Consider the following 72,089-nt stretch of genomic DNA (forward strand, 5'->3'; position numbering starts at 1 on the left):
TACACGTCTCAGTGTCTTTCTTAACTGCCCAATCTTTGCAAATAATCCTTTCACTAAACTTGCCTCAGTTTCCCCCATCTGAGTGTGCTAGTTCCTTGTGTAGACTCTGATTTTCCAGCTAAAGTTAACATAAGCTAGATAACAGAAATTAGTCACTCACTTTCCATCCTGTGTGGAAGATGAGGGATGAAGGAATAGATATTTATCTTTTGCATAATACTGTAAGCTCTGGAAGGGCAGGGACCATATCTAATTCCTGCTTTATAATTCTTTACGACACCTGCAAAGGGTTTAGTCCACAGTGCATGCTCAGTATTCATGGGGAGTCTTACTGAGTTCCTCTGAAATCCTCAAATTTGTTATAGGCTTAAATGGAATGTAAGTCCTTGGCTTAGGACATAGACTTCAAGAAGTCAAGAACCACACTATTTTTTTAAACACCACTTAAATATAATCTCCCATGATACAAATTACCAAACCCACTCTGGAAATTCTAATTCCATAAAAGTAGAATATTTACATCATGGGTTATATTGGTTTGTGTTTAGTAGATGAGAAATGATTCTAATTAAAATGTTTAGATCTAATTTTCCTTTTACATTACCAACTTGCCCTTTACTATTTGGTAGTTTTCCTATTTGTGCTATTTTTTAACATATTTATTTATATGGCTTTCACCATGTAAATGGTGTCAATACTGAAGAGTAACATTAACAATATTCTGTACATAATCGGTGGAGGGAACATTTGGATGTGTCTGAAATAGGATTTAAGAACTGCAGGGCGGGGCGGCTGGGTGGCTCAGTCGGTTAAGCGTCTGACTTCAGCTCAGGTCATGATCTCATGGTTCATGGGTTCAAGCTCCTCATTGGGCTCTGTGCTGACTGCTAGCTTAGAGCCTGGAACCTGCTTCAGCTTCTGTATCTCTCTCTGTCTCTCTCTGACCCTCCCCTGCTCATAATTGGTCAATCTCTGTCTCTCAAAAATAAATTTTAAATTTTTTATTTAAAAAAGTTTTTTTTTTAAGAACTGCAGGGCAAAGGGAATAGTTAACAGGAGAGGTATTCTCACTATTTCTTTGGGGTTCATTTTACCAATTTGCTCTTTATTTTCCTTTACTTTTTTTTAAGTCTTTATTTTTGAGAGAGAGACAGTGTGTGAGCAAGGGAGGAGCAGAGAGAGAGGGAGACACAGAATCTGAAACAGGCTCCAGGCTCTGAGCTGTCAGGACAGAGCCCGATATGGGACTTGAACTCACAAACCATGACCTGACCTGATCATGACCTGAGCCAAAGTCGGATGCTTAACCCACTGAGCCACTCAGGCATCCCCTGATTTGCTCTTTGACTTTTACCATAATTCCAAACCTCTCCATACTTTGAATTTCAAAATTACTCCCAGTTGCATGTAACGTAGCAACTAGGAATGGAAAACACTTTGATCTATAATGTAGTAAGTTGTTACCGTATCATAGTCTATTGTATGTATTTCCTACTTTGAGCAAATTCATGTTTTGATATCTACTTGCTCTGAAACTTGCAAAAATAGATTAGGAAAAAGTTAAGAAGAACTTGCCTTTGGACTCTCTTTACTGAAAGGAAACTGCCCGGCTAGTTCAAAGAGCAGACCCCTTACTGTTCATATTTTGCAAATAAGATCATTTCTCCAACAAATGGAGGCCTTTGGAATATTATCAACTCAGATAAGTTAAGCTTTGTGTCTCCCTAGTAAGTGAAACTGTTTAATGATAATTTTACTAGTCCACTTGGGAAGTGACCAAAGCACTATTAGATAAGTTAAAATTTTTAAAAAGCATGGAAAATACTTTTGCCAACTGTTTCTTCTTGGCCTCTTGGCAAAGATCAACAGTTACATTCCCTATCTAGGGACTATCTCTTGTGGGCCAGACCGGATGATCTAATAGGTCTTTATAATCTCCAAATACTGTGACTTTTATCCCCAAGTGAACTACATAGTTTATTTACATAGAAACACATTCACAGGCTCAAGGAAATGCAGTATGACTAATGCTAAGGAAAGTGAGCCAGAATGACACAAGTGGCTTTTTTTTTTTAATAGGAGAAGTAAATTAAAATCATAGACATTCTCTCTAGTTCCCTTCCAGCATCTCAATATGTAGATTTTAGATGTCAGAGTTCCCCAGTAGTGAATTATTTTTCTGCCACCAGCAAATTATAAACATGTTGTCCTGTTAAATCAGTAAACCTTTGCCGTACTTCTCAAGAAAGCTCTTCAATGGAGATTTGGTTTAATTGTTGTTTTAATTTTACATTCTATCCCAGGCACATGGGAAATTAAAAGTGTTAGGGATGATAGAAAAATAAAAATTGCTAGAAAAATACAAACGTGATAGATAAAGCATAATCACTGTGCATTTCAACTTTATTAAGAATGTGTTTTTGTGCCTTGGGCTACATTTATCAAGACAAATGAAGCATTGGGAGGAATCTCCATTTTTTAACAAAAAAGTTGTTTCCTCAGGATTGTGTTGGCAAAGACAATGATTTTAAGGAGCCTCCCCACGCCCCGACCCCACCCCCGGGATGTACAAATATTTTATGCTTTCTCCATCAGGTGATACTTTAAATTGTCTATTTGGGATTAACAATCAAATGGTTTTATTGTTGTTGTTGATTTTTTTAATCAAATCTCCATACATGACACTGGACATCCTTGAAAAATAAATATAGGGAGTGTCAAGAGATCTTACTTCCAGAGAAAGTAAGTTTCTCACTAGTCACTTCCCCAATGTACTTGGGCATACACAGGTGAAAAGAATGTGGTTAATCTGCCAAATAAGAAGGCAGATGACCAGACCCTAGAATTACCCAGGAATTGTGTTCCTAAGCCAACTGGATAAGCTTCAGGCCGTTCTTTATTTTTAGGGGAAGTGCTGGATGATGATCGTTTCTGATAAAAATGGGTAGTAGTGGGGAATTCTGTCTGGGGGCTCGATGACCCGTCCCTTCTAGTGTGCTTTCTGCTTCCCCAGTCCTGATTTATCATTTGGAAGTCCATTCTAGTTTGGCACTGAGGAGAAAGGCCATATAAATACAATACATTACTTTCTGACATCCTGTAACTTACTACACAGTTGATTATGTTGCTTATCCTTAAACGAAAGCATTTCTTAAGAGATGATAATGTTTCCACGGGCTCTCTTATATAGTATGTGCCAAAAGTTCCAGTAAGTCATCCCAATCCCCACAGTGTCAAGTGAACACGTCTCTCCGGTCCCTTCCCACAATAAAGTCAACATGAAATGTAGCGTGTATTCCTCATCCCGCAGTCTTACTGTTTAAAGGAGAGTATCGCTCTCCGGAACATAGCTCATTTTACTAACTTATCTCTGTTTGGTGTCTCATCACATTCTACAATGATTTAGCTTTCATCTCTATCACTTTCATAGCACATGCTTTGAAATTACCCTAAAACTTAGATTCCTGCTGAGGGCCATGTTCATGGTTGAGGATACATTTGTTTGGACTGTTTGTGTCCTCCTAAGTCTAGCTCAAAGGTCATCTCCTCTCTCTCTGTTTGCCTCTCACCTCCCTCAGGCAGCTCTTCCTCTTGTGCTCACATAACGCTTTGTTCAAATAGCTAGCATACTATTACATGAGTGCTACACACATCTGTTTTACTGAGAGCTTTAGTGAATTCTTCGATGGGACAGACACCATTTCAATCACTCTTTTATTCCCAAGCAGACACATAATAAGTGTTGACTCACTTGAGCCAGATTTCCTTCCAGTAAACAATTTGATAGGCCCGTGATCTAGGGAGTGGTACCTACCATTTGCACCCCACGTTTCCATTCTGTGTTGCATTCTGCAGCATCTGTGGATTGTTTTTCTTTCATTCTGCTATTGTTTCAGTGCACCAGATTGATGCTGAAATGTTTAATAGTAGGAGGCAGTTGAGGGTTGGCTTTTGAAAAGTTTTCTTAGAATATTGGGAGTTCTCAGAAATGGGATTTCAGTAAACTATAGATACATAGAGTAAGGCCCAATGAGAAACATTAATGCTTATCGGAACACAATTGACCACATTTTAGTTCTTAATTTTTATTTCTGAGGAATCACATGTGAATTCCCTGCCATGGGATGAACTTAAAGGGGAGGATGTGATGAAATCTACCCTTTTCTGCATTGTTCATTGAGTGTAAATAAAACCATCATGGTCATGAAGATGATGAATGGTTTTGCTTTGATGTTACTAACTTTGCACAGTTGTTGCCGCTTCCTACTGAGCCACGTTTCTACAATAGTTTTTGAAGTTTTTTTAAACTGAGGAATATATTTTATGATGGCGGAGGTAGTAATAGTGATGATGGTCATTTGTTTCATTAGCATTCATTGTGCCAATGGAATAGACAGTAAGGACTGAGTTACCTTTTTCACTTACCATAATTAAAAAGTTTTTCCAATTAAGTGACATACTATCACCATACCAACTGCATCTAGCAGTGTCAGTTCAGCTTAGCAATTCAGTCACTACATTTTATTAGTATGTATCGTTTATTTTTGAATCCCAGGAATGAAAAAAGTACATCTCTCTGCCTGAAGGGATTTCAGTACAGCCCTGCCCAGAGAGTTGTTAAGATAGTTAACTACTCATTGGCTTCCCAATCAATATCATTTTGCTTTATAAAATAATCGTTAATTTGTCTCTCTTCTGTTCTCTTTTCTTTTATGTCTGTTTCAAGTTTTAATTTATCAATAGTTAATCAATAATGAACACTAACAATATGGGCCATTCACAATATGATGTATGTGCTCAATCTTCTGTTATACATAAATTATTTATATATGTATATATTCAGGTATTAAATAGTGCTTTACTGAGCATTTATGTTAGGTGCTGTGGTAAATCTAAGATACATATGATATTTCCTGCCCTCAAAGATTTATAAATGTAGTTGGGGGGCGCCTGGATGGCCCAGTTGGTTAAGTGTCTGACTTCAGCTCAGGTCATGTTCTCACGGTTCATGGGTTTGAGCCCCGCATTGGGCTCTGTGCTGACAGCTAGATTCTGTGTCTCCCTCTCTCTCTGACCCTCCCCTGCTTGCTCACTGTTTCTCAAAAATAAATAAATAAATAAATAAATAAATAAACAAACAAATAAATAAATAAATGTAGTGAAGGGAATAAAATAATTAAATGTAGTGAAGGGAATAAAATAATTACTTCACAAACATAAATGCATTAAAAAGAATTCCAAAATGCTGCAGTGAGTCAGAGAAAGAGGATATTTCCAATCATAAATTCAGAGAAGGCTTCATGGAAGATATGTATTTTGTTGTGGGGCTTGAAGAATGGGTCTGATTTTGAGGAACAGAGATTAGGGACAAAATATTCCTGCTGGAAAAATGTGAAGGAGGGGTTTAATTGGCAAGAAATGGGACCTGTTTAGGAACGGAAATAGTCCCTTTGGGCTTAGACATAGTAGAAAGAAGAAAAGTCTTTACAAGCAGTCGGAAATCAGTTCAGAGAAGTTGAATGCCTTGTAAGGTGTTTGGAATTTTGCCAGGTAGCTATGGGGAGCAGGTAGGTTGATTAGCTGCCCACTTTAAGATGATTAATTAGCATATAAAGTGGACAGGACAGGATGTGGGGAGACTAGTTAAGAACGTATTACCACAGACTCAGGTGATCCCTGTATCCATCTAAACTAGAGTGTTGGCAAGGTGTGTAGAGAGGAGGGAATATTCGATATATCCTGTCCGTACAGTTGGGATCTAGTAGTAGATGAATAAGAATAAGGATGACAAATACTTGCCAAAGGTTGATTAAATTAATTTACTTCGGATTTAAACAATATGGTCTTGTGCATTTTTACAGCAGTATTTGGCAGGGATAGAAACAGAGGAAACACATGGCGATATTGAAGATCAGAGTTTGGAAAGTAAAAAAATATAAAGGATCAGAAGATAGAGATCCTGGGGTTTAGTGAAAGCATCATTGAAATGTCTTCACAAATGTTATTGACTAAATGGAAGTTGAAGTACAGCTAGAAGAGAGTGATTAACTGAGGAGATCTGAAGGGATTTGGGGGTTTCTTATATCACAAATAGAAATTGAATACATCCAATACAAGTGAGGAGTGGATATGCAATAAGTAAGAGATTTCCAGAGGGTAGAGCCATTCCAAATGATGATGACGTTCAGGTTATGGCCATGTGTACATGGCTACAGTCATGGAAGTGGAAGGAGATAAATATCATTAGACTTGATGAGGTCAAGGTACCAGAAAGGCCCTCAGACAGCATGGAGGAAAAGATGGTAAGCTGAGATAGAATTAAGTTATAGAATTAAAACACCCCCAAACAGAATGAGAGTTCAGAGAGAAATTTTCATGAACTGTCTCCATCTCTAAGAAAATCATGTTGCTAAAACTGGGCAAGCCTTAGTGGAGAAACCCCATTCTTTCTGCTGGGCTCTGATAATTGAAGAATCTTTAGTTATCTTCTAATTTTTCAAGAATTCAATTTGTCATTTCAAATGCAACGATTATACTTATTCTCTTATTCATTTAAAGCAAAAGTATGTAAGTTCATAGTCACTAGATATGTTTAAGGGTACAGTTGATGCTCATTTATTAATTCCATATTTTCAAGTTTGCCAACTCACTACAATGTATTTATTTGTAAACCCGAATTAATACTAGCAATGCCTTTTGCCTTTTTGTGGTCATTTTCAGACATGGATAGAGCATCGAAAATTTATGTTGCCCCATTCACACACTCCAAGCTGAGGTCAAGCAAGGTGACATTCTGCCTCCTTGTTTCAGCTCTCAGATGGTGTCCTTTCTGAGATCTATGTAGCACCACATTTTTCCCATTTTTGCACTTTTGTTGATGATTTCACCGTTTAAAACGGCCCCCAAGTGTAATGCCATAGTGCTGTCTAGTTTCTAAGCACAAAAAGCTGTCACGTGCCCTTTGGAGAAAATACACGTGTTAGATAAGCGTCATTCAGGCATGAGTTATAGCTGTTGGCTGGGAGTTCAATGTTAATGAATCAACAATATATATTAAATAAGGTGTCTTTAAACAGAAACGCACATAAATCAGGGTTATGTATTGATCGGTTGATGAAAACATGACGAGAATCTTGCAGGAAACACTCCTTGTATTTCCCCTGGGAGCAATTCTTCAGCATTCACTAATTCAATGTTTGTGGCAACTCTATAGACAGAACTACTGCAAATAACGAGAATCAACTGTACCTTGTTTGGGTGAAAGGTAGCTATTTTAGATGTTTGGATCCCCACTCAAATTCTTTATCACTAATGACCATTTCCTCGTCACAGTGTGCAAGCTTTTCATAGATGCTATTCTCTTGTTAATTGTTTGATGAAAACCAAAATATTACTTAAAAGTTTTGTTTCAAAGGAATTTTAGACTTAACAGACACCTTACAAAATAGTACAGCATTTCATCTAGATTTCCTAATGTTAACATTGTTTATAACTATAATATAATTATCAAAACTGGAAAATCGACATTGTTATAATACTACTAACTAATACGTAGACTTTACTAGAATTTCTCAGCTTTTATCTTTTCCTGTGTCAGGAAAAGTGCATTTAGTGTCATGTTTCCTCAGTCTCTTTCCTATTGTGAGAGTTGTCCAGTCTTTCTTTGTCTTCTGTGGTTCAGATATTTTTGTGTTTTTAATTTTTAACATTTATTTATCTTTGAGACACAGAGAGACAGAGCGTGCGTGGGGGAGGGGCAGAGACAGAGGGAGACACAGAATCTGAAGCAGACTCTAGGCTCTGAGCTGTCAGCACAGAGTCCGAAGCAGGACTCGAACTCACAAACTGCCAGATCATGACCTGAGCTGAAGTCAGCTGCTTAACCGACTGAGCTACCCAGGCGCCCACAGACACTTTTAATGATTACTACTGGTCAGGTATTTTGTAGACCGTCCTCAGTTTGGACTTACGGGATGTTTTCTGATGATTAGATTGTGGTTACTTCTTTTTGGCAAGAAGTCCATGGAAGAGATGATGACATTAATATCAGAGCCAATGATGTTTTACTTGCCTTCCTAGTGATGTTAATTTTGCTCACCTGGGTGAGGTTGCGTCTGCCATATTTCTGCACTATAAAATTACTATTTTTCTCCTTGTTACTATATTTCTCTTTGCAATAAAACTTTTTTCTGTAATGATAAATTTTCTAAAGTACATTTCGTTCCACCAGCAATTATCAATATTCAGTTCAGTGCTGAGAACAGTGATAAGTATGTGGCTTGATTTTTAAATAGTATCCTTTTGTTCACTGGGGACAGACATCTAGTTGGGGAGATAGGTAGGGCACTCATTAGATAACACTGGACAAGGAAGGAAATGGAGAACTGCATTGTGACAAAGAGCATGGCACAGAATAGAAAGCTAGAGGAGTAGGGGAGGCATCTTGTAGAAAGTGGCAACTCATGCCGGCCTTTGAAGGGCAGGAGGACTTTAGGTAAAAATTTATAATTCAGTAAAATTGGTGACATATATCGCATACCTTAGTTTCCTGGAAACTGTCTTAGAACCCGGAACTATATCGATAAAAACACAATTCCTACCTTGAAGGAGTTCCCAGTCTAGTGGGAAGGACAAGAGAGATATCTGAGTAGAAAGCATAAATGATTGGTGTCATAGAGAGGTGGGTAAGCAGCCTGTTACGGGTGTGGGGGGAGCAATACTGTGCCTTAGAGGTTAAAATTGACAAACTTTGGGGCACCTGCGTGGCTCCGTCAGTTAAGGGTCTGGCTTTGGCCCAGGTCACGATCTCGCGGTTTGTGAGTTTGAGTCCGGCATCGCTGACAGCTCGGTGCCTTGAGCCTGCTTCAGATTCTGTGTCTCCCTCTCCGTCTGACTCTCCCCCATTCATGCTCTGTCTCTCTCTACCTCTCAAACATAAATGAATGTAAAAAACATCCTTAAAAAATCAACAAACTTCAGGTTGTCTAGATTCTCCACACATTAAGAATGCAAAAAACAAAAACAAAAACTCCTGTCTTGCTGTCACTCAGTCTATACTTGAACAGAACACTTTTAGTCACCGAAGTTAACTTCTCAATACATCTTCTTCCACCAGTGCATCTAGTTCTTCCCTGTGTCATTTCAGGGAATAATCTAATCCCTTTTGTTAATGTTTATTCCTTTTCCTTTTTGAGAGAGAGAGAGAGAGACAGAGCACGCCAGCAGACGGGGTGGGGGAGAGAGAGAGGGAGACAAAGAATCCGAAGCAGGCTCCAGGGTCTGAGCTGTCAGCACAGAGCCCAGTAAGGGCTCGAACCCAGGATCCACAGGGTCATGACCTGAGCCAAAGTCAAGACACTTAACCAACAGAGCCACCCAGGCACCCCTCCCTGATTTTTAAAAATGGTCCTAAAAGAAATCACATTACATCCTTTCTTAATGTCCTCTTTTCAAGAGAAACATGAATAAATCTACATACTATATGCGATTCCTAGATCCTTCAGAACTCAGTGTGTTGGCTAGGTTTGTACTTCCCTTAAAAATAAGCCATTTCATGGGGCGCCTAGGTGGCTCAGTTGGTTGAGCATCCAACTTTGGCTCAGGTCATGATCTCAGGGATTCATGGGGTCAAGCCATGTGTCAGGGTCTGCGCCGACAGCTCAGAGCCTGGAGCCTGCTTCCGATTCTGTGTATCCCTCTCTCTCTCTGCCCCTCCTCTGCTCATGATCTGTCTCTGTCTCTCAAAAAGAAATAAATGTTAAAAAAAAATCCATCCCCCTGTATCCTATTCCTCAGATTCTCACACTTAGGCTGATCTCCTTCCATGGGAATATTTTAAAAGAATTGTTATGTGAGGTCTCCCCCACCCCATCAGTTGGAGTTTTGAACCTAGCATTCAAAACTTATTTATTTCTGTCATATTTGGTGCTCTTCATTTGACCTCTTGTCAGAGTTCTCTTTGAACTTTGATCTTGTTGGCTGGCATAGCTTTTATTTCCCCTCACTTTTAATATCTGAAGATTTGATAAGAATATAATCTTTTTTCATCCAAGGATTTAATAAAATAAACAAGACAGGGTCAAGAACAGAGCTCCTGGGCAGACCACGTATGTCTGGTCATTTCACCATATAAAAACCTATACTATCAGGCAGCCTCCATGTCTCCCTCTGCAGGGAACGCATGGTAAAGGTCATGCTCATTGACAGCCTTGAGCCTGACCCAACCAGAGCCCAAGGTGGCATGTTGGCCAGCAGTTTCAAATCAGGTTACACTTTAAGGAAAATGGGTTCTATTACATCACGTCCTAAAAGCCAGCAAGAGTCATTCTTATTAAGGGCAGTAATTCGCTAGTATTAGGCTGCTTGTGGGATTTTCTTACATACATGGTCGTATAGATATGAGATGGCATAAGTTGTCAGTGAAGACTGTGGGTTAGGGAATGACAAAATAAAAGCAGAATTTAAAGTGGAGTGTGTATATATATATATAGTCTGTTAATGGAGCTCCAGATGGACTGGAGGGAGAAGAAACTGGAGAGAGGGAGGCCAGTAGAGAAACCACTGGAGTAGTCCCTGAGGTGAGGGGGCCAAGAACTTCATCAAAGACAGTAGTGAAAAGTGAAGAGGAAGGAACAGATCAAAAGGTACCTGGTCACAATACCTTTGTAACTTTTGTAAAAATGGATTTGGGGAGGGAGGGTAGGGGCAAATCGAAGATGACGTTCACATTTTCAATCTGGAAAAATGATGGCTGGAAAAAAAAGAGGAACCCATAAGGAGAATCCTGTATAGGGGTAGGTTGGTTTTCCTGTTTTTGTGTGACTCAGTGGTGATGAGAGACCAGAGTATCTCGGACGGGAGACTGAGATTATAGAGTCATCATCCACTAGGATAGAGAGAAGGGTTTCTGTGGAATGCTTCCTTTGAGGTGTGGCAGAATCATAGGACCACAGTAGGTGCCAACTCCCCTTGGTTTTCCGGCTCATAGGTGGGTGGTTGCAAAGTAACAAATATCATTTCTGATTAAATCAAGGATCCCTGAATTTTGCAGACCCTCTTCATATGTTGCAGATGGTAAATGTGGTTATGAAAATATTGGAAATGGAAGTATGCTAAGATAGATGATGTCCGCATCATAGAATGAGCCCTAGGAATAAAATCCTGGAGATCCTGTTCTTTAACCATCAACAGATATTCTAACAAAGCTATCTACCTTCTTCCAAATAGAACATTCTACTTTTTCTTTCAATGAACGTTCAATTTGTCATCTCTCTACAGCCACTAAAATAAAAGAATGAAATCTTTTAAGAGAGAATGAAATCATATTAACTTGAAGCCCTCATTAATCAGCCCTTAGAGAAGACCCCGTTATTAAGCTCTTGCTCATTCACTAAGTACCTGACTGTGCTTATGCCTGGGGCCAAGGTCACATAGGCTTGCCCTCTCTGGAGACCCTACAGGCAAGAGCAAGAGAGAAAAAAATGTATGATGGCCACCTAAAAGGGCTAAATGAGCCTCTCTTCAATTATATCAGCAATTCCTCAGCTATTCTATTTTATCAAGGAACAATCTCTTCCACATAAGTACATCTTTATAAGAATAAAAGCTTACCGGGGCACCTGGGTGGCTCAGTCGGTTAAGTGTCCGGCTTCGGCTCAGGTCATGATCTCATGGTTCGTGGGTTCAAGCCCGCATCAGGCTCTGTGCTGACAGCTAGCTCAGAGCCTGGAGCCTGCTTCAGATTCTGTGTCTCCCTCTCTCTGACCCTCCCCTGCTCTCACTGTCTCTGTCTCTCAAAAACAAATAAAAAGACATTTAAAAAATTAAAAAAAAAAAGAATAAAAGCTTACCTATCTGAGCATTCCAACACTCCTTAGTCTTTTAAAGCAGTTTCCTGCCCTGAACCCACATGGTGGCTAAGGGTCATCTCTTAGTAGAATGGGCCGTTGTTGAATTCCACACTCTCATAAAGTCTTTCTTGGCTTTTTGCTTCAAAGTCATCTTAGTATTGATGGTTGGCAGTTGCCCCTCCTGATCTTTTGTGCTTGCCCTTCAACTGCTCCCCCGGGTTCACCTGCAGCTCATTTCTCTGAAACATAGGCCTGGGGAAACAGCTAACCAAAATGACGGCACACTAGAAGAGAAATGAGTCACTACACGGTTCCGAGGGGGCCTCTCAAATCAAGGCATAGTGTATCGTGGAGACATTCAGCTTGCTACACAGAGTGTCCAGAAGGGTGTGGTTGGCTCACTGCCGTCTGGATGCCAGGAGGTTGAGGTTGATGAAATACCGACCTCAGAACTAGGGGGCAGGGTATGTTGCTCTCTGTACAGTATAGATTACTAGGTCACAAGTTAATAGGTGTTTTAGGGATGGAAAGCAAAGTGTCATGTCTGGAAAGTGGAGAAAGGGTAGACTTTTCTGTAACTGAGCAGATGCAAGCAAAATTTAGCTCACCATGGAATTATAAAAATAACGATAAATATTACACTCCCATATTGGGTGTCTTCTTCCAAATATACGCATATACATATACCATTTTGTCAGTTTCACTGGTGGCCATTTTATTAAGCCAGAGGAAAGTAGTGTTCAGTCACCAGTGGGAATGCCATTGTTTTCACTGCTTCTGAAAAGTATTGTCCTCAATAACCATGGAACTCTTGGCTAACCAAGAGCCAAGCACTGAAGAGTACGCTAGACACACAACCCTAGGGTAGACACAGGAAAGGGAAACAGTCACTTGGGGGATCACAGCTATATTTTATTATTGAAAGATTAAGAAGTACCATGATTAGCTCAGAGCTTCAGATTTTGTGTTAAGTGTTTGAGAGTTATTTGTGAGTCATCGTAAGTACCTAGTTGGGGGGCACCTGGGTGGCTCAATTGGTTAAACATCTGACTTCGGCTCAGGTCATGATCTGACAGTCTGTGAGTTCCAGCCCTGTAACAGGCTTCATCAGACTGCTCAGAGCCTTGAGGCTGCTTTGGATCCTGTCTTCGTAGCTCTCTGCCCCTCCCCAACTTGTATTCTCTCTCTCTCAAAAATAAATAAACAGTAAAAAAAATTTAAGTACCTAGGTGGGCTCCGCATATGTTAGGTGATATGTAGCATTCTTTCTTTACTAGTTTTAGGTTTTTCTAAGAAGGAACATGTGACCATACTCTTCCTTCTCATACTATTTTAGATGAAAAGTATTTTAAGTTTAAAATTATGATAATTTCTAGATTGGCTATTTTTTAAGTTTATTTATCTATTCTTGAGAGAGAGAGAGAGAGACAGAACACACAAGGTGGGGAGGGGCAAAGAGAGGGGGAGAGAGAGAATCTCAAGCAGGCTCTGCACCATCAGCATGGAGCCTGAGGTGGGGCTTGAACCCACGAACTCTGAGATCATGACATGAGCTGAAACCAAGAGTCAGAACGCTTAACTGACCCCTAGATTGGCTATTTTAAACTGATACAGAAATAATTTGATTACAACTATCATTTAGTCATATCAATATTAAGATAATCTGGGGGCACCTGGGTGGCTCAGTCGGTTAAGCATCCAACTCTTGATTTTGGCTCAGGTCATGCGTGATATGACAGTGCGTGAGCTCAAGCCCTCAGTGGGCTCTGTGCTAACAGTACAAGCCTGCTTGGAATTTCCTCTCTCTCTCTCTCTCTGCCCATCCCCTGCTTGCCATTCTCTCTCTCTCTCTCTCAATAGATAAACTTTTGTTAAAAAGATATCTTAAAAAAGATAGAATCTATTATGCTTGAAACTTAGAATAGTGTTTGTATCTCCTTTAGTGGTCTTTTTTCTTGTCTTTAGTACATCTGGACAAAGAGCTGAAGACACAGCATTCGTATTTTATATATGGTTGAACTGGAACCCAGGGAGGACTAAAGACCCAGAGTCACACCAGGATATGGATAGCATGAGGCCAGTGCTATCTGGAAGGAAGAGGACCAGAAGTTCAAATAAGCAGGAAGGGTTTGCTGACAGCAGGCTAAGGTTCAAGTACAGAGGAGTAATTTACAAAAGAGGAACAAGTAGAAGCAAACGGAGTCTCAGATTCTAAATGTCAGGTGATAAACGGGGAGGTGTTAACAGGCAAAACTGAACATCAGTCTTAGGAATGGAAGGTGTCCTCTCTGTTCTGTTTTATGTTGTTTGCTGGCATAGAAGGTTCTAGGGCCTCAGAATTTAGTCATGGCCAGATAGAAGTCCAAATATAAATCCTGCCCCTCAATGAGACAACAGAGAAACATAGATTGCCTCATAGTTGGTTCTATTTAAGTGGCACCCTGAAACTGAACTTCTCTGAGTCCATTGCACAATTTTGTTCATAAACTTATGAAATGGGCTGCAGTATTTGAAGAGCCTTCCTCTCATCTAGCAAAATGGTTTCCGAGAAGAGGGGGGAATTCAGGTTTAAATTGGATCCCACTAATGCAGGAAGAAGAAACAACTTCCTAGAGATCTTTTTTAGAACAGCTCCTCTATTCTTGATATAACATCAATGCAGATAGTCCAGGATCTGGATCGAACTTTGCACTATCCGGAACAGAAGGCCATCAAACTTTATCGAGAAAGGGCCAGAGAGTAAATGTTTTAGGCTTTGTTGGCCACAGGGTCTGTGTTGCAACTACTCAATTCCGCCATTGTGGAATTCCGCCATTTTTTACTATAGTGAGAAAAAGCAGCCATACAAGAGTAACAAAGTGGAGCAGGCAGATTCCAGTACAACAGGAAGCAGGATGGACTTGGCTCAGAGCCTGTAGCTTGCTCGCTCCTAAACTAAAAGAATGAAATTTGTGGGGTGTGTGGATGGCTCAGTCAGTTTAGCATCCAACTTTGGCTCAGGTCATGATATTGAGGTTTGAGCCCAGTGAGTTCCAACACCATGTGGGGGGCTCTGTGCTGACAGCTCTGGAGCCTGGAGCCTGCTTCACATTCTGTGTCTCCCCATCTCTCTGCCTCCCACCCTTTGCACCCTCTCCTCTCTTGCTTGCTCTCAAAAATAAACAAACATTAAAGAAATTTTTCTTAAAGAATGAAATTTGTCTACCAACAAAAATGTATTAAAAAGCAACCCTCCTGTCCCTGTATGTCATGAAGAGTGTACAACAGAACATGGAGAAATAAGGCTCATCTGAAGTCTTCAATCCCAGAATTTCTTAATGAGTATAACCTTCTCCTCTATCATTTGCCATTTCGATCAAACTGTCCTATGAATCAATCAGCCTTTGAAAGAGTGATTATATTATCCATTTTATTTTGGGAAAAGGGATGCCTGTATTCCCCTTACTAAAAGAGGCTGGTTGCTTCTTAAAGACAATCTCCTAGCAATTTTCCTCTTCTAAGCAACTGGGTTAAAGAGCCTCCTTCTGCCTTGATTTTCTTTAATCACATGCCCTCACTGTATCTATTATTCTCATTTCTCCTTGAAACCTTCACACTGGGACCACATTTACCCATGACTTGTTTATCTTTTGTGTGTTTGGTTTTTGTTTAGACAATAGTTTGCTCTCCATTGACTGCAGTACTCGAAAGCAGTGGCATAGAATATCTAGAAACAATGCATCATCCCCAAGTCACTTCTATTGTAGAATGCTTTATGTGATTTTTTTTTCTTGAGGAACTCGTTTACTTTGGTAATTGTATTCTGCCCAACCTAATATTAAAATAAACTCTAGGGGTTCCTGGGTGGCTCAGTTGTTTAAGCATCCAACTTAAGCTCAGGTCATGACCTCATGGTTCATGAATTCAAGCCCTACATGGGGTGAGCTTGAACCTGCTCCAGGTGAGCCCAGCTTCTCTCTCCCTCTCTCTTTCTCCCTTTCTCTGTGCCCCACATGGGATTCTCTCTCTTCCCCTCTCTCTGCCCCTCACTCACTTGCACCCTCTCTTTACCATAAACACATAAGGGTGTCTAGGTGGCTCAGTCCTTTAAGCATCTGACTTCAGCTCAGGTCATGATCTCATGGTTCATGGGTTTGAGCCCTATGTTGGGCTTTGTGCTGACAGCTCAGAGCCTGGAGCCTGCTTCAGATTCTGAGTCTCCCTCTCTCCGCCCCTCCCCCACTCATGCTCTGTCTCTCTCTGTTTCTCAAAAGTGAATAAATGTTTAAAAATTTTTAAATAGGTAGATAGATGATAGATAGATAGATAGATAGATAGATAGATAGATAGATAGATAGATAAAATCAACTCTTAATTTCTGGAGTACTTCACTGACCAAAGTGACATAAAAGTATGTCTCTGATTAGGAAAATCATTTGACATGGAAAACACGTGTACAGATAAGACATTTGAGTGTCTGAACAACCATATGACAGCTGGGATGTCAATCAGCACATATGTTTGGAAACCCCACTGTCGGTCATGGGTATGTAGCAGGTACCCCAATATTATTAGGGACTCACATCCACAACACAGCCATGACAATCAAAGTACAGAACATCTTCATCACTTCCAAAAGTTTCCATGTGTCCCTTTGTGGTCTGCCTTACTCTCACTCTGGCCCTAGGCACACTCTGATCTGCTCTTTGTCTCTACAGATTAGTTGGCAATTTCTACAGTTTTATAGAAATGGAATCAATATAGTATATACTCTTTTGTGTCTGGTGTCTTTCATTCAGTATAAAGATTTTGAGACTCACCCCTGTGTAAGTAGTTTGTTCCTTCTTATCAGTGAGTTAATTAGTTTCAGCACAGAGCCTGATGCAAGACTCAAACTCATGAACCGCGAAAGCATGACCTGAGCCGAAGTCAGACATTTAACCAACTGACCCTCCCAGGTGCCCCCTGCTCCCCACTTCTGGACTCCTGAGGGAGAATCTCTCCTATACCTAGCTTCTGGAATCTCCTAGGCATTCCTCAGCTAACCTCTCTGCCTATGTCTTCACATGGTCTCCTTCTTGGTCTCAGTATTGTCTCCTTTTCTGTCTCTTATAAGGACTCTGTCATTGGACTTAGGGATCAGCCCACAAAAGGATGACTTCATCTCAAAATCTTTACCTTAATTATGTCTCTAAAGGCCCTTTTTCGGGGTGCCTGGATGGCTCAGTCAGTTAAGCCTCCGACTTCAGCTCAGGTCAGATCTCACGTTCGTGGTTTCGAGCCCTGCATTGGGCTCTGTGCTGACAGCGAACCCTGGAGCCTTCTTCCGATTCTGTGCCTCCTTCTCTCTCTATGCCCCTCTCTGCTCATGCTCTGAATCTCTCTGTCTCAAAAATAAATAAAACATTAAAAATAAAATAAAATAAAATAAAGGTCCTTTTTCCAAAAAAGTTCACATTCTGAGGTTCCCGGTAGACATATTTTTGGGGAGTCACAATTGCACTCAACTCTATGAGTATTTTAGAAAATTCCCTCCTAAATATTGTGTGTTTCATGATGCTAATATAAATGGTTTAAATTCTTCATTTCCAATGATTTGCTGCTAGTATCTAAAAATACAATTGACTTGGATGTATTGATCTTATATTTGCTAGATAATACTTTGCTAAATGCAATTATTAGTTCTGGCTATTGTTATATAGATTATTTTAGGATTTTCACATAAACAAGCACACCAGTTACAAATAGTTACACCAGTTACCAAATAAGGCAATTTTACTTTTTCTACTTAGGCCTTTTCTTTTTCTTGCTTTATTACAATGACTAAGATGTCCAATGAAATGGTGACTAGAAGTAGTAAGAGCAGGCCTTTTCCCCAATAGTATGGGGAATTAATTTTATAATTAAGCATTTAGGATTTTGTTTACAATAAGTTTTTATAGAATGCATGTTATCAGATTGAAAAAATTCCTTTTTTATTCCTAATATGAGAGGGGTTTTGTAATAAAAAAGAATGTGAATTTTATCAAATGATTTCTCTGCATCTATTGAAATAATGATATGCTTTTTCCCATATAGCCTACTAATATGATGAATTACCTTGATTATTAGATACACATCAATCTTATGTTTCTGGAATAAATTCTAACGGGATACAATATTCTTTTATATGTTGCAAGATTGGATTTATTAAAATTTTGTTAAGGATTTTTACATTTTTGTTTATGAAGAATATTGGTCTATGATTGCCTTATACTTTATTTTTCCAATTTCGATTTTAAAAAAATGAATGAGGGGAGTGTTCCCTGTTCTTCTATTTCCTGGAAAAGTTTTGTAAGGTTACCATTATTTCTTAACTTGGGTATTTGATAGGAATCACCAGTCATACCATTTGGACCTGGAATTTTCTCTGTGGGAAATTTTGATAATGAATTTAATTGCTCTGAGTGATACAAGGCCATTTAGCTTTTCTGTTTCATCTGTGTCAGTTTTAGTAAGTTGTATTTTTAAAGGAATTTGTCCATTTTATCGAAGTTCTGAGCTCATTATTTTTATATGTCTACCCTAGATATCTTCTCCTCTTGAAACTTTCCCTGGCCCTTCCAACGGGAGCAATTGCACATTCTTCATGCCATTTCTTTATCTGGTTGCATTTGTACCTTCCACTGTCCTATGAGGTTGTTTGCCCATATATCTCTTCTTATGCTGAGTGATGGGTCTTAAAGTTTAATGGCTGCATCCTATTTATCTCTGAGTCTCTGCCACCTTACATGGTGCTTGGCACACACTAGATACCGATCTGTCATCAGCCTGTTCCGCTTATTGGTGTCTAATTTATAGTTATACATGCATGTTTCTGACTTCCTCTGACTACCTTTTTACTTATGATTTGAGCATCTTTTGCAAAAATGGCATGTATTATTCAATGTTCATATTCCTTCTGTGTCTTATATTTAGAATAATTTAACCTCTAAAATAACACTAAACTTACAAAACCCTTACAGAAAATAGAAGAACATGGAACACTCACTGCCTCACTCATTTTTAAAAAATTTTTTCTTTATGGTTATTTTTGAAGGAGAGAGAGAGAGAACACGAGCAGGGGAGGTACAGAGAGAAAGAGGGACACACAGAATCCAAAGCACACTCCAGGCTCTGAGCTGTCAGCACGGAGCCTGACGCAAGGCTCAAACCCACGAGCCATGAGATCATGACCTCAGCCGAAGTCAGAAATATAACTGACTGAGTGACCCAGGCGCCCCTTCTTTCACTCATTTTTAATCAAAATTGGACTATTAAATCAAATAGGCAAGCTTTGTTGAGTGCCTACTATAAGCCAGGCATTGTGATAAACAATTTATATTCCTTATCTCATTTAACCTTGAAATAAATAGGCATAGAAAATATTATTATCCCCAATCTTGCAAGTCAGGAATCTGAAGTTCCAGAAAGTTAAGTACTTTGCCCAAGTCCACAGAGTTATTGAGTGGCTATTAAGTTATTAAGCTATTAATTGGACTTGAGCTTCAGATCCAAGCCTCAATGATTCCATTATTTATCTTATTCATTTCAATTTTACTTTTGCCCATTTGATTTTCTATAAGGCCCTTGATGGATTCTTCCCAGGTTATTGTTAAATTTTGCCAGAGTAGAATATTCTGTGCCCCCCACCCTCCAATTGAGTATTGGAATCACTGTAAGTTTAGAAAAATGCCCAAGCATTCCCTGAGTAATGATTCTGCGTAGAGTGTGCAATATACCGATGTTGCGAAGTAGATGCCCAACGGGCTTCTCTCAAAGTGTGCTGCATAACTCCTCATTGTCTCCCCACCACTCATCCCCCTTTGTCTACAGGCCTGCCATTATTTTAATGGAAGCAGATGCTCCCACTCTGAATGTGGCTTACTGAGGGCATCATTGGTTCCTGAGTTCCTAACCCAGATGTCTTAAGGGCAAACCGGCAGCCAGGCCATGATAACCCAAGCAATGCCCATGGCTTGTTGGGAAAGGAGAGTATACTTCCTTATAGAAGATCTTACCTTTGTGTGTGTTCCATATTGGTTCTGTTTAGGAAGGCCTATGGGCCAGTTTGTACAAGGCAGATTCTTTCTCTGAAGAAGAAACACCAGATCCAATCACATAGTCTCTCTGCTACTGCTAAGATCCTTCTACCTTAAGTCTCTTCTCTCTCAACAAAATAGTACTCTACAAATCACCTAACCAGGGTTCACATGATAATCAGGCTTTTTTCCAACTGGAAATAATGACTAGTGCACCATTTTCCCAATACATTTCAGCCAAAGAACTAGGAAGGGGAGGCAAGTTTTTCAATGATTCCAGCCTATCAGTTGACACAAGATGTTTCTGAGGTCTTCCCAATGTTGAAAACAACAACGACAGTTATGGCACTTGTTTATTTATTTGTGTGCAATACCATGGTCAGGAACTTGCTATTTCACGAGGGAAATTATTTGCAATACATCATTGAGGAGATGACTTAATTCACACTGATCATTCCCTGTAGTCTGGCATGAGGTGGTCGGTACTTTCATGCATTATAAGCACCAGACAAGGGAGCTGAATAAATGTTCTCTCTCTTGAAATTCTAGTCTCAGTTGGAATGACTCCCCAAGGCATCACAGCTCTAGGTGCTTGGTGACTAGAAATGAAGCAAGAACTCCCAGGTGTGTTCACATTTGGGGGGGGAAAAGCTTAAAAAAGTATCCCTGCCTTTTAGATGTCAGAGATTAACACGAGGAGGTTTCTTGCTTTCAGGTAGAAGATACAGCTTCTTTGCAGTCTGAGCATCCAACTTGTTGAGAGAAGGACTTTGTCGAGACTTACCGTTAATTAGTAATGTTTATTGACACAAACCTAGATCAAGTGATATTCTATGTGGAGGCAGGTTAGAGGTTGGAATGAATACATGAACCCTTAGAAGCTACTTTTGGCTGAGGATTTTTGAGTTGCCACTTGAAATCAAGGGAAGTACCAAGGATAGTGGGAGTTGAGGAGAAAAGAAGGGCAGGATATAATCTCTTTTTATTCCCCCACTTAACCCTGTGCATAGGTAGAGCCCAGTCTATATGAGCTGTCCTATAAAAACTTGCTGAATGAATGAATGAGTGAACAAATGAATGAATGTTTGATTCTGAATCTCTTATACCATTGTTTCAAATGATGGTGGACGTGTTGTGTTCCATCTGAGTGTTACAGGAAGCTAGGAGACACCTCCCTATTGGATCTTGCACACTGGGAGAGTACTTTGTACTGTCTGGATAGGACAAGCTTCTGGTCATTGTTCCATTTATCCAGAGGCAGAAGGGACCCTCTTGCCTACAACAGAGTTGCCAATTTCAACAAAGAGCCCACATTGCCTAAGGATACAGTGTTTCATCTTAAAAGGTACAGTCTTGGATCCTCCACCACAGGGAGGATTTCTTGGAAATGGACTCCAGAGACTTTCCTACTTAACCAGGATGCAAATTGCATTGCTACCTAATTCCCCTTCTGAGGCCCTATGAAAGGACTAAGTTGGAACAGAGACAGAAGATATTAGGACAGATTTTCCCCCCATTCTTCCTGCTCTCCTACACAGAAATGAACTTGATTTCAACAAGATGACCCAATTCTTTGCATGCTTTCCTACCCACTTTTACCCATAACGCTTTGAAATCACTGTCTGATTCACATTGTGCAGAGACACAAAATGAAAAAGAAAAGATAAACTTTTGCAGTAAAAAGTAAAATGGCATTTAATTAAAACTAAGTTTCCAAGTTAATGGGGGGGGGAATGGTATTTTGTTCAAAACAAAACAAAACAAAACAATAACTCTGTGATTAAACCTCAGCACAGCATAGCACATCACTACCCTTTTGTGGCTTTTGCGTGCCTTTTATCTGTGCACTGGAGGCAGATACTTCTCGTGTTGTTAACAATTGCTCTACTAAATTGTACCCAACAGTGTGCATCACTGTAACCTTGTTTACTCGCAAACCTTTCATTTCCTTCCTGTACTTTCCTTAAGCTTGTTTCTGAGGGGTGATGCATTCACATGCGCTTTCAATTTTAAATAACACAGTCCATTCATTTGACAAGGAGGCATCTTTATTTGCTTAACGTGGGGGAAGAATCAGATTGAGATTGTGTTGTAAATAAATCCCATCGGCTTCCTTCCCTTTGCAGGGAAAGCTGGGGGGTGATAGAAAAGAGAACCTGAAGAAATTGAAATTCCATTAGGCTTTTATGAACTCAAGCCTTAGAATAAGTAGAGCTAAATCTGTGGAATTGGGGGTGGGGGAGATATGACGAACATGCAAATGGTGTTTTGTTAGAGCTTTTACTTTAGAGCACTCCAGTGTCTCCCTTCTCTTCCTTCCACTAGCCTGACCCCACCCCAGCTCCACAGTCAGAATCAAGGGCATGGGGCACTTCCGGAGCCAGAAGGAGAACAAGAGTGAGGCTCTAGGTGAATCTTTCCCGGTCATCATGAGAGGCACAAGCAGAAAGCCTGCCTTTTTCGATCTTTCTAAAGCTGCCATCCAAGAAACACCTAAAGCATTTTCTGCACATAAAATACTTAATCCTAAACAAAATTTTTTGAATTAAATAAAATACTTAATCTTGTTGGGAATCTTTTGAGGTAGGAAAATCTGATGCAAAAGAAACGTTCCCTCAATTCCTATGCGCTGGGTAGGCTCCTGGAAACACTGGAGGGATTGTTCGCCAGAAAGTCTTGGCAGTTTTCAAAGATGGCTGGCCAAGTCATGAGAGAACGAGAAGTGGGTTATGTAGTACTGAGTCCAGCATTGTGTGCAAAACCCAGGTTTCAATGTAAAGAAATCTGTGGCACGAAAACCTTGGAGCGCATATCATCCTCCCTTGTCTTTACAAGCACCCCGTTCTTGAAACAAAAACCTTTTTAGAAGATTAGAAAGAATAGAAGAGAGTCAGTGTGGTCCTAAAGGAAGCACATCTCTTTGTTTTAATTTTCTTTTTCTTTTGCTTTTACGTTTAAGAGTTAAGACAACATTTCAGCAGAGAAATGTGGAGAAGGGTAAAGGGAAATCAATAAAGTTATTCTGTGACTTTTCCCAGGAGGGAGCTGTGTTAATCGAGAATGGCCTGCTTGGCTATATATCAAGTCCGAGGAGAGAGCAGGAGTTGATTTTGAAACAGATTTTCCTAGCTATATATACACACACACACAAATATATATACATAGATTACATATATACATGTAATCATGTATATACATATGTACATACACTGTTATAAACATTCTAACATATATGAACAATGTATGTTATACACTCACATTTAAAAAGCACATAAAAATACTTGCTTTAGATAATTAGTCATATTGGACAAAAATTCCTCTAACAGTAGTTTCTGTATGTTGATCTAGGATCATTTTATACTTTATGACTTTCTCTAGTAAGTTCTTTGAGTCCCAAAGAAGGAACTTGACATACAAAAGCTTAAGTTGGCATATGGAAGGGATGGAAAACGGATTTCCTGACCCAAGGCCAGCAGAAGTGTCTTTGACCATGGAGAAGCTTCTAAAGAAGCTCTCTGGGTTATGCATGTGGTCACTTTCTCTAGCGGTCAGTGCTATGGCAGGTGTGATCTCAGCAGCGCTTTTGAAAGCCAAGTTGGCCAGGACACTACTCAGTTACCCTGGGTCACAGCACTACAATCTCATGGTCACCAGAAGCAGTGGTCAGTTCTTTCTGAACAGAATTGAGCAACATAATTAAGAGGGAGGCAGGATACCTGAGTGTCAGGCCTGACTTCATCTTCACGATGTGATCTTGTGTGAATTACCTCTCCTTTCTGGATGTCAGTTTCCCTTTGTATGAAATGGGATGGATAATTCTTACATCTTCCGGAAAACTTCCTTATTGCCCAAAAATCTTGTCAAAACTTCTTTGATCCATTCAATGCTCATGAGATTTTGGAAACCATTAAACAGGGATCTCCTTTATATAATCTGCTATGATTAATTCCACCACTCTGAGACTCTTCATGTATTTCTTCTTTTATTTTGGATGTTAAGATTCTATATTGTTTTTAACATCCGCTAAGATGCTCTATTTGTCTTCAAAAGCCAAATTCCATCTGTATCATAACTGTTAAGAAAATACTTTTGTAACAAAATGGAATCTAGACAGAGAGAGGGACTTTGCAGTTCTAGAATTTTCCTGGAGGGGATTTAAAAGTTTATCTAGTCTCATCCTCTCTTTTATAGTCGAGGAGATGGTTAATGATCTGAGAGGAAAAATGTCTTGTCCAAGGTTGCTATGACAGAACTTTTTTTTACTTTTAAAAAATTAATTAATTAATTTTTAATTTACATCCAAGATAGTTAGCATATAGTGCAACAATGATTTCCAGAGTAGATTCCTTAATGCCCCCTACCCATTTAGCCAACCCCCCCCCACAAGCGCTCCAGCAACCCTCTGTTTGTTCTCTGTATTTAAGAGTCTCTTATGCTTTGTCCTCCTCCCTGTTTTTATATTATTTTTGCTTCTCTTCTCTATGTTCGTCTGTTTTGTATCTTAAATTCCTCATATGAGTGAAGCCATATAATATTTGTCTTTCTCTCAGTGACTAATTTTGCTTAGCATAATACCCTCAAGTTAAATTTCATTCTTTTTGATTGCTGAGTAGTACTCTATTACATTTATATATATATATACACCACATCTTCTTTATCCATTCATCCATCCTGTGACAGAATTAAGTGGAGAAACCATGTCTCTTTAACTTTCAGTTCTATATTTTTTCCATTGGATTATGTGTTTTGGGACCACTATAATTACAAACAGACTGGACCAAGATATGTCAACCTTTGTCTTTCCCCATGGCAATATTCTCTCTGTGCATAACCTGATTAACATGGCGTCAGCACCCTCATGGAGGATGGAATCATGGTTGCCAGAGCCTCTTCTTTGTCCCTTCCTATCCCATAAGACCCAATCTAGAGTCTGGATCTAATTGAATTCCTACTTTTCTGTTTATTTTGGACATGGTTGCATTTGCACTTTATCTTACAGCTCTTAAATTTTATCTTTAAGTTGACTTTGCACAGTTTTTATTTAACATTTACTGAGAGTTTACTGTGTGCCAGTCATGGGCAGTGGGCTGGCAGATGGATCTCACAGTCTTGTAATTACAATCACAGTGTAATATGTCCTACATAAGATATGCTTATACAAGTTATGCTGAGGGGTGGAGGCAGGCGATAAAGGAGAAACTGAGGTCATCCAAAGAAGTCCAAGAAGATGGTAGATCTGGTGATAATTGCCTTTACTCTCTCTTCTCCTTCCTTATCAGGGCCAAGAAGTTAATTTTATTTTAGACAAGAAGTTAATTTTCCAGAGCTACCTCTCCCTTGTTTTCAACAACAACAAAAAAAGTGGTATGTAGGATTTTTCCTTTACCTCCTGTCCACCCCTGTCTTAGATGTTCTCATCATTTCTCCATTAATTCTCTGAACAAAGCTGGTTTCCTGATACTTCAATCAATTACTCCTGTGCCACTGAAAGAAAGGCCTCTGGGCCCAGAAATATACACATATGTAGATTCCTTGGGGGAAGAAGATATTGTTCACCAGTCATTTCCTCTCCAACTTTAATTTTTGAAAATTTTCTTTACTTACTTTTTTTTAAAAAAGACATTGACAAGTTGACACCTACGTGTTTACTAGAAATACCCAAAGCTCTGTTAACAGAGCACCAACCAGATTTTTATGTTTGTTGTTTTATTTTCAAAGTTCTTCTCCTCCTTCCTTACCTTAGAGTTTCTCTCACTTTTCCATCAAATTTAAGACATGGATTTTGAGTAATTGAGCACATGGCAGGAGAGGAAAACCCTCAATTAAAGATTGCTTGCCTATGCGTAATCAGTTGATTGGTCTGTGTTACATAACACTATGACCCTAGATTATATTCAGTTCTCAGAAGAGTACAGACAGAACAATAATTTGTGAAGCACCTATCATGTGACAGGTACAGTGCCAACCATAGTAAAATCAAAGGCACATCTTCATGCAGGGAGTGTTAAGTATCATGCAGAGCTAAGAGACCCATGGCCCCATAAGTTGAACAATTTCCCAGAATTGGGGTAGGTCGTCAAAATATCACAGTGAACTTTTGAAGTTCACTTAACTTCCCTTCATTTTGAAGGCCAGGTTGGTCGCAATCTCCAGTTGGTTTACCCTGTCCCTGCCTGGATTGGAGAGTGTGCAGTCCAACATTCCTGAAGGGCAAAGCGTCAGACCCCAGAAGGCTAGCATGTCTCCCTCTTGACATTGGTCCCTGTGGTCTTCCTGTCATTGCTATTTGCAGCATGGAGAGACTCTCCGATGAGTTCCGAGTGCGCCGTGTTTAAAATCTCCGAGGTAGCATTTCCCCCTTTAGAATATTCCTCGCTTTCTCCCCAGAGTGCTTCCTACTCATCTATCTCCTTTTGACTCTTAGCAGGATTTCCGGTACTGCCGTGGCACCTCAGTCCACCAAATGTGTCTTCATGTTTCTCTGTTCTTTTAATTTTATTAGGTCTGCACACTCAGTGCTTTTGAAACTCATCTATTTCACAAATGTTCAAGTAAATGTAATCTTATCTTTTTGAAGCTCTTCCTTATGGTGCTGTCATTAGTAAATAATGGGGGAAAACCAGGAGGCACAGGGTATGATTGTTACTAAGGATATTTTGGATTCACACAAACTCACTCTGAATGAACTCTAGGCAGTTCATGCACATTAGCTCATTTTTCCTCACAACAGCTGGGCTGGGAGACCTAGATTCTATTCTTGGTGCTACAGCAACTTTCTTGGGAAAAGTATTTAGCCTTTACTTGCCTCAATTCCCAACTATGAAAAGGGAAGAATGATATTAGGATATTTGCTTCTCCCTGTCCTTATCCTAAACCTTTAGAACCTAAGTAGCCAAAAAAATTTTGTTTTTAATCTGAAGAGCCTAAGACGTCTAAAACAGAAGAAGGAGTATGTCTTGACTTTATTTCCATTGATGAAAAGGTGAAATACAGTCTTAGGAGTTTGACTGGAAACCTTGAAATCTGAATTGTAATCCAATTTCTGCTTCATGATGGGCCATTGCCTTGGATACCTCTTTCCATTATATTGGAAAGTATGCAAAGATCCGACAATAGTGAATTCTATAAAACGGGACTGATCTTTTAAGAAGCATTAATTTGATCAGCAAAGATGTCTCTAAGAACCATGGCATCAGTAAGACTGGATTTAAGATGAGGACACTCTTGGCTTCCAAAGCCTTCCCCTCCCCCAACCTCCCCTCCTCTGCCTCACAATTTCCTGGCTTTGTAGCTGTTTCAAAAACATAGACAAATCACTCCAGCCCAAGTCCCTGGCCTTTATCTTTGGTCTCCTATCATCTCTAGACTCTTGGCCTGGCAATCTCATCTTCAAAAGTTCCAGGGGCAGAAATATGCCTCTTTGCTTGCCAGCCTGAACCTAATGACTGAATGGCAGAGAACCTAGACCAAAATAGAACTTGGCTCTTAAATGATATGCATCAGCCAAGAATAATGCTTCTTTATAACGTCAGGCTCAGTTCTCTTAGTACACAGGTAATAAGGATCTCATCCTTTCGAAGGGCCTTGATTTTCTCTATTTTTCACTCTCAGTTTAGCCATTTCTTACATAGGAGTCGGGTCTTTCACTCACCTACGCCCAAAAGCCTTTCGAAATGTGCTACTTACAAATAGATAAAATCAGACCCCAAGGCAGTGGGCCATAGAGCACCTTTCTGAGGACTTTACAGGCAACATGGACCCATCAGATAAGCTACAGTCCTTGTATGGAGTTAATCTAGAAGCCAAGAAGAGTCCTCTGAAGCTCACCCAATGAGGCATAAGGAAGCAACAGAATTAGTTTCTATATTCATATCAAAAATATTATTAAATATATATGCTGAAGACTTCTCTCACCATTGATTTCCCCTAATATCCTAAAAGGCTAAGGAAAGTGAAAAAAAATTTTTTAACTAGGTAAAAATTCAAGTCTTTAGCCTGACATTACTTAGCCTGGCACTTGGAACTCTTACAGATTTGGGGTATAAAATCTTCCAGATGCCTCCTTTGGAGACCCCTGGAGCCACAACGGCTGGTACCAAACACTGCTTCCTACAGACTCGAAGTCTCCTTGCTTCAGGAAAATGATTTTGCTGATCCGTGCAGAAGGAAGCTTCCTCTCCCTCTCCTTCCTGGGAATGTCTTTTCGTCAATTAATGAGGGACTCTTGTTAAGGGAATTTAGATAGTTCCCATCTAAAGTACGTTTAGAGTTTAGAAGCTAGTGTAGGGGGACTGCAGGACACATCCAGCTGTCCCTTGAGAGTCACCACCAGCCACCAAGGATGCATCCTTAGGAACTTGAGTGGTGTCGGAACTGTGAATGGGCACCAATGCCCATCAAAGGACAGACCGAGCGCCATCAGGTTCTCCCTGCCCTTCCCTATTCAAGGACAGGAATTTCCCAAATGAAATCTAGGATAGACGTTAGCCCACCAAGGATATCACTTCTACACACTCCGGTATTCTTTCCTTAGGCAAATAAGGACTTGTGTGACCTTTTTTTCAGAATACATATTACGAAACTCTGGAGCCTTTTGGTCATATGGTCACGAACCATTTCTAGCTTCTCAACCTCTTTTTTTGAAATGAGGGCATCCGGGCTGGCTTGCTTATCTCAGATCTGGACTTAACCCACACACTTTAAAGTGCAAGAGATCTCCCTCCCTGCATGTAGCCCAGAATAGTCCTTCACAGCCACGTCATCCTGGACACTTTATCACTTGATATTACCTCCTAATCCACAGATCAGTGAGATTTCAGACAGAATCTGTCTGGCTCGCAAACAGACACAGCATGACTTCAGAACATTTAGAATGAATTAAGCAGACCAATTTGCTCTTTTTCAGAAACGCAAATAAAGGTGGCTATAAGTAGGACTTCAGCCAGAGTATGGTCTTAGAAAATAAGGCTGCAATTCACCCTTTATTAAATGCTACTTTTATGTGGCATTTTGCTAAGCATTCTTCCAAGGGTTATTTAGACACGAACTCTGATCACTCAGAAAGTTACAGTCAAAGCCGCATCAGCGTCAACATTTATTAAAAACTTCTGCTTTGGGGGCGCATGGCTGGCTCAGTCGGTGAGGCATCCGACATCAGCTCAGGTCACGATCTCACGGTTCAGTTTGCAGGTTCAGGCCCCATGTAGGGCTCTGTGCTGACCGCTCAGAGCCTAGAGCCTACTTTAGATTCTGGGTCTCCTTCCCTCTCTTCCCCTCCCCCATTCACACTCTGTCTCTCTCTGTCTCTCAAAAATAAATAAATGTTTTAAAAAAATAAAGCAACTTTTTCTATGTACCAGGTGCTGTGCTATATACAACACAAAGGCAATCATGTGAGAACTGTCTCTGCGTTTATCTTGGAATTTGGAGGTAGGGAGAGCATAGTCTATGCACAGTGCCATCAAGTACTGTGCTCTAGTTAAGGGACTTACACTGCCTGAGCACAGTGCCTGACATACAGTCAAGTACTCAATAAATACTTATTGGCTAAAATGAGCTAATGAAGAGAAAGAATAAATGTTAAAGTGGAGTGAGTATAGACTGCTATGGAAAACACATCAAAGGAGAAATGAGACTAGTTCGAGGGGATGAACTGGGGAAAGTGTCATTCACGCAGAGACAAGAGTCCACACAAAGATATAAAGGAAAGACCAGGCTTCTGGAGTTAGATCTGGTTCAAATCCCAGCACTACTCTCAGAGATGGGCAGTTCCAACTATTCCAGACCTTCTAAAATACCGATGATGCCTTTCAAAGACAAAATGAGTTATTATTTATCTGTAAGTGTCCCTCATATCGAAGAACTCAAGGGCAGCTGGTAGAGGAGTAAAAGAGAGCAGAACTGCAACGTTAAAGCAATAAATACCTAAATAGTAAAGTTAAGGGGTGCCTGGGTGGCTCAGTCGGTTAAACGTCCAACTTCCTCTCAGGACATGATCTCGTGGTTCATGGGTTCGAACCCCACATTCGACTCTGTGCTGACAGCTCAGAGCCTGGAGCCTGCTTCAGAATCTGTATCTCCCTCTCTCTAACCATCCCCTGCTCATGCTCTCTTTCTGTCTCTCTCAAAAAAAAAATAGTAAGGTTAAGAGCACAAATGCTTTAGATGGATGGCAAGAAAGAGCTCAATTTAAAGTCACGCTGGCAATAGGGAAAGGTGCTACCGAAGTTTTTAGCTTCTGAGCCCAGACAAGGGGAGGGGGAGGGTAGGTGTCTTATGGGATTTATCTTCCTCTTCCAATCAGTCCCCGCATTCACAGTATGGTAAATGCCCTTTTCCAATCATCAGATCATAAGATACTGTGACATATGGAGGCTCAAGACAGACCCTATATGTGTATATGTTTATATCCATGTACATAGAAATACACACATAAAAAGTCCTAGAAGTTCTTGCAATAAGTCACTTCTGTTGCTTTTATCCTAAATACCCACAAATATACCAGACCTCTTTCTTCTGTGCTTCCTTCCCCACATGTCCATCAGGCCCTTTCCCTGCATTCATATAGTTAGATTGGTACACACACACACACACACACACACACACACACACACACCTGTTCTCGACCAGCTTCAGCTTTTTTTAGGTGAGCTTTTGGGAAATGCCCTGATCTGAACTGGATTGTCAGATATGTTAATATGGGGGGGGTCAGGGGTGGAGGGAGGGGAAGATGCTAGCAATGGACTTTGGGTTTGGGTTTTTGGTCCCCAACAGGAGATACAACTATATTTTGATATGGCCGGGAAAAAAAGGCAAACAAGGGAGTGTGAGAGACCCAAGAAAGGGAACGGTGGGGGCCAAAAATGAAGGAGAGCGTTCTAGACTAGACTTAAAAATTGGGGGAGAGGCGAACTAGAGGTGTTTAGAATGACAATGGGGGAGGAAAGGCAGTTGGTTGGGCCTTTGAAAGGGTGCCAGGAGCCAAGAGCCAGGGGCAGTGGCGGAGGGGAAGGCCAGGTAGGACAATTAAAACTCTCCTTAGAGCACAGCTTGAAGCAGGGCTACAGAATTTGCTGCAGTGGGAGGTGGGGCCAGTCTGGCACAGTCTGTGGGTTTGAAAGGAGCTGGGCGGGTTGGAGAATGCCAGGCAGCCTTTGTAGTTTGAGCTCAGGGAGGGGGCGCCGAATCCTGGGCTTCAGGTCAGAAGCTTGGCTGGGGTGGCTTTTGGAGAAATTTTCCCTCTGCTCCCAAACTCTTAAAAATGCGCTCATCACACCACTGGCCTCCAATCACAGCATAAACACGTGTCCTGGAGGCGGTCCTCCAGCAGAGGTTCAGGCCCTGGTACCTGTTGGTTGACTGATGGGGTCCCTCTCCCTTCCTGTTCCCTAGATACCCTAAACGGGGCTGAATACGATTTCTACATGTATGAGTCTCTTCATCCTTCCCCAGTGCCTCCCATCTCCCAGACTCCTAGGGTTAATCCCAGGGACAACCTTGCTTTGAAAGGAAAAAATGTGGTGAGCCCTACTAGAAAATTTGGATCTCAGAGGCCTCTGTCTGTCCTGCTTCGGCCAGACCCCAGACAGCCGGTTCAAGGAGATGGACATTTACAGAGAAAGAAGCAGTAAGTTTATGTTTGTTGCTATTTGTTTTCAAGGCTTGGCCGCTCTCTCCAGCATTAAGGCCCCTGAAAGCATGAGGCTTTCTTCCCCCCCACCCCTTTCATTTCTTTTTCTTTTCTTCCTGTCTCAGCAGAAGTAAATAATGTCCCCCTTCCCATCTTGGGGGATGATTGAAAAAAGCAATCCAATTAGAAAGGGTTTCTCCATTGGCATTCCTATCTTGGGTTAAAAATATCCGAAGCTGATTTGTGCGTGCCTATTCTCAACACTGTAATATTTTAATATGTATCTGCGTTTGTTCAAGTAATTTGTACTGATTGTTCTTCTCCAGAATAAATACTATATATCTGGCTGATTGATTGTAATTAGGATGAATTTACCCCGGCACTTGCACGGATGTCTTCTTTGAGGATTTTTGCGCATATTTGCTGCTCATCAAAGGGAAGGATAGAAGGACTTTGGAGGGAGGGTGTGGTCGGGCTGATCCAGCTTCCTTCCAGGCCCATCCCTGACTTCTTCCCTCTGCTCCTCCCTCTCCCCACGCCTTACCCTGGCTCCTCGCATCCGTCTGAGCCAGCAACCATCAATGAGATGGCATTTACCTTTCTCTTCTATTACGGCCTGTGATAGACTCGGCTAGATGGGAGACCACGCCCTACAAACAAACTCATTACACTTGTTATCTGAGCATATTTTCCGAACTGAGACAGAGACCAGGCTATTGAATCTACTCCCTAAGCTTCTCTCATCCTGGGATTATTAGCAAGATAGTAATGACAATAATAATAATACGGTATTTAGAAACTCTCCAGCACAATTCATCTCTGAGAGCCTTACAGATGTTAACTAATTAATCTTCAGAACACTCCATATGAGAAAGGTAAATATTATTAACCATGATGGAATACACATCTGTATATGCTAAGGACAGCAAAACAGTTCACTTATTTATCATGGTTCACTTGATATAGTAACTGGTATTTTTAAAACACCCATCATAGATACAATAATTAGAGATGTGCTTTTGTTAACAAAACCACTACCCACTTCTAGCGTACCCTTGGGTACTAAATAATTACCCACTTTGTGTGGTTATCTAGCTCACTAATTACCCACAGAAATTGGGGTCAGGTGTTAACTGCTTGAAATAAGTATCCTCCAAAGACATCGCTGAGTTGTATAGAGAAAATGATGTGTTCGTAGCAAAACTTTCATAACTCATATATTTGTAGATCTTTTGTAAGCAGAGTGAGTACAGGCAGGGGCAGATTAGCCCAACGTGTGAAAAATTGTGCTGAACTGTGGGTGCAAATATAGAGAGGTTTAGGGGAGCCTCAGGAAATTTCATTCTCTGTTTACCTTTCCTGTCTGAAGATGAGTGAACTGACGTGATTCTCATAATCTGGCCTTCATATGCAAGCATACTAAGACAATTGATGCTTCTGGTTAGGAATGATTCATTTTGGCGTTACAGGGAGGGACCCAGTGAGTCAAAGATTTTTTTTTTGACAGCTCCACCCTTTATGATTATTCTAGCAAGTCTCTTTTTTTCTCATCAGTCTAGTGCAAACACACTATTAGCCAAATCTGAAAAAGATTCTAACCCAGTCACCAAGTCTGCCAACCATCTCTTTCTCCTTCCCAATAACGACAAAAAAAAAAAGTATTAAAGGGAATCCAACGCTATGATTGTAAGTCTGTCTTTTTTTTTTTTTTTTTACTCTATTTGTTTCCCCCTCCCCTCCTCTCCTCTTCTCTTCCTCCCTTCCCCTTCTCTCCTCTCTTCTCCTTTCCCTTCTTCCTCTCTCTGGGTCTCCTCATTTGTGCTTTTTCTTCCCCCCTTCCTTGGCATCCAGCTGCGTTTCTGCAGGTCTCACAGTGAGAGACAAAGCACAGTGTCTGAGTTGAGCACAAAGAAGCCACTTTTAAAAAATACCGACTTGGAGGAAACCTGTGTCCTCAGATATTTGCCTCCCTTCCTTGCTACTTACAGAGCCCAGCGTTATACTGAACATAGCACTGCCTGTTGTCTGCGTGATCCTAGCTGGGAAAATCGGGTGGAGGTGGCAATATACCCACCGTGTGTGTAGAGAGGTAGAGACCCTGATTTTCAGGAGCTACCTGCTTTCCAAGATTGCCGGGTAGCCAAGCTTTGAAAGAGCGTGCCAACAGAAATGATGGGAGCCGCTCCCCTACTCAGCTCAGGGTGTCTTTCATTTCTATCTTCTGCCACTTTTTTGTCATCTGAATTATTACTTATCATTACCATGGGGCTGTAGGCTGATCAGTGGAGTGTGCGTGTATCTGATGGACGTTGGAGGAGAAATACTTCGGAAAGAAGGAAAACGTCTGCAGTAGAAGTAAAGGGGTAGGATGAGCGACAGTGAGCGATGAGTCCATTTCAAAATCCAAGTGGTAAATTAGTACATATGGCAGAGATAGGCAAGGAGCAAAGCCTGCCTCTGAAAGGAAAGAGATTTTTTTTTAACATTGTAGTCATCTCCCGCCTGAATAGGGTGCGTGTTTTAAACAGAGATTTCAAATCACGGCTCTTGAATCCCTCTAAACACCGACTGCAAAGAAGTATTTGGGTGTTGTTGACTTTCTGTCTGTAAAGAAAACCCACCAAGATGCACAGAATGCACCACCTGCACACACACACACGCATAGGTGTTTTAAATGCCCGTGGGATGCGGAACAATTAGGCTGAGAACTGCACTGTGGTCTCCCCTTCTCCACTCCTTTCTCTCTCCCCCACCCCCTCTTTTACCCCTTTCTAGAAAACGTGATACCTGATCTCGGTGTCTAGCGGGCTGAGAATTTTCCTGTATTTGTATAATACAATGTCTGGCCTTCCCCCTGACCTGCTGATGTATTTTTGGTCTCATTAGTAGTCAGGGAGATGCCTTAGTGCATCCGGGGCTGCGAGTCAGGGATGAGACACTACAACGGAGAGAGTGAGCGAGCGCGAGAGGATATTAGAAGGGAAGCTTGTCTCCAAGATATGGAAGGAAGTGCGAAATGACAGGATCGCAAGCTTTGTATGGAGGAGCCTGGCAGGGCGGGGGAGCGGCGGGAGAGCCAAGTGGATTCTCAGAAAAGGAGGGAAGCCGTAGAAGAGCTAACGGTGATTAGAGGGGGGATATTGATTCCTTATTCTGCCAGAGATTTAAGCAGGCATGCGAGGAATCTGCACCATGGTTGGCAAAGGAGCCCCCCTGTAACCAGACACTGGGGCTTTCCAGGAGCCCAGGGAGAGAGCTGAGAAGAAAGGGGGCAGTGTGGTCTAGGAAAATTCAACTTGTCGCTGATTTGTGCCTGATGCTTGCTGTCCGTCAGCAGCCTCCCTTACAATCTTTTTTTCTCTCTCTCCCTTTTTTTCTTGCTTTCTCCTTCTTCACCGAAGCCTAGGGGAGCTAGCAAAGATTAAATGTGCTTTCTCAAAGGCGGCCACTTCATGCTGCTATGTCGAAAGGGCCATTATTATTATTATTTTTAATAGTAAAAGAAAAAGGGAGAGAGAGCTTGAGACAGAGAGGGAGAAGCAAGGTAGGTTGATGACGGACTGGCCTTTCTGAGAGGAAGAGGAAAGTGAGAGAGAAAGGAGAGACCCTGAGCTGAACGGAGCACTGTGCCTGAGAAGAACCTATGGAGGTGAGAAAAAAAAGTTGTCTTGGAGATGGGGGGTGGGGGGTGCTGAGTAGACCCTGTACAGAGGGGAAAGAGGCATCCTTTAGCTGTCTTGCTGGTACGATTCTATTTTGGAAGAAGGGGGGAGAGGAGGGAAGAGCCTGGAGATTTAACGGTTTCTAGTTGCATATGGAAACATATACCAAATATTTGGCATTTTTACGAAATGCCCAAGGCCCCTCCAGTGGCTTTCTTGGCGGGGATTGCTTTGTCATTTTCTTTGACTGGCAAGCCATCTACCTTGCTTAGGCTGGAATAAAAGAAGGAAAATAAGCAAGGAAAGAAAAGAAAGAGAGAAAGAAAGAGAAAGGGAGAAAGACAAGGAGGAAGAAAAATGTAAAAGAGTCATCTTCCCACCCACTTCCCCTCCCTTTCCTTTCGATTTTGGAGGCAGGCGGCACAGGAGTGCTGGCTTAGGGAAAACTCTGTTTCCAGGCAAACGGGGACAAGCGACTCTCTCTCAGGTACCGAAAGGGTAGTTTCTGCGAAAATGGAAGGAAATGTGCTTCTGATTCCTCTGAAATACTGGCAAGAGGCTCCAAAGGTTCAGCGGCGGCGGCGGCGGCGGCGGCGGGAGTGGGGTGCGGGAGACCCGATCTCCCCAGCCTGCACCCACCCCTTCCCCACCTCGCCTCCCCAATGACAGCCTGGTGCGAGCTCTGGGTGATTTGGCCTTGGCCTCCGCCCAGCAGCTGGTGCAGAGGCGGCCCCCGTTTGCAGAACCGGCGAAGCGCACGCTAAGGAAAGAAGGAAGAAACGTTTTTTTAAAGCAGCTCTGGGGAGGTTTCTCATTCTTTAAAAAAAAAAAAATTAAAAACATTTTTTTTCACTGAATATTTTCAAAATGTGATCAGTCCCAGTCCCTCCCTCCACTTCCACCAAATTGCCTTTTTCCCCCCTCCCTCGGCAAAGCGTGAGCTACAGAGTTACAGTCTCTAGATTTGGTGTATCGCTTCCTGCCCCCGCCTCCCTCCCCGCCCCGAGGTCGGTCCTCTGTTGAAACACCTCGCCCAGGCTAGCGCCCATTTCCCCCCTTGCTCAGAATGGTGTTACAGGAGGCTGCAGTCCTGCTCCACTTCCAATGGGTGAGTTTTAAACGCTATTCCTATTTATACTTCCACGGCCTCCAAGCCCCTGTTTCTTGGTCTTCTCCCTCTGCAAACCTGATTTTCTATGATTTTGCATGCGGCATGCTTGCCCAGGGGGAAAGAGATGCCTCCTGTTTTCTTTACAGTCATCTGTGCTAGTTGTGTGTTAAAGCTTTGAAAGGACATTCGATCCTTCTTTTGGACCTTGGTTTTAAAAACACGGGCATTTCTGGGTCCGTGCACATTCTTTACCTTTGGCGTAAGACTGTATTGCCCAAAGCCTCAAAGAGTTTTTTTCTCTGATATGCTCGCGATCGTATGTTCAGGTATGTATATGTGTCCACAGAGAGTGCGTATGTGCAGATGCATAGATCATACTTACACGGGATCTCGATTTTGTGACCGAAGGACGCTTCGAGAGCGAGGGGGGACCCTGCCACCTGTTTGTGGCCTTTTAGTCATGAACCTGGAACAGAATCCGCCTGTCGTTCTTGTTTTGCTTCACTTTGTCTCCAGAAAGAACAATTTCCTGCGCTCCTCTCAATCCCTGAGACCCTAACTTGTGATGTTTACCGTTTAAATCCACGGGTTAGGCTCTTGGGAGCTGCGAGTCGTGCCTGTACATCTTGGAAATTGGGTGGAACTTTTTTCTTTCAAGCAAAAACAAAAGAAAGTTTTGTCTGAAGGGATGGAGCGCAGCTCCGAGGTTTTCATTGTTAGATGGGGTCAGGTGAGCAGAAAGCAGAAGCTTCCAGATTTTTGTTAAAGGAGGGATCTGTTCTGTTGGGCTGCTATGCGTACGTATGTGTATTGCTGGTGGACGCATCTACCGCGGTCTTTCTTGAGAGCAACATGCAGTACTAGCCGAGCGTAACAAGCGTAACAAGAACGGCTCAGTACCTGGTGCTTGACCTCAGAACATACCAGCTGAAGTCCCAGCATGCCCTGTGCCTCCAACTTTGAAATTCAACAGTTAATCTTAAAATCATGTCCAATTAAAATGGCCATGTGGACGTGTTATTCGCTCAGTCCTCACACGTATGTATCATACATACGGCTAGACAGGGAACACACAGACACAGATGTGGGTGAACCAATAGTTTGGGCTAAAATATTAATAGGCTAAAAATTTGACTCTTGCTACTCTGTACTGAGGATGAAATTGATGGTGTTCGTGAAGATCACATTTGTGTTACTTTGCAAGATTTTAAAAATAAGAAGAAGGACAGAGCCTCCTTGCCTGGCGTCTGTTTTAAAATGTTATATGTCGTGAGTTTAAAAGTAATAGGGCTTGGAAATATATTTCCTGAATATATAAAAGCAAAGAAATAACAGCATGCACACATGTAGTTATTGTATCTTTTAGGAGTAATCAAAGGTTGGGAGACATTTATGAGGATTTAAATGCAGTCCAACAAAGTTACTTACAACACCAAACTGCACCTTTAAAAAATAATCTTCTCTTGAGGTCATTTGTTAGCATTCCCTCTGTAGTTTTCAGAAAATGTAACTTTCTGTGACAGAATCCTTTTAGTGATTTAGATCTATCTATAGTTGAAGAAGAGAAACAGTAACTTACCTTTCCTTTGTTGTGAAAAAGTCCAATAGACAATTGTATTTCAACAGTTTTAGTATTCTTGGGCCAACATTTGTCTTCTATTTTGGAAAACACCTAAATCAGCCCTGACTTCAAATGCTCTCTTCTTTTAAAGAGCCTGTATTGGCTATAACCTCATTTTATACGTGTAGTCGAAGGTTAAGGAAACTGTTCTTTTCCTGTGTGTGTGTGGGTACGTGTGTTTAGAGTGTTTCTTGCAATTTCAGTCATTGACTCCAAATCGGAGTCAAGAAACCATTTTGTATCAGAAAACTGAATCGAGAAAATGAAGCGTGCAACAATTGTACCACGTCTTTTGTTGCCACCCCTCCTTTAGTTGTGCTATTTAAATATTACTTTCCAGCCTTGGGTAGCCTGACTGGGCTTCAGAGAAAAGAGTTATTTGATTTTCAAGTCACCTTTCGGGTTCTGCACAATGGATTAATGGTTTTTCCCCATCTTAAGCTGGTGTATATGCATAGGTATTTGAAATTATGGAAAGGGATCTATTTAATTTACAGATCTCTATTACCACATGATGCATATCAGATATTTGCGAAACAGTGGTGCTAGTCAAAATCTATCTGCAGTTAATTCTATGAAGACGGACGCAGGGGCCAATAAAAACATGCTGGATAGCATTCTTCTGTGACTTTAAATGGGAACAGGATAGTAATTTAATACAAGTGATACAGTTTGTATTCCAGGGCTCTCTTTTGGTGGGGTTTTTTTTTTTTTACATGTTTTCAAGTGGATTGCTCATACCCTAAGGTTGCCATCACAACTGATCACACGGGCGTTTAGCAGTGCACAACGACACACAGGACTTTGAATTTCAGCAGGGGCCTGCTCGAGTGTAAGGCAGGTTTCTCAACACCCTTCTTCCTCACCGAGCCCATCAGCGAAGTTCAGTGAAATGAATAACATAATTGGTGGTTGGTTCAATCACTACCAGTCTAGACTAGCCCAGACGCATCAATTAGAGAGAGCTGTCTTTTAAAGGGGGAGTGCAACCGAAACAAGCAGGGCATTATTGATACTGATCTTTAAAAGTGCAAATCCAGCTTGGCAGATAAAAAAAAAATAAGGCGGGGAATTGCGGGGAGGGGGGGGCGCGGGGGGTTTGCGTTGCGGGAAGAAAAGAAAAAGATGTGAAGTGGAGCTTTCGGACACAGAAGGACAGGAAGCTTGAGAGAAAAGGAGCGGATAATGAGTAAAATGCTATGCAACACCTCGTTGGAACACACAGTTACAATTCAGTTCACAGGGCACACTGGTTCACCATATTTTTAACTAGATTCTCCCCCCTCCTTTTTTTTATTCCTTTTTTTTCTTGCCTCTTTTCCAAACAAGTGCCAGCTCAACACCAAGGCAGTTGGAAATTTAACAGCTTTAGGAAGCTCTACTGAGAAAAAAGCCAAGTAATACGAACCAGCCAAAACTCCTTTTGCAACGTTTTCTCCCAAAAAGAAAAACACACAAGACGTTTATTTTTGAGTCTCTAATTCTACCTTTAAAAAAAAACCAACTGTACTAACGAACAGGACTCATTTTAAATCCCGCACCTGGGAACTAATTTTATGGGCAAGACACCTTTAGGTAAACAGCTCATAGTTTGCTGTTGAATACAGTAAAATGATGAAGAATGTAACAAAGGGCTTTGGTAATTTGGTGGGGGGGGAGTTGATGGATAAATACCAGATGATTTAGAAAGCGTTAGGAACACATCAAGCCCCAGGGAAAGAAAATGTTTGATTGGTATTAATTAAAACACTGCTAATATATTCTAATAAAATCAAATTTAACATTCTAAACTAATCCGCTTGGTATGTCAAAGGAAAAGAAAAGTATTATCTTATTCGCATCTCTGCCATCCAAATGCATTTGCTCGTTCAGCAGAATTAATTTTTATCACCAGCCTGTTTAATCTCCTCACAGATTTAGTCAAACTTATTCTTTCAAACTCAAAGGGATCAGGAGAGGGAATCCATGGAAGGCATTGGGAAGACTAGCGACTGTATTTAGTATACTGGCTTTATATTTTACCGCGTGTCCTTTGCTCCTCATTCCCAGTCCTGGGGTGTGAAGGAACCCTCGGTACTGCAGGGTAGGGGGTGATGGATGTTTAATTTTCCTCCCTTTCTCTTCTACCTACTGAATTATTTCAGTGGCCAGATTATTTGAATGGCATTTATTTACACGACTGGTGTTGCTCCGTTGATTAATATCTCATTTATTTCTAATTTATTTCTAAATTCGTGATTCGGGGAGGGGGAAAGGGGGAGGGGGAGAAAAGGCTCTTGCGGCCACACACCCATTGCCTCTTCTCAATTCTTTGCAAGGGTAGTCCTCCTAAGAGAAAGTAGGGAGGTGGATGTAAAATTCTAGTCACTAAGACCTGAGTTCTTTGTTTCCTTTTTAAGTCAGAATTTCTACAGCAAAATATATATTTTCTGAAACGGCGAGTTTTGTGCTCTTTATTGTTAAATTCTCACAATGGATAAAACTGTCCCCAAATGACATCATAGTCAAAATGTTTCTCCTCTTATTAGTCTCTCATGACAATGATATCATATGTAAATATGTGCCCAACACAAAAAAATGAATGGGCCATAAATATCGAGGGCCCCGTTTGCGTATTTCCAAAGTGGGGCATTTTGCCCACTTATCATGGGGATGGAAACTACCAGACTACAGCCCTGATGATACTGCCTTTTTTGCTCCATTGCCTTTTTCAGTTCCTCAACGTAAAAGAGCAATCGCAGTTCGGTTTCACATGTATTGTTCTATAATCCAGGCAATAAATGCTAATTAGTAATGCTCAAGGATCCGACCATTCAGAGTAATTATCATAATTTACTTCTTCCTTGTTAAAGACATTCCTTGCTGATTAAAAAAAAAAAATTAAATCGTTTTACCATTGCACTGCAGTGGAAATGCACTAGAGAGATGTCCAAGGTAGAGTAATGCCGTTCTGGCTGCATTTGAAGTCACGGACATGTGCCTCTTAGCTTATTCCAAATGGAATTGCAACTTAATTTCTAAAAAGAGATTCATGTAAATGCATAAAGTTTTGCATGTGCACCAGGAATGTATGATTTTATTTTACAAACCCCCAGGCTCCTCCTTCTCGGCTCACCCCCTTTCTAAAACCACTTACTGAGCAGAACAAAGGAGACTGCTAACCATAGAAGCATCATTAAGTGTGAACAACAGCAGCATGATAAAGTGTGTGATATGACAACATATTTCATTGCACAAAAGTGCAGATAATTAAATAATTCAATAGTAACCCTGACTAATTAGAAGAAAGATCTTTAAGGAGGAATCAAGAAAATGGATCCAATCAACTTGAATAATATGCTCCATTCTCCAAGATCACAAATATATATTTGGTTATTTGATGATTGATTGATTCATACAGAAAGATGAGGACAAAAGCCTGTTCCTCAAAATGGAGCTTTGATCTGCCCCCCACCCCTTTTTAGGACAAGTTAATCATATGTTCTAGAAGAGTGGAGTTTAATGTAGGTCCCTCTGTTTTCAATCAAAGGTAGAATCGCCATTCAGTTGCATAGTTCTCTTTTATCAGGTGTTCTAAAAAGTCGTCAGCCCCTTAGCTTTTTATATCATTGCGTCGGACTATACATGGAAAGCTTACCCCACATTTCCTAGTGAGGATTGTGTTTAAGTTTGTTTCTTCTTGCTCGAAGCAAATAGGATCCTGTGCACAGAAGGCAGAGGATAAAGAACCATGCTGAATATTATATTTGGTGGAGTCTCGCCCCTCCCTTGCTTAATCTATCAAGGTAATATTCCCAGTTTCATTGTTCATTGGTCCTTTCAGGGAGAGCCTCAGCTTTAACTTGAGGGTTGTAAGCACATTAGAGGAAAAATTCCCTCTGGATACTATGGAGAAGAGCCACCTGCAAGATGTTGATGCTGTTATTGAAATCTCAAGTGGAGTCAGCTTTCAAAAAATTAGATATTAGATACATCCGATATAATTTGTAATGTGTAATTATACTAATGTGCATATAGTTGTGTGTGGCTTTACATGTTGCCTTCTTGAGATACCTCCCCCCTTCCCCCCCCCCCCCCCCCGGGCATTTCTCATCATTTGAAATGGCTTCTGAGTAGAATGTTCTTAGATTCAGCTTTAAAAAAAATTCCTTGCTAATTGATAGAAGAGTAAAAGGGCTCCACAGGCCGTGTTCCCACACAAGAATGAATGACTGTGTGTGACCTTGATGTTGGAAGGTAATGGTCTCCAAGAGGTTTATCACTGTGGACATTGGGACTAGTTGTGAAATATTTGCTACTCTTCCCTGATTTACTCTTCATCCAGACTTGGGATAATTTGTGAAGTGAATGGAGAATATTAGAAGAGTACATCTTATTCGCAAGAAATCCATTTCCTTTACTGGGATGAGATAAAATGCCAGGGAAATGGCTTTAGGCAGAGATAATAATTTTTTATTGAATCCAAGTAACCAAAATCATGACGATAATAACTTCTTTTCCATTTTTCCTCCATTTTGCATGGCACATGATGAATAACTAAAACTCTGCCTTAGGTCATTTATGCACTAACATCGACTTCCTTTTTGATGTCTCGACATGGTGTTTCGTTGGACTGAAGACCCCCTCCCTACCGAGGAGCTGACCCCCGAAGATCTAGCTATTAAGGAAAAACCCAGGTAGTGCGACAGTGAGCTGATTGGTCAGCCTGGCACTTGGTACATGCTCTACACTCAGTAGGTGAAGATGCTCTTGATGCAAATTTGGGGAATCATTACCATCAGATCACAGAGGTACCCTGAGCAAGGCCATGCAAAGGTCCCAATTTATGCTTACATGTTTGGGAGACAAAAAGGATTCCAAGGGAGGTTCGTGTTAAGATGATACAAGATATCACTCATTCCAATTAAGTAGGCAAAGGCCCCCAAAGAAGGCTGATTTGTTAAACATTTGACTCATAATAGACCAGAATACGATGACTCATGTTTTTATACTATTTGTTCCGCAAAATTCATTTTAATAATGGGGCCCATATCCTAAAGGAGGTGTTTTGCACGGGCTGTATCTATGCAACACCATGCAATGCGTTGTTTTACTTTTCATTTGCTCACGTGTACAAGGACTTTCCATTATTGGCTACTCCCAAAAGTGTGCAAAGCCTCCTTCCTTACTCCAGTAGCATTTTAATGTATTCACAAATGAGTCTTACACACGTGTGCCTAGCAAACCCCCTTCCCAAACTATGTTCACAGAATATTGAGTTCTAAAACAGAGAACTCTGCAAGATACGTTTTTAATTACTCAGCTAGGATCAGTTGTTGCATGCTTGATCAGAATAGAAACACACCTGTTAACGATATGTCACTGAGGGTTGTATTTTAGGTTTTAGAGAAAAACTGATCATACCTGCTCTCTAGAGACCCATCTCCAGTGTATCCAAAGTGTTTAGGGCAGATATGTGGCAGTATATACCAGTGATATGTGGCGGTATATCTCTTGCTGTGCCTGTCTCATTATGTGGCTCCATTGTGCTGGCATAATGAAAAGGCTGACAATAAAGACTTTTGGTAAATTAAAATCCACCTGCAAAGTATATTTCATTCATAACAACTTTTGCAGAATGCGAGAAACATTAATACCACTCTTCCCAAATATCCTTATCTGCAAAATGAGTTGGTTGGATGAGTTGGTCTCTAAATGTTTTTACAGACTTAAGAATTTTTGAAGTTGCTCCAAAGTATAGAAACAGAAGAAGACCCCGGAACCTGGAGTCTGTTTTAACCAACAGTTGTCCTTTAAAGTTATATTTGATTCCACCTCCAGGTACTTTATTTACTAACATCTTTTGCCTTGCTGCTAAAACAGTAAAGTCTGAAGTTCATTTTCGAGAAGGGCAGAGACAAAAAAGAGGAACAGCTGAAGAATGAAAAAAGCTACACAGTGGGAGAAGGAAATTCTTGATCTGATTTCTAAGCCCATGTCCTTCAGCATTAACACAGAAGAAACCCAGACAAGCACCTGCCTTTCTATTTTAAGACCATATTCTTTGGTCCTTCTGCCTTCATTTAATTTCTTGCAGCGTGGTTTTTGTTTTACCCCATTGGGTTGACGGCTTTGAGTTTCTCGTTTCCATTTCCATTTGATTCCTCTGAATCATGTTAATATTCCCTTCAAAACCCACAAAGCCACATTAACATGCCACGTTTCCCAAATTAAATCTTAACATGTTCAAAACCTGAAAATTGCCCTGCCCTGTTTTCTAAAGCCACTCCGAATGTATAATCTACCCTTGAATTTAGCAAGCCTTGCTCTTCCTGGCTTCCGGGCTTTGAATGAGCTCGCACACTGCTTTTCCTCCCCGCACACTCTGTCCCTCCATTACTGGGACATTTCAGAAACCTTTCTTTTCTTTCTTTCTTTCTTTCTTTCTTTCTTTCTTTCTTTCTTTCCTTCTTCCTTCCTTCCTTCCTTCCTTCCTTCCTTCCTTCCTTCCTTCCTTCCTTCCTTGGTTTCTTTCTTTCTTTCTTTCTTTCTTTCTTTCTTTCTTTCTTTCTTTCTCTTTCTTTCTATCCTTCCCTCCCTCCTTCCCTCCACCTCAATTCTTTTTCCTTCTCTCCCTTCCTTCCTTCTTTTCTTCCTTCCTCCCTCCCTCTCTTCCTTCCTTCTTTTTATCCTTCCTTCTTCCCTTCCTCCCTCCCTTCCTTCTTTCTTCAATCTCTCCCTTTTGTTATTCCTTTCCTTCTTTCATTCAGTGGGCACCGTGTGTCATGCTTTGAGCTAGGCACTAGAAATACAAAGACAAATACAAGAAACGGACATTAACTCCTAACAATTCCAGTGACTTCATTCACCCCTGCGTTGCTAAGCACTTCTGTATCCCCAATTATTTTATTTTGCCTTCAGTCTTTAGATGTATTTGAAGCTGTCCTTGATGTCCTGTGTTCTTTTGTGGTTTTCCTACGTGTCCTATTTCAGTAAGTTGACTGTTGGATAACCCTGAAGATTTTCTTATGGAGCTTTTTCTCCCAGAGATTAGCGTGGGATGCTCCCATGCTCAAGCAATGCTGTTGCTTGACTGATCCTTGAGCGACGTGACGAGTGAAAAGTGCTACGTCTTTCTGGTGATGCAGCATTTCACGTGGACTTAGAAACAGCATGGCCCCCAAGTGTCATTACGTTTACTTACTTTTATCAAAGAGTCAATGTGATAACTTTCTGTGACATGTTCTGTTATTTTTTTTAGTCGTGTTGATGTTCCTTTCAGCTGGTCCTATAGCCCCCCTCCCTCCTCAGGAAGGTCTCCCCAGTGAAAGGACAGAAACTTCAGAGATACAGCGGCACTGATGGACACTCAAGCCAACAATGGAGTTGAAACAGAGAGAGAGATCACCTGAAGACACCTTCCCTGCTAAGGAGCACACCCCTAATGGCGCAGTTAGAGACAATAGACTCTCAGAACACGAGGCAATCCTTTCAAGAAACAGAAAAAATTTAACAGTGACATCTAGATTTCTAAAGAGCCAAGGACTGCCCCTTCCTCGTGTGTATTCCTCTGTTTGTATTTAAATTCAGTGTGACATCCGTTTCTAAAATATTTCCCCAGGACTAGGATGCTTATTAATGCATCAATTTTTTTATAATAGAATGTAGCACGTGTGTTCATGTGGTAAGGAACAAAGTTAGTGCTAGAAGAACATCGGTTTTTAGCCACACACAGTTCGACTGAAAGTGTGACCTAAAGGAACATAAAGTACTTTTGAAATACCAGAGTAGTCAGAGGCAATCCGAAGGATAAAATGACAGACACGATCACACCTGACACCAACCAGTCAACCATTCTTTTAATCAAGCAAGATGGGTTCGCTGGGACATGGTCACTGCATCTAAAGAGTTTAAATTTCATTAGACAGAGATACATAAATTTTTGAAAAGATAGTCGCAAATCAGGTCCATGGATGTTAAGACCACAACCAAGCTAAAGATATAAGCAAACTGTTCAGAGGAGGTCACCATAATCTGGGCAAGCCTGGCCTGTTTAGGGAAGAAAGTTCCCAAAGGAGGAAAATACAAGATGGATCTTAAAGGATAGTAAGATTTAGGGGCGCCTGGTTAGTTCAGTTGGTAGATCATGAGACTCTGAATCTCAGGGTTGTGAGTTCAAACCCCATGTGGGGCATGGAGCCTACTTACAAAAAAAGGCAGGTAATTAAAGATTTAGATAAATGGAAAGGAAAGAGAGAGTAGATTCCTTTAAATGAATGTAATGTTGTGAGCATTCATGTGAGAGGAAGGAATCTATGTGGTGAATATAGAGAATTATGAGTATATGTGTCTAGTTGATGGCAGCATATATGTAAACACGTATGGTAAGGACTTCGCACACACGTGTCCCTTCTCCCACCTTCGGTGTCACCTAGAACTATCATCTTATTTTCCACCAAAGCACGTGGTGGTGACTGGTGGTAATATGAGCACTTATGACTTTTCTTTAACGTAACAAGAATTAGTATTTATTGAGTTCTTACTGTATGTTAAGCTTTTTACATATGAACTCACTTAAGCTTACAACCCAGAAAGCCCTGCAAAATAGGTATTATTAGGCCTGTTTTGAAGCTAACCTGTAATGAGATGAAGTAACTTGCCAAACTGGCATGTACAGGGTTCACATTCAAGAATTGTGATCGTAAATCTCATGATCTGAAGCACAAAGTCACAATATTGTGATCAGTGTTGTAGTATTACCACTTCTGTATTCCCCAATAGTTTTTTATGGTAAAAAAAAATAGCTATGACCTTCAGTTATCCCCTCAAAACTTTTAATTTTCTGCTTACATTACAGTATAATGATCGAAACACTTTTCATGGGAGAAAACTGACAAAATTGGGGAATAGAACTTATCAGCATTTTAGGCATCCAGATTTTGAAGAAATTGTTCACCTTATTCTGCATGAAATCTGAAATTTTTTAGAATTACTAAAAGATGGGGGGAACTCTAAGGTCATCTGTTGCAATGTGCATTTCCACAGAGGTCAAATCAAAGTTTGAGTGACTTACAAGGAGCTCACACATTTCAGTGTGTCAGAGCGAGGTCCAGAAACCAAGCTGTCCAAGTCTCTTCTCCGAGGCTCTTGAATTACTCCACCATGCCTAAATGAAGTTTGAACTTGAATTTGATCAAGGAAGGCATTCTCTCTGGGTGATCAGGAAGCACTACACCCAGCAGATGGTTTCAATTTTGCACCTTTTGGGCTTCCCACCTCAACGTGAAAAATAGCCAGTTATGAACTAACATCTCCTGACGCAGACATTGTCACTGGTTCATCCCCAAAGAACACATAATGGCTTAAATTATGTGTACAATCTTTTCAATGATATTCTTAAGTTATTTGAAATTCTTAGTTCACCTAAACAAATCAGATCTTCTAATGAGCATTTCCTTACCCAATTTTAAGCACAGTATGTATTTGTTAGTGCTTCTGCATGAATATTTATACACGACTGTTTCAATAGTCCTTATGTTTTTGAAAATATCAGTGGTTATTTGCTATTTTAATCCTCACTTATCCAGGTAACTGTCTCAAGAATACTTCAGCCATAAAAAGCTAGAAGTGAGGAAATCTCACTCTTTTTTACTGACTCCTTTGCATTTAATTGGCATTTAGTAATGATTAATAAAGTGGTCAACTGGATAACACAGTTCCAAGATGCAATTCTGTCTGGAAGGAGTCAGTTAAGCTGTGTCTACTTAAGAACAAACATCTAGACCTTTGGAAGCACCTGAATATGTGACTGTTGTAAATTTCCACTTCAAAATCTGGCATTGTCAGACCTAGACCTCCTTGTAGCTCAGGCTGTCCTGTTTTCAAAATGATGATTATTGGCCGTATCTCACACAGTTCTCATTAAATAAGTAGCCAAGCACAAAATGTGACTCTTGACATTTTCTGAGACTTTGTCGTATGTCCCTTGAATCCCCAAATAAAAGCAATGTTGCATCAACTGTGAACTTGTGTTGATTTCTTGGAAAAGCATGCTCTCATAATTTGCTTGTTTTCACTGGTGTATCTCAAAGCTAGGTTCAGGATCCACGAAGAGCAATTAATCTGATGTGATGGAAAAAAGTAAATTTAGAGACTAACAATCCCATATTGCCTTTCAGTAAACGGCCTTGTCATCTACCCAGGTCGGAAAGCAAGGTGTGGTCCTTGTCTTTTCCTCCTTCCAACTGTCATGGCCAATCAGCCAGGAAAGGCATTTACATCTTCCCTTCTTCTGTTTTCAAATACATCTGCTTCTCTTCATCTTCTGTCCGACAGTAGTTAAGACAACCATCGTTTCTCACCTGGACTATGGCAGCATGCCTCCAGTTTTTCCCTGCATACCATCAAGCATCTGCCAGGGAAGTCTCTCTAAACCACAGATATGGTCATAGCATTCCACAGTTTCAAACTTTAAACTGGCTTCCCATTGCCCTTGGAATAGTGTGATACGGAAAGCCCTTCATTTCCTAGATCCTGGCCCCAACATTCTTCTCTGGACTCATGGAGTGACAGTTTCCCACTGCTGTTCTAGGTTCTTTGCCATTTCTTAATGTTCTATTTATCTTCTGGGCTTTCTCTCACACCTAAAACTTCTGCGTAGAACTCTCTCCACCACCCTTTCCAGATCCATCTCTTGTCCTTCTGGTCTCGTTCTGGAAGTCATTTCTTCTTGGAAATTTCCACCTGTCATCCACTACCCCTACCCAGGATGAGCTTCCTCATGTGGAAGCTTTCATTGTATTCTGTGCTCACTTGACATTAGCACATCACCCAGATTATGATCATTTATGTGCCAGTCTCCTCCATTTGAATGTGAAATTCTAGACCTGGATAGTTGGATAGTTGGATACGCTAGCCACTTGCCACATGTGGCTATGTCAATTTAAATTAAGTAATGTTGAAGAAAATTAGAAATTCAGTTTCTCAGTTGCAGTGGCCATATCTCAAGTGCTGAATACTCAGATGTGACTAGAGGCTACCTTGTTGAGCAGCACATAGAGAACAATTCTAACATTGATAAAGTTCTATTGGACAAATTGGTTCTGAAAGACAAGTATTGGGTTTTGCTTGTCATTTTTGCCCCTGGACTTGCAGCCTTTTTAAACTTGTATTTGGTTAGGAGCACCTGGGTGGCTCAGTCAGTCAGTCAGCATCCGACTTTGGCTCAGGTCATGATCTTCCGGTTCATGAGTTCCAGCCCCATGTTGGGCTCTGTGCTAATTCAGGGCCTAGAGCCTGCTTCAGATTCTATGTCTTCCTCTCTGCCCCTGCCCCCCTCTTTCTCTCTCTCGCTCTTTCTCTCTCTCTCACACACACGCACATACACACACACACACACACACACACACACACACACAAATATTAAAAATAAACTTGAATTTGTTTGTTTTCTTTATTTTTTTAATTTTTATCTTTATTTATTTTTTGAGAGACAGAGAGAGACAGTATGAGCAGGTGAGGATCAGAGAGAGAGGGAGATACAGAATCTGAAGCAGGCTCCAGGTTCTGAGCTAGCTGTCAGCACAGAACCCGATGCGGGGCTCGAACCCAAGAACCATGAGATCATGACCTGAGCCGAAGCCGGACGCTTAACTGACTGAGCCACCCAGGCACCCCAACCTGAATTTGTTTCAAATTTATCTGAGCCACAAAGCAAAAAGTTGATTATTTTTCCCCAATTTTCCCAAGGATGATATCTAACTAAAATGATACTATATGCATAGGATGGAAATTAATTCATGACATGTTAAGATGCCCTGAATATAAAGGTTTAATTCTAGCATAAAACCCTCACCGAGAAAGTCGACGATGGGCTATCCTAGTACGTGCTGCAATGTAAGTACTTCATAAATACCTGCTGAATGAAAAAATGACCCATCTGGGTTCTTAGGCATTTTGTTTTATTCATTTTCACCTAGATGTGTGGAGTCATGTAAGAGACATGTCTTTAGATTCCAGAGGGCCTCTTCTCAAAAGGATGTGGTGATAGATGAGTTCCTCACTTTCATCTCAAGGATAGTTGAATTGTAGCAGTGCAGTGGGATTACCTGCTATTTCACTTTCCTTCATTGTTTACACTGGCAACCAGGAGTAAAGAATTGAGTTCCTATTCAGTGAATAAGATCAAAGTGAAAATGATCGAAGTAGACCAAATTTGATAAGCCCTATTTCTCTTAGGACTTGGCCAAAGTGAACTCAAAATGTTGGTCATTTCCTGAGCACCTACTATGTCCAAGACATTTTGTTAGGCCCTCAGGATACAGGAAGTGACAAGACAGACACATTTCCTGTGCTGATGGTGAAGCATTAATGTTATTTCAGTTCCTCTCCCTGCCTTGTACCCAAGCAGGAGTTCTCAACATTGTGTACTGTAACCACCTGGGGAGTTTAAAAAATACCCATACCCACGGTCTTTCCTTCAAAAGGCTCTGATTTAACTGGTGTAGGGGATGGCCTGGGAACCAAGATTTTCTTAAAGCTTCCAGGTGTCTGTCACGTGAAATCAAGTTGAGAACTATTGATTTATCAGCACAAATCTTGGAGTGAGCTCAGAGATTAAGAGCTTTTGGTATGATAATTGATAGCCTATTCAAATCCAAAAAGGAAACTTTAAAGTTTTCTAACATATCTACATTCTACATTCTACCGTTTATTCCTCAGAATGTAAGCTGGTACTTAGGAATCACTAAATTGTCCGGGTTCAAACAGCCAGTTCATGACTTAGATAAGACCTGACCCCAGGTTTCTGACTCTAACACCATGCTCTTTCTGCTCCACTGAGCTGTCTCAGGGAATCAGAAAATATAATTATCTTCAAGTCAAGAGACAACCGACATCCACTGTGGTTATAATTTTTTAAAGCAAGAATTGAATTTGGGCCGATTTGAATCCCATGTACTCACAGTCTTCCACTAATCAAAATTCAGCCCCATAGATTTATTTTGTTAGAGCACAACATCTTTTTTTGGGAAAACACACAACATTCTATATATAATTGTAAAGAGAGAGTCCAGGTTCCCAGGGGCCGTACCCACAGTGTCACAAATTCAGAAAATCAATATGCATGTGTTCAACTCCACTTGTAACTAGGAAGGACATTTTGCCTTTAAACTTGAATAAAAATGGTAGTAGGCGGAGAAAATAAGAGTGCATTGTGCTCCCACATTCTCTGTCTCCACCCACCTTGTTACAGGACATACACAGTTTAACGTTTCACCACAGGTAAAAATTTCTAGTCTGCCCCCATGAGAAAAGCTGACTTTGAGAAATACGTACCATTAAAAAAAAAGTTGCCCCTCTTAGCCACCACCACTTCCCATTTTTAGATTCGGCTCCTAGATCAAGAGAATCCACTCTTCATTCGTGTAAGACCACATAGCGAAAAAATGTGCCTTTCCACTCTTTAAGGGTGTCAAAATAAAACTCATGTTCACATACGTTCTTCAAAACATATTTCAATGTTTGAGAGCCTACACAGTTGGGAAATTCTGTTTTATTTCGATCCCAAATCCCTCACGCTGTAGTTTAATCCCATTTTCTGTTGTTCCCTGTGGCGAGAGAGAACAGCTGGTCTCCATTCTCTTTCTCAACTCAATCCCTTCAAGTCCTTAAAGACACCTACCTCCCAGCCTTCTCCTCTCTGGAATAAATAATAACAGTTCCCATCAGGAAAATGTCTCTCTCAGACTGTGCATATTGACTGCCATATCACATATACTCACTCCTCACATAATGTTCATAACCAAAACAAACCAAGGCCGAGAGCAAAAACAAGCAAATGTATCATTGTTTTAATGAATGAAGTTGCAGATCCAATAGATGCTGAATACATAGCTGTGAATGATAATCTTCCAATAATTCTGGGCTCAAATGATCATAATTTCTTTTAGGAAGTATTGGCAATCTGTTGCTTTTGGAGAGGTGAATTAAAAATTTGATGATTAGGTTTCAATTTCTTTTATGCAAGTTCTCCCCATGCCCTGCAATGGAATATTCCATTCAGCAGGCCACAGCAGGAGCCGCCATTGCTTTGACAAAAATAGATACAGTATTGGAACATTCAGTCAATGGAGTAATCCACTTGTCTGAACATTCTTTTCTGCTTTGTCATTTACATTTTAATAAATCCCAGAATATGTCAAGCGGTATCGAGTCGTACCAAGTGTGGCTAATAACATGGAGTTACCAGATGCAATGAGGAAATCATAACATGCAAGGCCTGAACTGCATCAACATTTGGTTTGTGTATATTTTTAGATTCCGACATTTTAAATAGGGATGCTCTTAAAAATAAAAAATGGATATTTAGCAAAATGCTCGCTATTACCAACGGTCTGTTAGTACGTTCGCTTTTCACTCAGGAAGCTGTAGGCGGAGGGCGTTGGGCTTAATCGATCAAGGAATGCAGGCATCTATTAACCACAAGGGTGACACTATATCGCCAGCAAAACGTGGAATGTTAAATCATCGTCTGATGCCTATTTTTCTCCAGATCACTGTCTCTCCATTCAGGAAGCTCAAATAATCCCATTTTAAAGTCACTTGACATTCCACAATGCCAAGATTTGAGGCTAACCCGTCTGGAAAAGATCGGGGGTTGGGGGGGAGATGATTAGTATTATTGTCTATTACACATAACTTATCCCATACATATATTGATCACTGACTGTTTCAACACTTTGAGAGATTTATTATCCTGGTTTGACAGAGCCCCCTGAATTTTACAATGTGGTAGAGCTGTAATGGGCGTGGAGTGGGTCTCAGCATCTTGGGAAGCCCTAGACAGAAATGTGTCTGAAGAGGAGGGTTCTTCAAGGATAAAACTCTTCAGGTTATTCCAGACTAGTAATGAATCACATGGGCTACAGGGCTAAAATTCAGCTCTGGTTATATCCTATGAACCTAATTCCCTCAGTCACTTAAGTTAGCACATCACAAAACTCTCGTCTGAGGCTTTTCTCAAACTCCTGACTATTATACCTTGGGTTATTAGTTGCCAAAGGACCAAGGTTATTTTCTGACATCAGGTAAATCTTATCAGTGTTCAACTTCTAATTAACTCAGCTGTTAAAAGAACCATTTGGTTTTGGCTGATGTGTAGAGCAGTTTAAGTGTTGGCCATAGTGACTGTGAGCCGTACTCCACCATTACTACATGGGGTCCCCTATGGGGTTGAGGAGAATGATATCATCATAGCTTAGAGCAGTTCAATGGAGAAAACAAAAATGCGTTGGCATTGTATTGCACAAGTGAGGTCATCAGCATTTTCTAAGTCCCGGACTTTTCTCCTACTCTTTCCACAGTGCGATAACTGATAGATTCAGTGGAAAAATATAACCTGGCCAATAGTAGAATGATCACAATATCTAGACGACCTCTAGAGAAGGATCCTTTACAACTTCCCCACCCATTTAGAATATGACTAAACCCTTCCTCTCATAAAGTACTACAGGAGTATAGAATAATGGTTTACAGATTCGGATTACACTTAATGAACTTGAATTTATCAACTAATGATCTCAATCAACATTAGGGAGACTTTTAGAAGCCATGCCATATAGTGAAAGTTGAAAGGCACAGCTGACAGTTTTATTTTCATGGATAAAGGTCCCTGTTCTAGATCTAACTCAATCAATAATTATTTCCTTTTAAATATCTAGAGATGAGTTAGCTCTTCCATAGGATGAGAAATATAGTAGGTGACTTGTTCTTGCTTTCAAAAATCTTGAAAATAAGTGTGGTAAAATGATTTAAGAAGTCCTTTCTACTTTTAATATTCTCTCCTTCTAACATTTGACACTGTGATTATAATGTGGCTTGGTGAGGGGCTCTTTGGTTTCATCTTATTTGGAACTCTCTGGGATTCTTGGATCTGGATATTGGTTTCCTCTCCAACTTAGGGACAGTTTTAGCTATTATTCTTTCAAACATGATTTCTGTCCTTTTCTTTCTCTATTCTCTTCTGGGACCCTACTAATGTGAATCTTAATCCATTTGATGTTGTTCCATTCGCCCCTTAAGCTACCTTTACTGTTTTTCATTCTTTTTTTTTTCTTTTTTTTTTTTTCTGTTCTAATTAGGTGAGTCTCACTCTCTTGTCTTTGAGTTGACTGACTCTTTCTTCTGCTATGTCCAGTCTGTGGTTAAAAACTGTTGAGTCAGTTCAGTTATTGTATTTTCAGCTCTATAACTTCTATTTTTCATCTCTCTGTTGAAGTTTTCATTGCATTCATCCCTTCTTCCTCTCAGCTCAGTGGGCATCTTTCCAACCAATACTTTGAACTCTTTATCAGGTAAATTACTTCTCTCTATTTCATTAAGTTCTTTTTTTTTAATGCTGTTTTATCTTGTTCTTTTATTTGGAACACATTTCTGTTTCTTTATTTTGCTTGACTCCCCATACTGGTTTCTCTGCTGTAGATGAAGGAGTGGCCTCATGTAGGAGGTAAACCTTATCGTTCAACCTTGCCCTGCTCTTTGCTGTCTTTCAAAAACTTTGTGCTTGTCCAGGAGCCCAATATATTTTTCATAGCACCAGAGGTCTCCTTTACAGAAAGACTGGGGAGAGAGGGGTGGTCCCCTTAGTCTGCTATCTACACAGTGCCCAAGGATGGCATTCTGCCAAGAACCATCTCTCTGACTGCCTCAGTCCTGTGGGACCCAGGGATGCAAATCCTCTTGGCCACCAGCACCAGGCAATTGAGATTACACCCCACTGGCTTTTAACTATCCAGGTTAACAGAGAAGAACAGGGATACACATGTTATTTTAAAACTAATATGGTTTTATACGATGCACTTTTGATGTTTTCTTTGGCCAGATTTCCTTTTGGAATCAAGCTCTATAGACTTTCAATGGTAAAGAAGCCATAAGGACCATCTAGTCCCTCTTTTGCTTAAATTATCTCTGCTAGCCTATAACGGACTACTTTGTGGATCAGCAATTCCACCTGTGGGCAACTCAGATCATTTAAGTAGTTTTTCTTTACACAGAACCACAGGATGGTCTTCCATCCTTCTTGGACCCATGGATCATGGAATGTGATTTCGATTCTCTTCTACCTGATTCTTCTAGGTATCTTCTTCTACAGATACCTAAAGGAAGAAATACTGTGCTTTCTAATTTTTTTGATGTTTATTTCTTTTTGAGGGAGAGATAGAGAGAGAGAGACAGAAAGACAGAGTGTGAGCATGGGAAAGACAGAGAGAGAGGAAGACACAGAATCCAAAGCAGACTCCAGACTCTGAGTTGTCAACACAGAGCTTGATGCGGGGCTTGAACTCATGAACTACGAGATCATGACCTGAACCTAAGTCAGACGCTTAACCAGCTGAGCCACCCAGATGTCCTGAAACCCTCTGCTTTCTAGAATCTACTTTTTCCCAGGCTACATGGCCCTCGCACCTCTATTAGCCCTCCCATGGCATTATTTCAAATATCTTCATCATTCTTGTTAGTCTCTGCACCCCTGTTTGTCTATCCACCTTTCAAAAGGCAGAATTGGATGCAATTTTCTAGACATGCACGGACCAATGGAGAGCAGAATGTGGTGATCACTTTTTTAAAAAAGATTTTTCCCCCAAGTACTGGATTTCTCTGAATAAAGCTTCATATTAATCTTCCTGGTACCCATTTAGCAGTGTTGACCCATATTATCTTACTCTCTATTAAAACACTTACATCTATTTTGTACATGCTGCTGTCAAACACCATTTTTCTCATCCTTCGATTCAGCCCATTATTCTGTCTCCTAGTATCTTTTTTTTTTTATCTCAATTAAGATATCTGCTATGTTAGATATTTCTCTGAAAGCCATCTTACTCACATATTTGACTCAAACTTTCCCAAAGGAGATCTCAGGAAGCTTTGTCAAGTGACTTGTGGAAATTAGGATCTCAAATGTCATCTCCCAAAACTATCAGTCTAATAAGTGTCAAAGAAAGAAGTGGAGTTAATCTGGCACACTTTAAACACTGTTTTTTGTTTGCTCTCATATTTACATTATAACATTTACACGTTTTTCTTAACTACTGATGCTGGGAAGTAGCTATCTAGTTGAATGATGAAAGGGAAAGAGAAAGTTGGTTTGGGATCAATATTTTGCATCAGGTAATCAAAAGAGGGATATTTCATATGGGAAAAATTGAGCTCACTAATGCATGTGTTGATGTTTTAAAAAACTAGATTTTCTTCTCTTTTGCTCTCTTTGGGTTGATTAATACCTTCCTTGAGAGAAGAGCTTTCGAGTAAAAGGAGTTGGAAATCTTTTGTCCATAGTCCATAAAGATATAAACATGTCAATTCATCTTTGCACTTGTATATTCCACATAATAAAGTAAAAGTAAATGCGCCCAAAATAATGCTTGGTTCCTCATTATAGTAACAATTCTCTGTAAGACGAGAGGGAGTTATATAAGGGGAGTATGGTCTGGTACTTATTCAGGAGTTTGGTTACCAACATGCCTAAAGATTCATAACAAGGCATTTCAACTCAATTCAAATTGTTAACATGGATTAAAATTCATGATAAAGCAGTTCCACAATCTGGCCCCAGAGGACCGAATCCGTAGCAAGGCTCCAGTGTACTGTGCTATCGGATGGTAATGCTATCCAGAAACATCAAAAGTCCTCTTCATTCTTTTTCTCATGCCTTCTGTGCTGAGACTGGCAATTCTTTCTCTGTACTCCATTTTCTTTCACTGTTTCCTTTTTTCTTTCCCCCTTCCTTATTCTTCCAGCTCTGCTTCTCTCTCTCTCTCTCTCTCTCTGTCTTTTTCTTTCCTGATTTTTGTTGCCATTTCTCTCTCTCTCTCAAACTGATTTTCTAAAGTTATGGCTCTTTCCACTAATAATGGACTATTTAAGAGTCAGTACTACTTGAGTTTGGTGTGTGTATGTGGTTTTATTTCTCATGCTACTGTTCTCTTGGGGCTCCATCTTTGAATAAACCTATGTTCAATTTAGTCTGAGGACACTATCACATGTAATTGTCAGGGGTCTGAACTTTCCTTGGAAGGAAAAAAAAAAAAAAAAGAAAAGAAAGGAGCCTTTTCCGAATGGCTTCTGTGCTCTTTTCCCCCAGAGTTAGTTCCTTATTTTCATCTATCCCTATTTGATAGCTTTGACCAGGGGAAGGATACACTCATCCCTTCTTTTCTGTTCCAGTGGCTAACATCACTCATAGTCATTACTCTCCTTGAGATGACGCCCTATTCTCTAAAAGGTTCTTACCCTGCCATGTGCATCAGAATCATCTCAAAGAATTGTTGAACCACAGATTGCTGGACACCATCCCCAGAGTTTCTGACCATGTAGGTCTAGGGTAGAGACCTAGGACTTGCATTTCTAGCAAGTTCTCAGGTGCTGCTGCTACTTTGAGTCCTAGGACCACACTTTGAGAACCACTGCTCTCACCCAAAACCATTATTTCACTCTCCTTCCAGTGTTTCTCAAGTGGGGTAAATAATACCAGTTCCTTTAGTCTTCCTTAGTAACATCTACTTCTAGAACTTTAATTATTAAGTGGCTCTTCTTTATTTCCAAACCCATGTTTTGCTGGATGGCTAGAACTGGATGCAGACTCTAGCTGATTCTGACATAATACAAATAACAATGATGGATTCCAATGATGGATTTCTCCCAAAGGGTTGGAGCTGTACTTTCTCATCTGTTATCTTGTTTGTCTGCATAATATCCATGCATTCTTCTCTCATTTTAGAGAAGGAATCATTCCAGGCAACAGATATCAGTCAATTACTATGAAGATGTGTAGGACAAGACTTGAATGAACTCAGCTTTCCAGACTCCTAGGTCACAGTTCTATTTGAATTCATGAAGGATTTGTTTAATTCCTAAAACCTAAAACCCACTTCTGCTCACCGATTCAAGATACCTATTTGATATGTTAACACACTGTCCAAAAATTAGAAAATTGCTTCATTTTGAGCATTTTGGCTGTTCATATACGAACCAAGCCTAATTCAAAGAGTTGTACTCAACATGAACATTTAAAACTCTTTGACCTGGAATTTAATTTTTGCATTCACAAATAAGGGCTTTTAACTGTGAGCCACCTTTGGCTTTCGGTTCGCTAAACTTGCTAATTCTGCCGTAGTCTGTCACCCAGTTTTTCCTGCGGTAGTAAAATAGCCTTCTGTTGGTTCTACAAATTGGTTATGACATTGTGTCATTGTTACAATCTTGCCATTCATGAGGTAATTAGGAATTTTTACTTCTGTCATTGATCTGGTTCTGTGCACTACATGTTTCCAAAAACAAAAGCGAGAAAGAGATTAGAAGGAAAGCAATTTCTCAACATACCAATTTTATTATTGACATTATCTCAAAGTCTTGTAGCTCGTTAAGCCCCACGGTCCTCTCTCCACTCTTTTTATATCCTTTCCTGTCGTCCCCTCCTGACAAAGAAAATGAAAAGTCTCACTGTTTATGAAACAATAAAGCTGGATTAGATGGGTTTTTAAGGGTCCTATTGTTTGCCCCTAAACCATTGTTGCCAAAGTGAAAGGCTCCAACTGTTTGTCTGACACACAAATTGCCATCAGCAAGATATTAGAAGGAATCTCATTTATTACCACCAAGGAAATAAATAACACCAATGGACTGAGTGTCTTTCATCCAAATTAGACTAACCAAATCAATTCAAATCATTAGAATACATTATTCCCAATTATATATAAATCTGCCTTGTAAATAGCCACTTACCTGCTTGCCCAGAGCCATGGAACGCTTAATGCTAAACCCACCAGTTAAAAAATTCCAGAATTGACTGGCAAAATATTTTAGTAGGTTGTTACATATTTTGTACTTAATTCATTCAATAAACATTCATTGTGGACCTACCACATTTTGGGAACACAGAGATGAATAATCATGATGTTGGTCCTCAAAGTGCTCCCCTAGTAAGGGGAGCAAAGAGCCGGGTAAAGACATGAATGCCCTTCTCTGGTTCTAAGCTGTGCTCAATTCCAGAAAAATTAATGGTCTGAGTTTCTGCCTGATTTATGCGTTGGGGGGAGGGGGAGAAAAGATGAGGAGACTAGAGAAAATATTGAGAGGAAAGTAATCGATGAAAATTTACATAAAGGTTCATGTCCATTGCCGTCCAATGACTTTCTCTAGTAAGTGCAGGTGTGGGAAAATCAAATAGGAAGATGGGGCTGTGCAGGTGAACACTGTCTTCCAAAGTCAAAGTGAAATGGTGTTTAGACTATCTAGAATGTTGTGATCCCGTTCTGTCCATTCTTTGGAATAATTATGTACATTAAAAATATTTGCAGGGAGATCGCTAACAATAGGGAAACACACTTATTCTTCAAATTCTGTTTCTATTTCAAGACAGCCCATTTACTTAGGTAATAATACATTCTTTCCTCTATATCTCAAGATGGTTTCACTGACTCACATTTAGCTGGACACATGTCAGCGATGCACATGGGTCCACCCACACCTTCTTTAAACAATGCGCTCATCTCCTGGAAGCAGTGGCATTTGCCAGCCGGACCTAGGCTGGACTGAGATCATGGTACTGGTGAAGATCAACAACTAAATGGTGTATTTAGAGATCGGATTTACAGCCTTAGGAATACAAAGTGCAACCCAGCTGATTGTAGAGCTTGGCAATGAACGAAATTATCTTCTCAGCTTTCATTTTTCAATATCTTCTTTTAGAAGGCACAACCCAGGGTGCCTGGGTGGCTCAGTCATGAAGCATCTGACTTTGGCTCATGTCATGATCTCACAGTTCATGAGTTCGAGTCCCACATTGGGTGAGCACTAGCCCTGCTTGGGTGAGCCATGCTTCACTCTCTCTCTCTTCCCTCACTCACTTGTACTCCCCCTCCCTCAACTCACACAACACTTAATGTGAGATGAAATACTGATTTTGAGACCCCCCCCCCCCAAGGTGAATCACAGAGACTGTCTTCACACCTTTAAGTGAGCTTCTATAACCTGTGGGTGTCATGTTCAGCTGGAGGGTGCTGGAAAGGAAATGATAACCCTCTCTTTTTTTTTTAAGTTTATTTATTTATTTTTGAGAGAAGAGGGAGGGACAGAGAGCGGGAGGCAGAGGATCCGAAGTGGGCTCTGCACTGACAACAGAGAGCCCAATGTGAGGCTTGAACTTACGAACCATGAGATCATGACCTGAGCTGAAGACAAATGCTTAACCGACTGAGCCACCCAGGTCACCCAAAATGATAACCCTCTTCACCCTAGTGCTGAAAAAAACTTCAGAGGTAGATTTTGAACCCTAAAAGAGAGCCATACAATAAAACACATCACCTTTTCCCAAAGTGACTCACTTTTGCCTTTCTAAACATAGAACTTGTTTCCATTTCCAGCCTAACTCATCATCTTACATTCTCCAAGATGTTTTGCAATCATGATAGTCATGATCATCTTTTTATTAGCTAATAACCACGAGTTAATAATTCATCTTTCCAACTGATCATTTTTGTTTGTTTGTTTAAAAGTTCTGGTATCAGGAACTTTTACAGGTTCGGTATCAGGCTCCAAAAATTGGCATTTCTTATATGTGGGATCAGTTTAGGATCAAGGCATTACTGAGTTCTGATTGGTCAATTTGCTTATAGTCTGATTGCCAGTCAGTAATGCCCATTCACAAAAGCGTGGGATGAGTTAATCATGCCTGCAGCAAGGAAGTCTTGCATGCTTTTTATTTTGTGTGTAACTTACAATCACTTTTTCTTACATCTGGCTAAATATCTGACCATGTGAAGCTCTGTGTATGCTAAAGAGCAAATGCTCCAAATATGTGCACGTTTATCTTCATTGTCTCATTGCCCCTTTATGAATAAAGAATTTGCATATATGGTAACTTCGTGTTAGACCGAGCGCTGTTTATTGGGAGCCAACAGACCTCTTTGGAATTGTAAGCGTCACTTGTGAAGTTGGGTGGAATTTTCTCCAGTGTTACCCCACTTAGTAGTGCCTGTGCCCCGCCCTTAGCTTTGTCACATGTCTCCTTTCTTTGGGGTCTCAGATTTAGCTCTCTGTACCTATTAAAAAATAACTGATATATTACTGCTTCTTTAAGGTATTATTTAATAAGGTGGGTTCTTCCCCTGGGTTTTAGTGCTTTAATAAAGGAGCCTTGAACACGGAAATGGCTTAACATCTCAGAGAAGATTTCTCCCATGATAGGCTTTCTGACACCAAGGCAGGCTTGGGGGTGCAGGCAGGGGTGGGGGTACTAGGCAGGCTAAATCACTTGTATTCATGTCTCTCACCACCATTTGCCCAAGAATAACTGCTGAGCAGATAAAGCTTATGTTTTCTGTACCCATGGCTTCTACTTTCTACACTCTTTGTTCTCAGTAATCTGAACACTCTGTTTCTTCCACCTGCCTCCAAATTCAAAGCCACTGAAGTTTAAATAGTGATGTCCCTAGAATCGGGGCCTTTCTCTCCCATCAGGCGTTTCCATCATTGGGTCAGAAGAGCTACTCGAGTTCATTAAGCCCATGCAGAGAAGTAGAGAAACTACGCTGCTTGTTTGGAATGTACAGGAAGTCTTTCAGAGCCTAAGGACACCATTCTGTATCTTAAAAATTCCCTGTGGATATTGAATAGTTAATGCAGTGTCTCAGGAGTTCTTGGTGCACCTTCTCCCTTTGCTTTTTAGTTTTTTAAATGTTTTTATTTATTTATTTTGAGAGAGAGAGAGAGAGCGAGAGAGCAGGGGAGGAGCAGAGGAGAGGTAATGAGAGAGAGAATCCCAAGCAGGTTCCACGCTATCAGCTAGGAGCGGGGCTCAAACTCCGAACCATGAGATCATGACCTGAGCTGAAATCAAGAGTCAGATGCTTAACCAAGTGAGCCACCCAGGCACTCCTGCTTTTCAGTTCCTAAGAACTTTGACTTCTGGCATGGATCGCACAAGTCATCTAGGCAACTCCACCTGTCTTCTCCCATTTTTCTAGGTATAACCGTTAGCTGTCCCATTTATTTTTACAAGTTCACCAGGAAGTATGTTTGTAAATAAATACCCAGTCAGAGCCAAAGGCCACAGACAAATGAAGACCTTACATTGAAGTCCATCCAGCCCTTATTCTTCTTTGCTTCTGTCACACTCAGGAGGGGACAACATTCAGGAGGGTGACAACGTCATATCGGTCCAGGACTTAGACGCAGGCATGTGTATCCTCATGAAAGGTCGAGTTAGAATCGCCTTTTGTCAAACTTATTCATTAAATTCTGAATGCAAACTGTGTAACTGCAAACTGAAAATACTTGTCGGTTAAGGATTTGTAGAATTTATTGGAGACATCCAGGATGGAGACTGAAGGTGTACTCATCCTTTCCTCCTTTTTGCCTTGTGTTTACATTTCTCTACTTATTCAGGTTTATTATTTATTCACTGAGCTATTTTTTTCTCTCTCAGCCATATCTCTTCTCTTTTATCATGTTCTTCTCTGGACCATCCTTCTTACTGTCTGTCTACTTTGTTTGCGACCTACACTCAAAATTATTAGCACTGATGCTAGACCACTTGCCATTCTCTCACAGGCTGGAAACATCTGATTGCAGGGTAGAAATGCCTTTAAATGGCTATTCTATTCAGTCCCCTGCTGTCAAGTCACTACTCTGTCCATGATCAACTGCTATCATCATTCCAATCTGAATAGAAACATCGATTCCTCAAGGAAGGCTTTCCTGACCTCCCCCCAATTAGATCCTGTCCCTTTGTTTGTGTTCTCATGACTGGCTGTAATGTTTTTCATTATAACATTCATGGTTTGCAATTATATCTTTGGGCAATGATTTGACCATGTATGTCCCTTCCATAGCCTATGAGCCTCAGAGAGGAAAAATGTGAATGTTTTACTCACCACAGCATCCTTACCTCTTTGTCAATGCCTGGCTCATAATAGGCATTGATAAATGTTAATTTGTAGTTATTATTATTATTATTATTATTATTATGAATACTCAAGTCCATGGTAAGCCCTGGAAAACAAAACCTGGCTATAGGTAAGGGATTTCTAAATTCACTCCTTTCCCTTCAATCGTTCATTCATCCATTTGTTCATTCACTCATTCATTCAGCACAGATCTCAAACAAATAACACAAATGTATATTGCTTGGCCACTATGTTTAAGCGCCTTTTGAAGCAAATCAGGGTAAAAGAGTTAAAAACTCTTTCCATTGACTGAACCTGTCATTGTACAGGAAAGAAAGGAAGATGCAGAAACTATTCTAATAGAAGAGAGACTGCTGAATGCCTAAGAACTAAAGAAGAGTCATAACGTGGAGATCTAGGGACAGCCTCACAGAGGACTCTGCCTGTAGCTGAGCCTTGAAAGCCATGAACAACTTGCACAAGTAGACATGGAAAGAAATCCTGTCCTCAAGGGAAAGGAGGGTGAGACCAAAGTTTGTGTTTATCCCTCAAATGCCATGTGCATGTACAGGAAACTGCTGGTATCTTAATCTCGAAAGAGAGATGAAGCAGAAAGTGGGTTTTGAAAGAAAGTTCTGGAAGAACCTGTATGCTCAGCACAGGAGCTTAGATTTTATTCTTAGGTCAGGGGGAGTGGTTGGAGACCCATGAGCATGATGGTCTCATCCAAATGGTATGTTTGGAAGATTAATTTGGTATTGCTGTGTCTCATGGTTAAGTTGGCTGTGGCACTGATCTGGGCAACCTCCTCTTCAATGTTTGGGTCCCTATTCCCGCATCTCGGTCTCCAGGGCCTGGGCTCGAACCCCTGCTGTCAAGTCTCCCTGGTACTGATTACCTGTGGCCTGCAACTGCTTATCACCTGCAGGTGTTCAATTGACACATTTAGCCTTGGTCTCTTAATAGATTGACTTCTTGTGACACATCTTACGAGGCAGACCTTCTTACTTCCATTTTCCCATTTTCAGATGAGGAATCTGAAGCTTAGAAGTGGCAGAACTGATTTTCCAACCCAGGCCTCCTGAGCCCCGGTCTCTAGCTCTTTCCTGTCGAAAGTTCATCATCTCTCTTAATTGACTTTAATAAAAAGACTGAGTGAGTACAAATCAAACCACAACAGTTAAAATTTATTGAGACTTTATTTTACCTTCTATGTGCAGGCCCTGTTCTAAGAGCTTTAATATGTATTGAGTCATTTAATGACCACAAAAAAATTTTTGCGAGGGGGATACCATTGTTCATTTTACAGATGAGGCAACTGTAATAAGAGAATTTAAATAATTGCCTCGTTATGAAGCTATTAAATGGAGGAGTCTGGATGGAAGCTCTGATGGTCTGACTCTCGAGCCTGGGCTTTGATGCTGTGTTAAGAGATATACACACCCATGAAAGCACATAGCCATTGTTCCATATACAGTAGGTGCTGCATAAATGCTGCCCTTAGAACTCAGCTGATACTGTGTGCTTCCCACTTGTACGAGTTTTGTGGTCTGTGATTTGTTCTCCAGATGCTCACACACAGACGGTCATCCTGCGGTTAATGGCCCTATAGTTACAAATTCGTGTTGGTCCTTCACTGCTGCCAGCGCTAAGGGTCTATCTTCACTGCCCAACCAAATTCAGTCATCCTTGTTTGCGGTGCCTCATAGGTGGCCTTTGCTCTTCTACTTTTGCAACAGAGATGGTCTTTGGAAGGGGTCCATGTAACCAATTTCTGGGGAATGAACCTTTCAGGAACTTCTGCCTCTTTTATCAGCGTCATACTGCTTCTGAGAAGTCACTTAAGAAATTCAACTATATGCAACTATTTTGCATATAGTAGATATGCAATAGCTACTACTTCCCCCCTTTCATTGAAAGCTATTGCATATCCACTATATGATGCCAAGGACTTTGCATTTTACCCACGTGTCTCAGAAAAGTAAAGATGCCCACAGTCACAGTGAGCATGTAGCAGAGCTACAGTAAAAACATAGGTGTGTCTGATGGCAAAGCCCATCCGTTGGATTAACAAATACATATTAAGTTCCTCCTCTGAGTGAAACACTCTGTTAGGCCAGGGAGATGTGTTAAGTGAGCAAGAGAGGCATGCCCACTGTCTGTCAGGAGCACTCCATCCAGCAAGGAGAACAGGTAATGGAATAAATAACAGCGTTCTGTGTGCTGAATACTGGGGTCCAGGAAACACGCTTGATGAGCCCCTTCTTTGTATTCCACAAGTGGCGAAAATGCAAGCCTTGCATTTAACAAGTGTATATCACATTTAAGAAAGCAATGATTTTCTGCCCTCACATTTCCATTCCTCACCTCTTTTACTCCAAGTTGCTAAGGAGTTGATTTGAGCCACGGAGTGTCCTCATGGTTTATATAAACACCATGACCTCTATTGTTGGACATTTTAAAACTATGAACAGGTGTAGTCCTGGGACAATAGAAGCTTCAGAAGAAGGTTGACAGTAGCAGGTAAAGTAGATGATGCTAGGAAATTCTAGGCCAAGCTTGCAAAAGAGGTCAGTCTCGATATACTGAGTTCCCTTTGCACAAGTGCTCAGGGAGGATCAGCAAGCAGGGGCTGTGCCTCAGTGATGGACACGGTGGGCTGTGGGCCGTGAGATGGGTTTGTGCCGTGGTCCTGTTTACAATTTGTCTGAAGCTTCTCGAGCTCAGCCCAGCCAGATGGACTCTTCCTCTCAAATATCAGACCTGATCTTTTCAAATAAAACAGTACAAAGCACATTAAAAGCTTTGATCCAACTGTTTACTTTGCATTTGTGTGTGTTGGGGGGAGTGGGGACAAAGGAAGGATTTATTAGGCCCTGCTGTGGGTGGCCACACAGCACTGGGCATGTCAGAGGAAAATGGGGAGTGCTCTGGATGGAGTACATGTCAGTGCTCACATACCCCGATGCTTCAGCTAAAGTCGCTGGACTTGTTCTGTGGGACTCAAACATTTCAATCTTCTTGTCCACAAGGGGGGAGGTCTTGAGGTAGGAGCCCTTGGAGTATAGTTGGTCAGCCCAAGGCAGGTCAGCATCAGACACTTTTCTTTAGATGCTTCTAGAAGTTTCTCAACATCTGGGTGGCACCCCCTTTCTTTTTCATGAACATCTCATATTTTAAAAGCATTTCACATAAATTCACTTATTTCACCTACACCCTCCTGAAACAGGTGATCAGGTTACATACCCTCTCCCCATTCTCCTTCCCTTCCTCTCTTTCTCTCTATTTAAAAAATTTTTTTTAAATTTATGTTTGAGAGAGAAAGACACAGAGTGAGAGAGGGGGAGGGGCAGAGAGAGGAGACACAGAATCCGAAGTAGGCTCCAGGCTCCAAGCTGTTAACACAGAGCCCGATGTAGGGACTGCAAGATCATGACTTGAGCCGAAGTTGGACTCTCAGCCGAATGAGCCACCCAGGTGCCCCTCTCTCTTTCTCTCTCTCACACACATACGCTAGACAGATATTTCTGCTACATGGATTAGAAAGCTGGCAGTTTTGACTGCAGCGGGGAGGACTCTTTAACTGACTCCTGCTACATACCACTTCCAACAAGCGATCTCATTCATCTCCTTAAAAGTCCCACGAAGTAGGTAAGATGTGCCCATTTTAGAGTCGAAAACTACTGATGCTCAGAGAAGTTAAAAACTCTAGGATTCCTACCTCACTGGTATGGATACTTATTGTCGTATCACCAAAGGGGCAGAGCTGAGATTCAGACCAAGGCCTACTTTTTGTTCTCCGCCCCCTCCCTCTCTCCGGGGCTAGCCCACCCCAGGTTGCAAAGCTGAGAGCCTCACAGGACTGTGGTCCTCTGTTTCCAGCTCAGGGTCCTTTGGCTCCACCAATATCCATTGCGAAGGGGCTACTGCTCTGAGAAAATCCTCCTTTATATCGGTTTTCTATTATATGTGCGTACGGCAGAGACAGGGGCCATCTGAAAGGAGAGCTGCCATCGAAGCTTTGTTATCTGTAAATAAAAGGAAATCATATGGGCAGAACACACAGTGTTCTGAATGGGAATTCAGGAACCTTCTAACGTTAGGAATGAGAACATAGCAAAGCCCTGAGGCTTTATTGCAGCTGGACAGAAGGACAACAATGACCGTTTAGCAGATGCAGGGGACGGAGTATGCAGTCCCCAAGGGTTAATGTAGGATTGTCCTCCTGCTTCTCAGCTCCAGGTCACCTTTCTTCCCTCCAGCCCTCCCCCCACCAATCCCGCCCTCAGATAAAACTGTTGCACACCAAGGCTTTGGTCTCTGCCTAGTTCAAGGGTGGGCACTAGAGAGGAAAGGAATTGTGAAATTCCAGTACAAACGCAGTGCATAAAGCTTAATAAATTGCCGTGTCGGGTGAAATTAAATGCTTCTTTGAAAAAAAATCAGTTATTCCTAGATTTTAAGACAAATGAGGCATTTTGAAAAATAAAGATAAAACATTATGGTTGCATGTTTATTGAATAGAATTTTAAAATACCTAGTCGGTGTGTGTGTGCTTGCGCGCGCGCGTGTGTGTGTGTGTGTGAGAGAGAGAGAGAGAGACAGAGAGAGAGACAGAGAGAAAGAGAGAGAGAGAGAGAGGGAGAAGGAGAGGGAGAGGGAGAGGGAGAGGCAGGCTAGGTACTGTAATTTTAATTGCTTGTAATCTAACTTGCCTTTTTGTTCCTTTTTTCCTTTCTTTCTTTCTTTTCTTTTTTTGTATCAGTTAATCTGTTGGTTACATTTTCAGCTTTTCTTTGCTTCTGGTTTCATTTTCAGATGAAAAAATGCTAGGCACACAGTGCTGCTGTCTGGTTGCCATGGCGACCACAGCCTATTATCCTGCCTTGTCATTCATCAAGAAAGAATTGCACTTGACAGAGGGAGAGGAAAATGCCTGCAGTCTGCAGCATGAGAGGGAAAAAAGGTTTTCTTTTCTTCTATGTATGTAAAAGGTCTTTAATGCCCGTTTAGTTACATGTTTTATTTAGCATTATTTATTACTTGTAACGACAATAATTGATACCTGTAAAAATACATCCCCTCCCCCTAAAGTATTTAACTTGCAATTTGTTCATTTGCCTTGCTTTCCCATTTTCAAACCTATCCCTAGCGCTGTACCCCCGCCCCCACCCCTACCAACACGGCTCCCACTTTACCAGCAGAAACAGCCAAAAGATTATATTCTCCATGGAGAATGGTCATTGGAAGGGTGGCTAAACACACTACTTCTTCCTAAAATTGTGTTTTGTAATCAACAGTTCTCTTGTGCTGCTATTCCTAAAAAGAATTAATGTGATACATAATCCATCAGTACGTGAATATTACTTTTGATTAAATAAATTCTCCAAGTGTGCCGTGCCTATGAAATAGAGCGTTAGCAAAACAATACGAAAGTACAGCGTTGTTTCCATTACATAACCGAATATCAAATCAGGATTGCTCTTTACAAATTTGGATCCATCCCAAATCCATTGTTCTTCAAGGCAAGAAAAGGTAATTACTTGTTATTTGACTATTCCTCGTTCTGGCCATTTGATTTAACTCACATTACTTTCCCAAATAAAGGGTCTGATGAGTTCTATGTGCTTAAATACCTGGGCTCTCATTCATTAGTTTTGAAGTCCCATATTTTCCACCTCGCCAGTCACCTCTTAAGAGATCTGTACTCAGTGGGCCAATGCGAACAACTTTGCTCCACTGTTTGCTTTGCTGTTCTGGAAATCGTTTGATTTCCTTGTTAAGGTGGAGAAAATAGTTGTAAAAGAGGCAGTATTTTAAGTTGGTATCTTTTGAGCTCGGTGTTTGAATATCTGCTCGATCTTTTGTCTCGGGGATCAGAGAGAAGCTGGACAACGGGGGGACTCCATCCGGAGCGGTTTCAACAGCAGCACTTAGCATCACTGATGTTTGTGGTTGAACCGTGTCACCTTGAGTGTAAATGGGCAACTCGATTGAGGTACAAAGAACTTCTGAAGTTCCAGTTTTATTCTGTTGGGAGACAACTTCCCTACTAGAGGCCACACTTCACTAGCGCGCACGGAGACGCCGAAATCATATTTCTACATTGTAAGTGAAGCAGAGAGTTGAATAATTATCTAGCCAGTTTTGGTTTGGAGATGGTTCAGATTCTAACCTTCCCACCACTTCCTTAATTATCTGGATAATTCTGGCAAGAGGAGGTTTGAGGGTGGAGAGGGATACTTCTAAAAGAATTAAATAATTACAGCTGTCAAGAAATATGTCCTGGGCTTTAGCTATTCCTACACAATCATTCAAAACCTCTTGATTTTCGGCACATCTAAGGTAACTTCCATGAATGCAGACTTTTCAGCATCCTTTATGTACCTTGGCCATGTAAAAATGTAGAAGCCATGGAATGTTTTCTTTAATCTTGACATTTGGGAGAGCGAAAGGAAACAAAGAGAAAGAGGAAAGATATATTAAGTTTAAAATTGTGGCTATTTTCTATTGGTTCTAAACTTTTACTTTAATAATGCAGCAACACCACTGTTCATTTCCTGTTAAACTTCAAGCTTACCTTTTGATTTTCAAATGTCCCTTAGGCTAATGTTTTCACTGAAGAATGAAATGAACAGGCAGAAACAATTAAGCGAGCAGATACAGTGAAAACGAACACCACACTGCACTTTCACAGCAGAAATGGAAGGGTATAAAGGAATTCTGCTTGGAATTTGATCCTCCAGGAGGAAACCTCTTGCTTCTTGTCATTTTTCTTCTGCCCACCCCCAATACACACCACTCACTTCCCCTTTATGAGGGGGAGAAAAAAGATCTAGGCACACAAAGGAACTCCTAAATACTCACAGGCATGGGAAATATTTTCTCTGCCTGTTACTAGTACAGGATAATCTCCAAGAAAAAAAAAAAGAATTCATCTAGATATTTTAAACTGCAAATGTCTCCCAAAGCCTGTTAAATGTTCACATATGTCTTTATGAAACTTGTAATATGGATTGTTTATACACTCTTGATTAAGGGCATGAACATCATTAAAAAGGATCAAGTCATTTTCAAGATGGAAAATCATAAAACCAGATAGAATTGTAACCTACAAGAAAAAGTGTGCATTAAAAAAAAACCTTAATAATCTTAATAATCTGTGACTCTTTACCTAAAGAGATAAATCAATAGCCAAAAGTGAGCGGCTAGAGAGCCTTCTAAGTTCTATCAGGAATTAACAAGGAAGTAATTAATTCAACCCCAAACAAATCTGCCATCACATGTTTATAGCAATTTTGTCACTCTATGAAAGCTATATCTTCTTTTTTAGCACCAAACTGAGAAATTTTACATGGCAGGAGCTTGGCATTCCTATTTTTGGATTTACTTTATTAAAACAGAACTAAGTCGTACGCCGTGATGCTTAAGAGAAGGATTATAAGAAAGGTAAGGGAGCGGAGAATGAGTTAGCATCGCATACATTTTGGAAGATTCTGTATTACCATCTGACAAAAGACCTGTAGGAGAGCTTCAAGGCTGGTTCCCATTTTAATTCAAACTTTATTTCTAAGATGGTATGCAATGGGAAATTGCCTTGTGAGAGGATCAGAACATCAAAAACACGCACAAAGTTTAAACCTGTGGATGTCCTTTGTCAGGTAAAACAACGCCTCAGGAATGAATCTGGATGATGGGGGGGCATCCGTAAGATGATCCCAAGGGGAAGGCATGGATTTGTTTTTTATTGAATGCGTCCTTCAGTATTTTCCCAGTGAAACACCTCTCATAAACCAGGGACTTTGTGTTTTTGTTGTTGTTATAGGTTGTTTTTTTTTTATACCAGTAAAATTAGTTTTACTCTGTAGTAGTGAAAATTTGAAGATGGCTGCTGTAAACATAAAATCAGCTGCCTCGGGCATTAATGTAAATTTTTTTTTATTTGAGATTCCAAGATGGAATACATTTGTTACCCTAACAAACGGCTGGTTATGTGGAAATTGGCTTCGTACACTAGGGAAAAGAAGGCAATTTATATTGGTTAAAATACCAAACACTGGCATACTCCCTTTTCTTTGTTACTTATAAAAACAATAACAACCACAAAACCCCCACCTGTGTGATGTCTTGACGTGAGAACTCTTCCAGTAAACCATTCCTCCAGGTGTTATAACACTAGTCCTATGGCACTTACAAAAACACAGCGGAATTTCCAGCTATCCATGGAAGCCATTAGTGGGATAGGACATTTTCTTAATCTTATCTACATCTATGTGTTGCTTACAGAATTTGAACTAAGCGAAATGAGATCACCTGGTCATCTTTCTTGTCTTTGTAACACAAGAAAAGGTAACTCTAAAATGGTTTATGACACTATTACTTTTTAGATATTGGTGTTATATTTGTTAAATGTCCAAATGCCCTTACAGAATGATAAATATGGGCAGTGGTGGCAGGGAGGTAAAGTATAATGAAATATATGAAGGATTTGTTGAGATGGATATCACTACATCTTGAAACTAATTGCTAACATTTGGGATTCTCTTTGTCCGGAGGTTCATATCAGCCTTCCCCAAATTCATGTCTACCCAGAATCTGTGAGTGTGGCCTTGTTTGCAAAAAGGCACTTTGCACACATAATTCAGCTGAGGAGATCATCCTGCCTATAGATGGGCTCTAAGTCCAATAACAAGCTTCCTTGTAAGAGAAGAGACTAGGTATCAACACAGACAGGGAGAGGTCACGTGAAGATGAAGATAAGATGTGGGAGTGATGAGTCTACAAGGCACAGAATACTAAGGGCTGCCAGCAGGCAGTAGAAGCTAGAAGACAGGCGCATCTGGGGGACTCAGGTGGTTGAGCATCCGACTTCCACTCAGATCATGATCTCACAGTTCAGGGTTTGAACCCCACGTCAGGTTCTGTGCTGACAGCTCAGAGCCTGGAGCCTACTTTGGATTCTGTGTCTCCCTTTCTCTCTGCCTTTCTCCTGCTAATTCTCTCTTTCTCTCTCTCTCTCTCTCTCTCTCTCTCTCTCTGTCTCTGTGTCTCTCTCTCAAAAGTAAAAATAAGGGGTGCCTGGGTGGCTTAGTCAGCTAAGCCTCCGCCTTCGGCTCAGGTCATGATCTCACGTTCGTGGGTTCATGCCCCACATCAGACTCTGTGCTGACATCTCAGAGCCTGGAGCCTGCTTCCGATTCTGTATTTCCCTCTCTCTCTCGCTGCCCCTCCCCTGCTCATGCTCTGTCTCTCTCT

At 40.8% G+C, this 72,089-nt stretch overlaps 1 protein-coding gene and 1 long non-coding RNA gene across 3 annotated transcripts; both read left to right on the plus strand.

The window, feature by feature from the left end:
* The first annotated feature begins 14,505 nt into the window (after nt 1–14,505).
* BLID (BH3-like motif containing, cell death inducer) lies at nt 14,506–21,352 on the plus strand. The gene is given in 4 exon segments (XM_029915674.1): nt 14,506–14,588; nt 21,088–21,176; nt 21,179–21,263; nt 21,265–21,352. Coding segments are annotated over 4 exon segments (345 nt in total).
* A 13,246-nt stretch (nt 21,353–34,598) lies between these two features.
* On the plus strand, nt 34,599–47,915 carry LOC115306960. 2 transcript variants are annotated; one of them, XR_003915508.1, is made up of 2 exons: nt 34,599–35,166; nt 45,152–47,915. It is a non-coding gene; the product is annotated as an uncharacterized LOC115306960 (long non-coding RNA). The 2 variants fall into 2 exon arrangements; XR_003915507.1 differs by lacking the exon at nt 34,599–35,166 and adding an exon at nt 36,096–36,287.
* Nucleotides 47,916–72,089: the final 24,174 nt, after the last annotated feature.

Source organism: Suricata suricatta, chromosome 11 (genome assembly GCF_006229205.1).
Source record: "Suricata suricatta isolate VVHF042 chromosome 11, meerkat_22Aug2017_6uvM2_HiC, whole genome shotgun sequence".
Taxonomy (NCBI): domain Eukaryota; kingdom Metazoa; phylum Chordata; class Mammalia; order Carnivora; family Herpestidae; genus Suricata; species Suricata suricatta.